Here is a 72,089-nt window from a genome sequence, read left to right as displayed (position 1 = left end):
TGAAAAACTTTACGGTGAGCTAACAAAGCATTCACAGCCACCCGCATCGGAAATTAATTGAAAATTTTCGGTCCGCTGTCATGAAAGCGGAAAGATAATATGGTTTCTCTGGCTTCGTTGGTCCCCGCAGAAACCAAATTTCAGTCGGATAAATTCACAAACAGACGTGGAAATTACCTGGCCTTTGAAAATTTACCTCTATGGAGTTAAAATTTCCATTTAGTTAGTTAAATAATTGGGAAAGAAATGGCTACAGACAAAAACACACAATAAGGTGCGGCTAATTTTGATTGAGACAAGGTTTTGATTTTTCTATATTGAAGTGCAATTAGTTCAGGAGATTTAACTAAACGACGAGTTAGTAAATGAACGAAATATTTCACCACTATTTTATACGTTTAATTCTTATCTCATCCCATTATTTTCATCACATACCATTCGGAATACTAGTTGCAGCAATGTATTTTCAATTTTTCTACTACAACTTATCTATTATAAAATATTGTTCCCTATTTCATCGATGGCAACTTTCGTGACTCAGAAGCATACCTAATATATCATTAGTAAAAAATACCCTGCTTATGAAAACTATTCCGAGGGTACATTAAAGGCAAAATTTACATGAAATGGTGTGCCACATTTTGTCTTCATGGAAGTACTAAGTATATTTTTTCGTCCTACATTCATTACCTAAAGGGCAGTGGTTTCAATCGCGCAATATTTAGCATGATTGAATGAGACATTGTTCTATCATATTTCAAGTGTAACGATATTGTGAATTTTGTATTTTTTTAATGGCACAAGGCTATTCTTCGAAGCAACTTTATGACTTTATGGAAATACAGTGGAACTTGGTTATAACGTCATCAAAGGGACCAGAATATTTATAACGTTATATCCGAGTGACGTTATAAAAAAGCAGCCTTTAATCTGAGTGAAAGGACAAAGTAAAGACGCAAATGTTCTGCTATATACAGCACTATTTATTGAAATCCACTCGTACATTGGAGTATGTATAATAAAAAAACGTTAATAAAAAAATGATATTCACAATTAAATATTTTATAGCATAATAAAAACCTTACTTTACTGTCGAAAAAAGTCTGTGATCTTCTTTTGAACGGTCCTTTCAGAAATATAAATTCTCTCCGTCGTGCAATAAATATCTTGAAGCGCGTTGAGTGTTGAAGCAGTGCAGCAGTGAAGCACTTCTGCAACCTAAGAATCGCAAATTTTTGACGCTATACCCGAGCGTGGCGATTTGTCGACGATATAAACGGGTTTTCGTACAACATAAAATGTTCAATTTTGGCTGGCCTGTATAAAATGTGACGTTAAACCCGAGTTGACGTTACAGCCGATGCCGTTATAACCAAGTTCCACTGTACTACGTTCCCTTTAAAAAATATGCATTTATGCTAGCCCAGTAAATGTTATCCATTTAAAAAATGATGGTACACCTTTAATCAGAGTGTACTCACCATTTTTTGTTTCAGGTCCTATATTTATAGGAAAGAAATTGAAAAAAAGACAGGAATCGATTAATTTAGGTCAATGCTGATACTTGTACTTTGCTTACCTTGTGATTTATGGCTTCCCTTACCTATCTAGTTTTTTCCCCGCGATTGACGAATTGAGAAAACTCTCTTCAAATTTGGCCAAATTTTAAACAGACATTTTGTCCAGTCACGTTGATTGAAAGATACTGCACCATACGTAGAGTAAATCAAGCATTTCTCACTTGAGTTAACTTGCTCACAAAAGCTCCTAGGGCACGGACGATGCAATGAAAGAATAAGTGCGACAAGAGATACAAAGTGAACATGCATAGATAGAAGCGACTGTTGCTGGAGGTTCAACGTGGAATATGAGGAGGCGAGACGTCAAGGGGCACAAGAGATTTTTATCTCAAAAGAGTTAGGTAAAGTTTACTGCTAGAGGAAAGACACAAAAACTTGGTTGCCAAGGGATACGAGTGAGTCTGTGCTCTGTACTGGCATTGAGTGAAAAATCAAATACACTTACAAATATCTAATTGATCTTTTTTTGTTTTCTATGACTAATTTCTGTACCTAACTCAGTATAGGAAAAAGAAATCACTTATACCCCTTGGCTTGTCACCCATTCATATAAGCGAGACATAAAGACACGATGAGGAGAAATTTATCGAAGAATCGTGGACCGAACTACGTAGGCATCTCCAAAGTTTGGACACCATACAGAATTAGAATAAAACCTAACGTAGAGATAGAAGGGAACCCTTGTAAAGAATGACGATGACTCTAAAACTTCCCGTGCTTTCAAAAAAGGGTATGGTGTTTTGAAGTAGAGGACACGGAAATGGAAGGGGAAAAAAGAAGAGTAGTAGGAAGGGGTAAGATATGGGATACGAGGAAGCGGGTAGAGGATTGAATACCAGTGACGAGAACAAAAGAGAAGCGAAAGGTAACAAAAGAATAACGAAAAGGAAGTTCGACGAAAAACCTCGCCTCCTTTTGTCCCCACCGCTAGCTGGAACTTAAAGGAGAGAAGGATGACAGAACTGCCGACTCCTGTTCGGGAATTCAGGAGAGATAGCATCACGGTTTTGGTCATTCTTTTGTTTTTGTTTCGTACGCGGAGCCTTAAAAAGGAAACCAGAAGAGTAGCATGAGGGAAAGGGCTGGGAAGGTGTTTTTTAGAAGGGTTGAGAAGCAGGGCACGATAGAGAATAGGAGTTTTGGTTGACGGGAGGAAAGATTATCGATCGTTAATGGAAAGAAAAAAAACAGCCGAGGGTGTAATGGCGCTACATTCTATTGGATGAGCGGCGAATGGTGGAAGCGATTACGTTAATGATTATTTGGGGGCTTTTACTCCCTTCTGCGTAAATCTTTTTTTCTCTTCTTTTAGCTCCTGCCTGCTTTCTTAATAACCGTCGTTTCTTGTATTAACGAGCTCTTTGTTTTTTTCTCTGTCGCGAGCAGCTTAATTATCTTTATCATTTTCGGATAATGTGTTTTTAAGCCGGGTAGTTAGAGAGCAAGCCATGGGGAAACCTATTCATTGGAAACTCACTAAGGAATTATTCTTTGAATTTCCCGTATCGTGAATCGAGGTAAACCACTTCCTCCAAATTTTCTAATGAACTTGTGAGGAAAACCACATTTCCTAAGATTTCAAATATGTTTCAAAATTTATCTATCAAATTAATTTAAGGTAAATATAAATCTACAATTTCTTATAGATACATTTTTAAATATCTCAATCATTTTTGTACTACAGCTGTTATTTCAATTCAATTTTCACAATTTTTCAATTCACAATTTTCAATGAACTCGTTAGGAAAATCACATTTCCTAATATTTAAAATATGTTTCAATTTTTCATTATTAAATAAGTGTTAGTATAACTCTACATCTCCACAGTTTCCAATGGATACATTTCAAAATACCTCCATCATTTTTTTGGTACCACAGCTGTTATTTCACTTCAAAATGCTGGAAGTAATGACACCAATGGATGTATCAATTTCTGCTTATAACTGTTCAATGAGCTTTCGCTATTAATTGCCATTTAGTAGCTAACAATGTAATTATTTTCCAGCCACTTAGCCTTTGTAAGTTACTTTTTAGAAATGAAAGTGGTCTTTTGCCCTCGATTGCAATTTTGAAAATATTGATCTAGCTCTTTAGGGCAAACTCAACCCCATATCCAACTTTAAGATAGTCGGTGAAATTTTTCGGAGCAGTGTAAGAGGTCGTATTAAAATAGAAATATTAGGAAATTAAAATCATAGTGAAACATAAACATATGTGTGAATATATGCATTTATATAACGTTAACAGTGAAATAGATAGTGCGGAAAGTAATGAAGTTTTTTTCATTCCAAACCAATAATTATCTTTTTAAGGAAAGAGAATTATTTAGGAATGGTTGTTTTTTGATCCGTTTCACCGTTAAAACATGGTCATATATGCTGAAGAAGGATGGAGCATACCCTCAGATAAAAGTTTTTTATTAATTTGGTGCGGGTAGCTGCTGTCAAAGGTCAACTAATAACATTTCTCAATAATTGCCAGAAGATGGCGTTAACCGTGTAAATAATAGTCGTGTTTAAATAAGAATTCTGCGGAAAAAAGTTTATATATTATTCATCCAGAAGAGCTTAAGTTTTAAATAAATTATACGACACGAAAAAAAATAGTGAGCAGGTGTGATGAATCTAACAACGTTACAGCATACTGATCGCTTATTGAACTCGTCGTGAGTGACTTCATCGCTTAATGCAAGTCAACTGTTTGTTCAAATGAGCGCAGCGCCGTGTAGCCAATATTGACCTCTGCCGCTGAATTCGAGGAATTCCGCACATACACTTTCAAGCTTTCCATTCCATTGGACGTGGATTTTCCCTGGAAGGACAATAAAGGCATGTGTATAACGGGAAGCGATGGTGATGACACACTTTTCCATTTTACCCGTAAAGGGACACAAATATTTAAGTTCCTTTCGTGGTGGGGTTTGGGGACAAGGAAAAGATAGCTATCAATGCTTCCCATACTCCCCCAATACCATTTGATCCAACCCAATGCCGTTGTCCACTTATATGTGTCGAACGTTCACCGCGGGCCGTTGAGTTGGACCTTTCTCGGAAGCCGGGGCACAGCGCGGGCCGTTTCGCAGGTTTTCCCGAGAAAGGCCCCGAAGAGTCCATGTCCACGCTAACGACTTATTGTGTCGTGGGAAATGCTGGTAAACATTTCTTTCTTTCACGAGACGGCGGAAGCGACTTTTTTCGCGAATGAAACGGACTTCAAGGGGAAAGAATTCGCATAAATAAATCATGATCAAATGACAAATGAGAATCAGGGAGTTTATTTTTCTAGGGTCACATTATATTTTTCCTTTCTCTCAGCACCGTCAAAAATCCAAATTTTTCCAGGAATGGAAGCCGATATTTTTTCCACCGTTGGGAAAAATAATCTATGTGCCACAGTGAATTGCTCTCCAGAATTTGCCGTCACCCCATGAAGTCTTTGAGTTTTTTTTTATTATTACCTACCCCTATTTTCGTGGGAATGGAGTGAGGGCGGCTGAATGAAATACTCAAAAACTCTTAAAATACCTACAAAAAGAATTTTCAAACGGACTGCTCTCCAAAGGAAGTTCCCCTTGATCAATGAGTTTGCAAATTTTTGTTTTTTCGTTAATTAATTTCATAATATTTTTCCCAACTAGTACTTGATCTATCTGCGAGTTTTCAAAAAAATTTTTTGAGTCGTTATAATTTGATTTAATTTTTACGATAAACTCCTCAATGAAAGCAACTAAAATTCAATAAATCTAAAGTCAAAATATTTACTCCTCATTTCAGTTTGATATTCCCGTGAAAACTATTTGTAATGTTTTCTGATGAGATTGAATACCTCCCCGTACCTTAATATGCCTTTCCATAATGAGTACTTGAACTTCCAGGCAAGCCAGATGTGAATGAGCACTCCAGACAAATTGTTGGTGTGCTGAGAGGGGGTGAAATATTCTGATGTAAATAGCAATGTCTATGATGATATTTAACCAAAAAAGTTGCATTAGGTCTACGGAACACAATAGCACAAAAGGAATTTTTTCCGATCTTAAGGCTGCAGCAATTATAAAATTAATTTGTTCACAGACTAGTCCATTGCAGTAAAACATATTTTCAGGAACAATTGCATTCTCACAAAGTCCATTTAAGTAGGTAGAGAATTAAATTACGTAGTTTGAGCTGTTAAATGTAATTGCCATAATTTTTATGATCGTATCATTAATTTATTAAAGGGGGTGTTAAGTCCTGAATCTGGACTGCACTTTTTTATATACTAAATCATCCAAATGTTTTGAATACGAATGCAAAATTTCTTCTTCTCCCTCATATATTCCGTCTCGTATCATATTTAAAAAAACATGAAAAACACTTTGAATACAATGAAAGTACATTTCATTTACATTGTAATATTTCAGTTAATTAAAATCTTTTTGAATGTCGGAGCACAGTTCTGGTATAATCATCTTGATTTAGGAAGTTCTCGAGTTCACGAACCCTACGAATATTTTCATTCAATTTGGCTGTTGAGCCTACGCTCCCATTAAGTATTAACGTGTGTTTGCTGATGACTTTCAAGTTCAGAAGTGAAACAATCAATGGCGATATCACATTCCCAATTTCGTAGGGATGAGAATATTTCCCTATTAAGGAAGATTTTTTTGCTTTAAGCATTTAAAAAATGTTAATGTTTTCTTAATGGGCTAGCTAGGAAATATGAATTATTTTTTCTATTAAAAGATTTAATTTTAATTTGGGGTGACGTCCTGTTATTCCTTATTCTCAGCACCGTCAAAAATCCTAAGTTTTCCTCGAATGGAAGAAATGAAATGCCATATATGAAAATCTGCATTTTTAAAAGGTTCCTAAAACGGTCCATGTCTAAGCATTGAGGAATTTTTAATTTCAACTAGATTTGAACATCTTTCTCACCAAATAATGGAATAGGATACGTCATCACATAACTTACATTACAAAAATTAGACAATTAAATACATCATCTCTATACTGTTCGTCATGACTTTTCATAAATGGACTTTGAAATCAAAGTCAGATCTTAGTATTAAATAAAAAAGACCCAATAGTCGAATATAAAGGCTTGAATAACCATGGTGTTAAAAAGATATCATTGAATCGATCACATTATTTAAACTCTTTCTAAACTGTTATATTTTTTTATAAGAGAGACTTTTGTCCACGATACATAAAATTCGAAAACAACTTTTTGAAATGAATATTGAATTTTTTCTGTCTCAGCAAATCTCCTTAATGTTATTCTCAATTTAATAGGTCTGAACAAACAGATCCAACGCCTCACATCAACTTCAATCAAATCTTCGGGCTGAGGGAATTTTCCTGGTACACTGAGAAATATTTGCGGTCATTAGGAAAAAAAGCGAAATAGCTTATCCCGACTTCTAGGAAATTAAATGAAGGCGTTCTTGGTTTTGTGATGAATCTTTATCTCCCTTCCTGCTAATTCATGGAAAAGATAAGAAGGGGCAAACAAAGCAATTGGAGGAAGGACCGCTTTAAAATCGTGTTGGGAGGATATAAAATGGAAAATAGGCTTTTCGTCGAATTGGCTTGAGCAATCGAAGCAGACGGAAAAATATGATGGGGAAATAGATTTGAAAACCCCATATTCAAAGGTTAGAATTAAAACTAAAAACAAAACTAAGGTTTAAAGATGAGTTAGATGATTTTTGCACATTTATATTGCAGTCCTTGTTCTGACCAGGTGTTGCAATGTTTTCTCAACAATTTGTTGGCACATAAACGCACAAAAAAAGTTTTTACTGGAATTTATAATGCCAGCCCGTGAAAAAATCATTGGTTTGCCGTGATAAAAAAATAAATTTTATAAATTTCAAATAAAGCAAGAACTAATCCACTGCTACTTTTAGCCTAGAGTCCTCGACCAGACCTCGAGCAGTAAACTCATATTTTATAAGGGCATTTAACTTGTTCCCTTGAAGGTTTATATGTTGTATCTGAAATTTCTAGCGTGAAGTAAAGATTTTTAAGGTTTTATTGTTACTTCGTATTTTCGTTATCTGCTGGATTGACTCGTAAATGATGAAACATGCCAAATATTTAATGGTATGTTCATAAATTACATCTTGCATCTAAACTTTATATATGTAGAATTTGATCAAAACATCATAAATTTATTATCCTTTTTATCTATTTTTTGTGAGCTAGTTATGTGAAACCATTTTAGGACTTACGAGTATTGCTTATTAATCAGCTTTCCATCTACCCCAAAATATAAATTCATTCTTGGTAGAGTTTTATCCTAGAGGAAATCAAAATTCATACTTTTTGTCTAAAAGTAGCAGTGGATGAGCTCTTATTATATTTGCAATGTGTCATTTTTTTGTTTTTATGTAAGAAAGCAAGATTAACTTGAGGATTGGATAGAAATGTTTGAACAAGAAACAATGAAAAGTTTCTGGGCTGAGCGTAATAGCTGGGCTTGGCATTTTTTAAAGAAAGGCATTATTTGGGAAGGATAAAGTTTATAGCGTGCTATACAATAGGAAAAGGAAATTGGACAGGTAAGTATATATATAATGGTCAGCTTTAGTGAATCTTTTTCATTGGTTTCGTTTTTTCTGGTTTCCTAGAAATTTTTGTAAATGTAAAATAACAGATATCTCTCCGAAATTTGGCTCAAGAAACCGTTTGCATAATAAAATATCAAAATACAAATCAATATTTCTAATGCACCGAATCAATGCAGTATGCATGTGTATTCATTTACTTGTTTTAGGCGTATCATTTCATAATTCTTACCTGATTAAAGTATTGTTATGCAGATTTCCAAGGCTTGTAAAAATTCAAATACAGTCTCATTCGTCAACTACAATCAACCAGAAGGTAAGAGAGAAAAAGGTAGCGTGTAGAGATAACCGTGGAAGGAGAACAACGCTGAAAATAAATGAAACACACGGAGTCGAAAATCTGAGCGAGCCCGCGGGGATAAACTCCTGGAGCTAGACTTTTGAGTACGAGACATTTACGACCGGACATCAGCAGAAGGGAGGGATAAAATTTCAATCTTTTATGCCTTCATTCCTTCCCTTTTTCTAGAAGAAGGAATAAATATAAATAAAGATTGTTTTCAAATGATCAAAAATATAAAAATTCATACTTTCTGGCTTGAATCAGCAGTGGATACATTTATTTATATTTAAATGCTTCATATTTATTTTATTTTGATGAAAGAAAAAAATTAACGTGAGGATTAGGGAGAAATTTTTTAACAGGAAACTATACGGAAGGAAAGAACTATGCTTGGTATTTTTTAATGAAAGAAATTATTTGGGGAGGAGGAAGATAGTTTACAGCGTGTTATTCAATGAGAAAAGAGAGTAACAGGGAAATATAGAAAGAATAGTCGGCATTGGTGGAACTTTTTCAACAGTATCGCTTTCCTTGATTATAGATACCTTCGCTTTTAAATTAATGTAGAAAAACAAATTCTCATCAAAACTTAACTCAATTTAGCAATGCAACCGTTAGTATAATTAAAGATAGGAATATAAATAAATGTTTAAATATCTAAAAAAAACTAATTCTTTCCTTCAATAATAAATTTTACCGAGCCCTTTTACTTATTTTAGGCATATCGTTTCACATCTTTTACCTGATTTAATTATTGTGCTCTTGGTTTCCAAATTTTTTAGCCTTATGGCAATTAAAACAGAGTCTCATTTCTCACCCACACATAACCAGTATTTTCCAGCCAGTGCTGATGTACGGAACGGAGAGTGGGGATGGTCGGGTTTTATCGATTCCTAAATTATCCACCGATCTTCACCAAATTTAGGATTTATGACTTATTAAACCTTATAAATAATCTTAGGCATGGAAGAAAGCGGTAGCATAACTATTTAATTATGATAAATATGGTACATATCTTGATTAAGAAGTGGCTACTTTTACGAGGAGGCAGCCAGGCAGACGTGCAGCAGGACGCACTAGAAGAGGTCGAGTGCGAAATACAACCATCAGAGCCCGATTCCAGCTAGACTCAATCACAGAAGAAATGGAAAGGAAAGCACTATGATGGTATGGACATGTGGATATGATGGAGGAGGATAGGAAGCCAAGAGAGGTGATGGAAGCAAGACCGGAGGGAAGGCGAGGCCAAGGCTGGAGTTGGAAGGCTATGAGGAGAGACTGGCAGCCCAGCGCGGGCTGAGTATAAACGATGTGAAGTGCCTCGCTCAGAATAGGAGGGAGTTCAGAAAGTGGCTGGTGGAACCCGACGCCCAACAGCAAAAGGGGATAAGAGAAAGAAGAATAACATAACCCGAAGGCAGGAGAGAAACTGGTAGCCTGGAAAATAGGCGTAGAGGAACAACGCTCGAAATAAATGAGAGACACGGGAAATAATCCCTGGGCGGGCCCGCAGGGATACACTTCAGGCTCATGAGAATGAAATTTTCACGCTCGGGCCTCAAGATAAGGGAGATTAAACGAAGGAATAAAGACGTTATTTCCAAAAACCAGTAATGAAATGCACTGAAAGTAAAACTTAACTTTTTATCACTAGGAGAATTATTATTATTAGATATAATTTTAGAAGAGCCCTAAGATGAGTATGGATTGGTAAGTAATATTAATATCCATACCTAATCGGCCCCCACATTTTTTTCTCCTAGCGATAAGAAGCTTAATTTTTTAATTGAATTTCATACTTTTCAAGAAAATCGTTTTTTGCTTCGTCTATTTCATGTCAATGCTCTACTTTTTTGTGGTAAATCATGTAATCGATTTAACCATTGCTTAAAAATAAATTTCTGCATAAAAAATAGAAAACGCCATCTACAGAGAAATTTTAAAACTATATTTCCTTTTATGGAAATTTAGTTACTTACTTAGAGCACAATGGAACATAATTTGAAAAATATCTGATTATTAAATATTGTATCGTGATTAAAATAAAGCAAGTCTGCAAAATGTCCAGCCGATTTTACATTAGAAAGGGGGTAAAAATCAACAACTTCATATACTTTTACTAATTTTAGTCATATCCTTTCATAATTCTTACCTGGTTATAGTACTATGGCTAACAGATTTCTAACCCTTGTAACAATTCAAAAAGAATCTAATTCGTCACCTACAACCAATCAGAAGGTACAAGAGAAATAGATAGCCTGTGAAATTGGCGAGGGAGAAGATGAACACTCAAATTAAATTATAAACACGGGATCGAAACACTAGGCGGGTCTTCAGGGATCTTCAGCTGGGCCCATAAGCACGAAACTTTTAACCCCGGACCTCAGGAGAAAGGAGAATGGTGAATTTTACATATTTGCCAAGTAATGTTAAAATTTGGAGCTAATCAGCACCGACATTTTTTTCTTCGAGTGACAAAAAGCTTAATTTTTTAGAGAATTTTATAATTTTTATGAAAATCGTTTTTTTCCTTATTTATGTTATTTTAATGATCTGTTTATTTCACTTTTAACTTTTCTTCGAGTGACAAAAAGCTTAATTTTTTAGAGAATTTTATAATTTTTATGAAAATCGTTCTTTACCTTGTTTATGTTATTTTAATTATGTTTATTTCATTTCAATTTTTGTGGTTAATCATGTAATCGATTTAATCTGAGCTGTAATAGAAATTTCTGAATGTAAAATTATTTTTTAAACGCCCTCTATTGAGAAAATTTAAAAATTCCTCTCCTTGTATTGAAATTTATTATATACAACAATCAAACGGAGAAAATTAGGAAACAAAGGTGGGAAAAATTGTTCCCGCTCAGGTTTGAACTGAGGACCTTCCGCGTGTAAAGCGGATGTGATAACCACTACACCACGGGAACTTAGTGGACCAAGGATATCTTTCACGGAAATTCACTTGAGGAGGACGTTTCGGCGGAGGTGGGGAGGGGCCACCTACCGCCGTAGTCCCGCGAGCTTGAGTATTACAAAAGAGGACAATAGATAGCCCCTGCGAAAATATCGTACTTCACTTGCATATTCTTTTTAATATTTTAATAATGTTACGATTCCTCGATTTCGTTACGGATGTAACGGGTTTTAAACCTTTTTTAAATTTGGAATTAAAAAATTTTTGAAGTCTGTATACCTCGAGGGAATAATTGACATGGAAAAATCGAAACTCTTAAGTCAAATTATTTAGGTAAATAGTGGAATTCGAGATTGAGATTGTGTTTTTCGTCAGAAGCCGGCGATTCAACGTTTTAAAAGATACTTCATTTATCACTGTAGGTGTTATATACGCAGCATATACAGAATGTTAGAAAAAGACTTTTCTGTAATAATTATAAGATCCTCAAGTCGGCCTCGAAATGTGATGTCATTCGGAAGATCCCCTGAGGATGATCAGCAAGTCGCGGATCGAAACGTCGGGAGACATGGACGACATCAACCGGTGGACAACCCGAGAAACTTTTCTGCAACTGATACGCCGGGAAAACCTAAGATCATTCATTTAAATGGGTTTACAAAAGTCGCCACTCACGTCGCTGATGGACAAATTGATCCGAGCTTTACGGAGATATTAGTTATAATTAGAGGTTGTAAACCGAAATTTATACGCATGATGATGTGATCTATTAAATTAATAACTATTCAATGCTATTCTCGCAATTAAAAACAATATTATGCAAAATATTGAAAAAAGTACATCGCACTCATCACCGCGCCGCGGTCATTTTTGAAAACCGATTAAAATATGACCGAATTGGCAACAGAAATCAGCCTTTTATGGGAAGGAATTGGGCCTCCTCTATGCAGTTCGCTGCCCGCGAATCTGCTTCGGGAACACCAGTGACCCAACCCCCTCAGCGTAGGAGTTAGATGGCACTAACTGACTTGGCGCACCGCTGCTGTTTACGACTCTTAAGGCCGCTGCACATGCCATCACTCACAGGATCATTAATGTAAAATACCACTACGAATCTATTTTAAATGCAAAATACAAATTGGCTTTGACTTTGGTGTTTGTAAAACAAACTACAAAATAGTATTTTTTCCCCTTTTAAAATACAAAATAAAGGGTCTAGCAGGTTAAGATCTCAACAACCAAATCAAATATCCTCTTGGAATACATAGATGCAAATGGTGCAAAGCAGTTATTCGTGTTTTTGACCGTGTTCCACCAATTTTAAAAATCTAATTTAGATTATACTTCAAGGTAGGGGTAACAACATATAAATTTTTTCCGGCGTGTCCAATGTTTTCTAAATTTTTTAATTTAATTTTGAAAAATTCTAACTTAAGTAAAAGTTGAGTTTTCTGTCAAAACATTTTGAAAAAAATCAGGATTGTAGAACGTCATTGTATTTAAATTTTAAAATCAAGATAACGATTTTACAAAAATAAAAACTGGAGATATGGTTAAAAAACAAAAAATCGTGTTTCAATTTTTTTGGGGTTTTTATCCACTTTTAAGGCCTGAAACTTTGAGGAAACACATAATTTTGGATGCACTTTAATTGTGTATTTTTTGTTTTTCAAAATATCTGGGGGCACTGTTCACCATCTTAACATGCTAGACCCTTTGTGTGGAAAATAAGAGCTCTTAAAAATTATAACCTGCATTGGCACATTATGGGTAGATGCAAAAATGAATAAAACGATTATAAAGAAAACGAAGTCCGATGCAAAATGCAATATCTCTGAAGCATAATGTTAGTTTTAATCAGAGCTATTTCAAAAGTATTTTTCAAATGTATTTTTTATTTTTAAAAGTAAAAATACCAAAAATATGTATTTGAAATACAAAATACATTGAGGTCGTGTATTTTAAAAAACAAATACATATTACAAATGTATTTCAAATACGTATTTTAAAATACTTGTATTTGAAATTCTGCCCAGACCTGCCCCAAGCCAAACCAGATATGCTATTCCAAGAAAAATGGTAGTTCATCCAATGAGGATAACGATCCAGAGATTTTTTCTCCAGATTATAAAAGAGACAATTTGGAAAAGGCAGGCAGGCCAAACGATTGTGAGCTGGGACTAAGCAGGTGATTGTATAAAAAAGAACAACCGGCCTCGGCGGAGCTTTTTCGCTAATGTCGATATATCCCGAATCGTTATTGGACGCAGAGATCCGGAAATAATCCCAACTAATGGCCTCTTCTTGGGCAGCAGAGGTGAGGGAGGCGGAAATATAATAGGAGAAGTATTGGTTCAGAGAAAGAACAGCTACGGTGGATTTGTGTGCTCAAGGCGAGTGGTTAGGGTTGTACGGATGGATTGGAGACAGGGAGCATGTAGAAATAATGGAAACGGAAGCAAATAATCATCTAAGGTCATAGGGTAGATGGGATGTATATATACGATTGTTCTCGTTAGAGTAGGGGGACCGTAATCAAGATATAAAATTATTACTCAGTGTTGCGGCCTTAGTATTCTGTGAAAATTCGATTATTTCAACCTTTTTATTTCTCATAAATTTAATTCAAACTATTTTCTGGGACTGGAATCTAAGCAGAGCTAGGAAAATTAATATTAAAATTAAAATTAATTCAAACTCTTTGCTAGGTCCATTGCACCTGGAAACCAAACAAATTTAGAAAAATTAATGTTTGTTTTATCAATTATTTTTAAAAATTCTCCGTTATGTAAGTGATGAAAGATATCCATGATGAAAGAACGCATATGGTTATTTCCACACTTTTGAATTCCAAAACTTAACAACCGACCCAGGTTCTAACATATTGTGTTATACCATTTATTTTCAATTTTCTACGAGCTAGAAGCGATGAAAAATATGCAGTTGAAATTTCCAATGAAAATAAGCTATATATTTTACTTTTAGTGAGTAAATTGGCCGATTCAAATTTAAAAATTATTCTGAAACATTATTTCACAAACATTTGGTTGGTATTTAATTTTCGTCTGAAGGTCACATCTGAAGGTCACATCTTCTTTTATCAATGTTGGTGGTGGTTCTCGGGTATTGCTGTGTAGGTAACATTTTCACTCAACGTTTCACTCCTCCTACTGGGAGCGTTATCAAGGGAATGCCATGTTCTGTGGAAAAATATGCAATGCCTAATTTAAAAAAATACTTACAATTTCCACCATCTCATTCCTTCAAAGAATGTCATTCTCTTGATAACTTGTGTTGAGTGAAAATGTTACCTACACAGCAATACCCGAGAACCACCACCAACAGGTTGGTATTTATTAATAATTTATAAAGCATTTATTTCCACGTTAATAACTGCGGTATCGAAAATGCTTTGATCAGTCCCTTTTATGCTGAGTGCATGAATGTGGCAATTATTTTCAAATGGTTGTGAGATGGGAAATAGAGTAAAAAAGCACGGGCGAAAAAAAATAAACAAACAGGAAATCTAGCGGCATGCTCAGAACCCAGTTAAGAGTTTGATTGATTCGATCCCGTTTCGATATATGCCGCCATAGGCGAGAGCAAATTACGTGATTACCGGTGGCGCGGTTAAGAGAGGAATCAGGGAAAAGGGAGGCGAAAAGGCGTGGTTATAAAAGAGAGGTTGCAGTGGAGGGAAATTGGCAAAAAAAAAGGAACGAACAAAATTGAAAAAAGTGAAGCACGCCTGGCGGAGGAAGAAATTAAAGAAGGGATGCCTGCCCTCTTTCGGCGATTAAGATAAAGCCGTTGGAATAAAAGCGGTTGCGTGTTTCGAAATTCCGCCGACAGAGGAAACATTATACTTTTTTCACCCTTTGGGCGGAATGACACTCGGTTGCCTGCGCTGCGAATTACGTCGGGTTATATCTCGTTTATCCGTATTTTTTTCGCATTCACCATCCCGCTCTCCTCCTATCAAAATCTGCTTTGGCACAAAAAAGCGTTTTTTGTGATACCTATCACTCTCAGCTGTCAGTAAACATAATTGTCTGAAAAAAAATCTCTCTTGATTCGAAGGATGAAGTGTGTCAGTTGATGTCCTCCATGACCTCGGCTGAAATGTTAAAGTGTTGTCAGTTAGAGTGCACTGGTAATATTTAACGTATGGTTTAGCAGAGGTATGAATTAATAAAGCACAACCGGTTGTAACTGCCATCATTTAGGTTCATCGACATTGGAGCGGCATCATTTTTTCCATTCCGTTCTGATATCTTATTATGTTGGTAAAATTTCATCCTTTACGTTTTGAACAAATTTACAACATTTCCCACAAGCTATTTTGTGCCTTATGTTTCATATAAATTTTCCAAGACAATTCAATAATTTAGTCAAAGTTAGTATCAGGTCTTAGTATATTTTGTAGAACACCTGAAAGAAATTTTGTGAAATACAACGAAACGCGTCGTACGTTAAAAATGTTCTGTGGAAAAATATGCAATGCCTAATTTTAAAAAAATACCTACAATTTCCATCATCTCATTCTGCAATCTATGGCTGTAAAGAGACTGAACGGGGATTTCAAAAGCATTACTGATTCCTTCAAAAAAAAACTTTGCTACAAAATAAATTAGTTTTAAGGTAGTTAATTTCATTTCCTACAAGCTTCAATATGCTGCATAATTTTTTTTTTTATATTTTCATGAATTTAAAAGAATGATGAACCTAAAAATCATAAGAGTTTTTCAGGTAGATTTTGTTCTCCAAAGATAGATTTTAAGCTTCTTTCTGCTCGTTTAGTAGCGAATCACTATATTTTTAAGGATTTTTTTTTATTTATCAAATACAGTGACATGAACATGAACGTGAACATGACAAAATAAACTTCTCCGTTCGTTTAACATCGTTATCTATAAGTTCCCTGTATTACAGTCACAGGGATTTTGAGCTCAGGTTTATATACTTTGAGTGCTAACACCGTAAATATCTAATTAGAAGATACATTAATTCTTAATCACTTATAACTTTCGCGTTCATCACAATTAGTCTTAAATTCAATAATCTCTTTATACAATAATAAATATAATTACAAGCTTGAATAATAAATCCAAATCCCGTGTGTAGGAATTTTACAGAGGAGTGGGTCTTTCAAGAATATCTCATTTAATAAGAAAACAATCATAAACAATTGCTATAGTACTACAAAGTGCTGTATTTCTTCAATAAATCCTCTGTATCGATACAATATTTCTATGGCTAAAGATCATAAATACCCTCATTTTTTATATTTACATTGGCTATGCCTAGAATGCCGAGGTAAATAGTTATCACTGCCCTATTCATTACCTATTGCTCATCACTACCCTATTCATTGGGTATTTAAACCCATTATTTTCCGCCTAGCATAACAAAGTCTAAAATTCGAAGGATAATGTGTCCGAAGCCCTGACTATTATCGGCTTGCTGGAAAATACAACTATTGCACTCATAAATGACGTTAGGCTCTTTCCTGTGAGAACAAAAGCAGTCGGCGCGAACACGTTCTTCGCAAGACAAGGGCTACTTTCTCCGCACCGAAGAACGCCGTATGAGCACTGCACGACGCCATGGTAAAAGCAAACTGCTGAGTGGGTATGAGTTATCCCACCCCGACGAGAAGGCGATAGACGGGTTCCCAGGTTTCAATCTGCGATAAGAATTAACACCTGGGACGTGGAGATTTTATCGACCCAGGCCGACACTTCACAGTTATCCGACTTGAGAACTACGACTCTCCTCCCATCCGAACGGCTACTTTATCGTCTCTCCCTTGCCGTTCGTACATCACCTCCGGCAAAGCCACCCTCAAGGAACTGGCTCCACGAGTATTCCTCCGCTGAGCAATCTCTCCATCGAAATTAATCAGCATTTGATCGTCAAACGCAGCTGTTTTCGTGGGGAAATGGAATACGCTTAAGAGAATGTATCACTCTACCTCGTTCGGTCGTATTTTATAATTTTCGTGGCCTTTTCCTAACCTGAAGTAAAGTTAATAGTAACAGTCAAACACCACGGATTGTGGTTGTATGCAATTAAAAAAATATTTACGAATTAAGAAGTCACGAAACGAATTTATCGAATAATAAGTCACGAAAATATACCGTTTCAACACGATTTACGGGTCTCCCCTTCACTTCCCTTCCGCCTCTTATTTTCTCTAACTTTAATACTCCTACGAGCCAGTTTCCGAAGCCCTGACTATATCGGCTTGCTGGCAAATACAACTATTGCACTCATAAATGACGATATTTTATAATACTCATTTATTCATTTACTAATTATGTACATACAAGAAATAATGTTTATACAATAGTTTAAATTTTCAAATGAAAACAAACATTCTGGTCCCGCTAAGCCGAAATTGGCTTGTCAGCAGGTGCCAAATTAAGCAATACAATTTGTGTCTTTTAAATTACTAAATTAACAATTTCATTAACAAACAAATTAAACATTTATAAAAACATTCTTAATAGCAAATAAGCATATCATTTTATAAAATACTTTTACATTCCATTATAAACAACCAGTCAATAACCATGTCTTAATTTTTCTTTTAACTTCACTCAACGTTTTTAAATCTTTAAATCCACTCTTTAGATTATTAAACAGTTTAGGTACAACAACTTTTAATTGCCTGCAACCCTTATGCGTATAACATCGCGGAATCTCATAATAATAATAATATCAAAATATATTATTATTATTAGAATATCTTATAATAAATTATCTTTTGAGAGCGTTACTAATTTAATCAAGCCTTGTAAATGAGCTTTGATGCTCAAACTGTCGAATTTTTTTCGTTCTTATAAACGAAATGCCAGAAAACGCATGAGCAGAATCTGTTAGTCAAAGTATAACAATGAAATTCTTTTGAATGTCAACTTGTAGCGAAATTAAAGCAAAGGCCAGCTATCGGAACTTGGAAAATTAAATTCATTTTTCACTCATGGTTCCACTGTATTTTTATTTACATTCTTATTTCCCTTTAACTTTCCTTCAATCTCCTTCATCTTCAAAACCTTTTGATTTTATTAATCATTTTTAGAGGGAGAAATTTTAAGATTTTTGGAGGTGAAATTTGAAAAATAAATTTTAATATTGATTAATTTTTATCAAACTTAATGAAAAATATGTTATTATAACCATGTGATAACACCTACAAAGCGTAGGTGCACGCAGCCTATATCGTACCGAGAAATATATTTGCCTAATCCCCCGCATGGTTTGTCAAAAAACATAAAAATAATATGATATTATCAAGAATGGTTCCGATAGGTTTTAACATTTTGCACATTGAAATCTAGCTGATTGGTTATTTTAATAACCCGATAGGTGACACCAAAAAATATGGAGTGGCTTTTGGAAATTCTCATGAAAAATAAAATTTATCTTATCCAAATTGCGTCGTAACATTTATTCAATTAGTTGATCTTACCTGAGGAGTTGTTCATTTGCCATAAATTACTATCGGGGGAAGAAGTATACAACTAGTGTGACATTCATCTTCCTAAGAACTTGCACTATTGGCTAAGGTGCGGTCAAGATTTTTCACCCAATACTTTGATTAATCGTTTGATAATCCTCACACCTTTAGTCTTTTTAAGTGGCAACCACTCCATGCAATTTTATTGAGTAATATGATGGATAAAAGAAAAATAATAATTTTAATTATTGCATATTTTATTTTTTAAGTTTTTCTGCGCTAGTTCATTCACCTAAATGCCTATTTTTTTATTTTATGAGAAATGGAAGATATTCAGAAGGAAAAAAAATCGTTGAGACAAGCTGGACCATTTTATTTTATTAACATTTAAACATACCCACGATGCATCTGTTGAGGATAACACTAGCTCAAGGGGTACCATCCCCTGACATTCCTTTTTTCGATACAGTTTCAATTACAGATACGATGTCATCCAATGACCGACAGCGAATTTAACTTTCAACGTTATGCCAAAAAATATATAGCCGATTTAATGAAATGTATTGTTGAACCCGCAAAAAATGAGTTTGAACTGGCAACAATATGGTACCCCAAAGCAAATTTCTGGCTAGGTGTCTGCCTACGCTTTTCAGTTGAACTGGAGGAAGAAAATTACAAAGTATTAGCAGTGAAGGAGCCGATAAAGCACACATAAAATTTTTAAGGACACTCTTGATTTTAAATTTGTAAACGAGTTATATATGATTTCATGCTTTCCCGGCGAATACGGTGTTAAAATAGTCTCGCAACTACGAAAAAATGGTCATCGCACAAGATTGCAGATGTAGTGGATTCATAAAAATGTATTGTTTGAAAAAGTTATAATCCCAGAAAAATTTTTTAACAGTAACTCGAAATACTCGAAAGATGGAAGAATCAGTATAAAATTTTTCATGTTAATTCGCCAAACGGTAAAAAATTTGTACGACTTCTACGCCCGAAAACATAGAATTTTTACTCGTAAAAAATGTATGAATACGTTCAGTTATGAAAAATTACTCCTCCTTATAGGCACAGAAGTAAAATTCTCGTACCGAAGCTATAAATATGTGCAACGAGAATAGCCACCACTATTCACAGGGTGTATGTGCAAACACCCTGTGAATAGTGGCGGGTTTTTAAGCAAGTTAATGCGTCAGGAAGTAATGCCGGACTTTCCAGAGAAAAGGAAGCGTTTGAAGAAATGGATTTTAATAGTTTGGTGACCTTCTCAAACCTTGCGCTCATGTACCTCGCCGATAATACCTCAATTCCCAAAATACCGTCAGAATTGAGGCGATTTGCGGAACTGTCACCGTTTACCGTTCGACAGTCCACCGGTGGCCGTGAATATATATACTGCTGCAGTTTGGGTTGATCAAGGAGTTTGTGTTGGTGTGAGTCCTGTCGTGCTCGCTTAAACAGTGAAGACATGGTGCGCAAGGTTTTGGTGTCTGCAGCCTTGGCCGTGGCTTTGGCCATGGTCTACTTCTCTGCCGTTGCGGAGTGCAAGGAAGATGAGGCCTCCAGATCGGTGCCCCTGCCGCATTGTAAGTATAAAGGCCATTTTAGAGCCTCACTAGCAGTTAATTAAAGTCATTAAGTCAACTGTATATTGTTTGCAGTATCATCAAAGACACAGAGCACGAAAAATATTTCTAGTCACAATAGTTAGAGATAGTGATAATAGGGTGATGAACGTTTATACGTAATTGAAGTTAAGATTTTAATAACTTTACCTTTGATTCAAACTTGATTTTTGATTGCATTTTTTTCGCAGTGATTACTTTCAAATTTTCAACAACATATTCTATTGTGTGAAAATTCCGCGGATAAAAATCATTCATCTTTCGTCATTGGCCGACATTATGAAATGTAACCGCAACGAAAACAAAATGGTGTCGTCAGAAACGAACAATTTATTCATTTTGACTCAAAATTTTACTACAATTAATTCTTTAGTTACATTAAAAATGATATGTATAAGGATTTTACTTAAAATACGTAGTCATAAATATGCTGCGAAGGATCCTTGCTAGATGTACGGGTACTGATATTTTGTTGTCAATTCGCGCCCATCGGGAAACCATGTATTGCATTAATTTTCCTGTTTATTTCGTTTGCATTGAGCTTTTAGTTAAAGTCTTCGTTCGTAATAGGTTGTCGTAAATTATTATAAAATAATACTTAGCACGTAGTCATAAATTTGCCTCGGGAGATCCTTGGGAGGTCTACGGGTTATACTGATATTTTGTTGTCAGTTCGTACTCGTAGGGAAACGATTTATTGCATTAAGTCAGCAGATAATTAGCTTGTAATAAGACTGTAGTTAAATTCATCGTTCGCTATTGGCCGACATTATGAAATGTACTACGCATCATCAGAAATTTGCTTCGGGAGATCCCTTGGAGGTATTCGGGTTGCCATTACTAATAATTTTGTTAAACAATTCGCACGATTCGAGAAACCATTCATCGCATGAAGTCAGCTGTATGTTTCATTTCCATTAAGCTTGACGCTAAATTCACCGTTCGTGATTGGCTGATATTATTAACTCTAGCCACATCTAAAATAGGGTTTCAGAGTATGAAAAATATTTACTGTTACCGTGGTTTGAGCTAGCGATAATTGGGTAATGAGTCAATAAGTCACAAATGTTGATAAATTTACCTTTAATTCTGCCTTTTTTATAGTCATTATTTCCTTTTCATAGCTTCCAAAATTCCAAAGATACATGCAACAACTAAGGCATATTAAGACGATCTACGTTCTACTTCGAAAGCTTTATATGGTCAAATGCCATGCAAAAGTGTTTTTCGAAATTAAAAAGCCGCCATATTTAAACTTATGAAAATAAAATAGTCTATATACTTCATAAAACGGCCTGTTAAATATTTTAGTTTTTGAATGAATAGCATAAATTAAGAATTATTATGAAAAAATTACGTAAGTCAAAAGTTAAACTCGTGCGCCCTACGTCCAAAACTATAAAAGTGAAATTTTATTCAAGGAAATTATGAATAAGTCCGACACGACGTAACGGGTCTTATTCACCGGCTGAAAAAATTTTTTTGTTAATATACTCTTAATTTTGATTGGAAATATTGTTTCTATTAATCATTTAATAACATGAAAAAGGATAAAAAATTTAACTTATGACTCCAATTTTTGCCGTTTGGCGAATTATCACGAAAAATTTCATACTACTTTTGTCTATTCAGTTACTAAATAAAAAATAACTCGGTTTAAAAACGCTCCCGAAATTATTACTGTTTCAAACCACAAATTTTTATGGTACATTTGCGATCTTGTGCGATGGCCTTTTTTTTTGGTCGTTGCAACACTCAGACCGTATACCTCGGATAAGATTCTCCGGGTTGAGAATTCAAACCTCTAGGTTTTTGGTCGCTTGTAATTTTAAAAAGTGGTGAAAAGTAACAAGTCACGAAAATATACCGTTACGGACATTCTTTAATCTATCGCTTTACTTCACCAGATTTTTCCCTTACTTCGATACTTCCCGTGCTGAAGTTGCATTTATTTAATAAAGCTGTGAGCTTTGAAGCTCGTAATATCGACTTTTTCGCTATCAATAAGTTGTAATATGAAAATAAAATAGGCTATATACTTAATAAAATGGCCTGTAAAATATTTTAGTTTTTGAAAATAAAATAGGCTATCTACTCCATAAAGTGGCCTGTTAAATATTTTAGTTTTTGAATGAATATCATAAGTTAAGAGTTATTATGATAAAATTACGTAAGTCAAAAGTTAAACTTGTGCGCCCTACGTCCAGAACTATAAAAGTGAAATTTTATTCAAGGAAATTATGAATAGTAAGTCTGCACAAACTTGAGAAGGATATGCTAATCCCATTGTAACTATGGGTGAAATTATTTTTTATGTCAATTTATACTAAAATTAAAGCAAAGGACTACAGAATGGACTTAGTTCCTTCCCCACAAATTTTTCGTCAAATGGCTATCAAAAATGTGGAGGATATCTTATGTTGTGCAAAAATATGTCTCGAAATTAAAGATATAACATCGAGGACAAAATAGGTCTCGCATTAAATGAAATAACCTGTACATGTTAAATATTTTATTTTTGTAAAAATAGCATAAATTAAGAATTATTATGATAAAATTACGTGAGCCAAAAGTGAAATTTTAGGCTCCCTATCCAGATCCAAGAAAATTGAAATTTTATTTCAAGAAATAATGAATAAGCCAAAGATAATACTGTCTAGTTATTTCTATTTTACTTCTTCAGATGTATCGCAGGTAGTCACCACAAGGGAAAATATTTGGCAGGGGAAGAGGGGTTGGCTGAAGCACTGATACAAAATTGCACATATCAAAGAGCTATTTTGGGCTTCTTTGCATTACTTTTAGATTTAAATGACAAAATTCAATAAAGCATCATTGGTCAGATAGTTCTGATTGGCTGACTGCGGGGATTGTATTTGTCTTCATCAGGGGTCCTACCCGAAATGAGAAAAAGTTTTCACATTTAAACTCTCTACCACCCGCAGCTTGTAGCTTTTGTCGTACTTTTCTCCAAATAGTTATGGAGAATAAATGTCTTAAATTTTTACGCCATATAACTTTATAAATTATATAATATTATCGGGTTTCATTTTTTCAAATTGCTCAGCATAATCTTACCTTGATTTCAGGATCCCAAAAATAGAATCTACATCTACATACAGATACTGGTTTTTATAATCTCTATCTCAATTCAAAATTTTATTTGCCTTAAACTAAATGCTCAGGGATATTGAGATGTATATTGGTTTTGGTTAAATCTATTTGGAAGCATTTTATTCGCTAACTTATTTTCATTTCTGCATACGGAACCAAGATTTGCCAAAATTCGAGATCATATGATGGTTCTCATTGGTCAGTCGAGACAGCGTCTTTTGTTTTCAATTTGTTTATTTTGATTGGAAATTTGATTTTCATTTATCCTATAATAGCATGGAAAATGATAGGTGCAAGGATTTAAATAAAATGTATTTATAGGCATTTTATTAGGTAACTTTTTCCATTTTCCATAATAATATTGAAGTTGGGGGAATCAATTTAGTTTCCGCTTTTTTTGCTGTGCAGCCTTTGGAGCCCTCTTCTGTGTATGTTTCGTTAGCACTCAGTGGCAGCCTGTTTTTATACAGAGGATTTGAATAAATATAGGTGCAGATGACGGAAGTACTCTGCGGACGATGATATTTAAATTGCACACTTTTACAGCTGAACTTTTGAGTTACAGTATAAAGCATAACTCTGTTTAAAAACTTTAGATTGATATAAATTTTCACTAATTTATTACTTTCTGAAACAGAAATTAATATTTTTGGTTCTAAACAGGGAGCAGACTTTTGATTTAATGTACATAATTATATCATCAAGTATATTTGAAAAATTAAATACATTATCCAGAATTATGCACATCACTTCAACACAATCAATCTTTTTTCAGATCTTATTTCTTCTCTAAATATAACTTATCATCATAAAATTTTTAGGATACATCGAGAGAAGTCAAGATAAGAGAAGGCATTTTTTAGATGACTTTAAATTATAACTTCAATTGTAGATATGATTAATGACTTTTTGGATTGGATGGATTCATGTGAATATTATATATTGATAAAATATCTAAAATCTTAAACATACAGCGATATCTTAAGTAATTGTACCTTCAGTAAGCTGGTCCATATCTTAATTCCCCAATGAAACCATTTCATTAATACAAAGATTAGTAAAATGACCTACAGAAAACTTTTCGTCTTATGTTGTTCGAAAATATTTATTAAAATTAAAAATATCATACCTATGAGGAAAAAATATGTCTCACATTAAATAAAATAGCCATACATGTTAAATATTTTACTTTTGTAAAAATAGCATAAATTAAGAGCTATTGTGATAAAATTACATCAGCCAAAAGTGAAATTTGTCCTCCCCATCCTGATCCAAAAAACTGAATTCTTCTTTCAGGCAATAATGATTAAGCCAAAATTTTTTCCGGGCCTCAAGTTTTTCAACTGAGTTATCCTTTATACAGTAACTTAAAAGAAAAAAAAAGTTTATAAAATATTTCATAATAATTTGCAAAACAGTAAAAATTATGCACGAATTCTACGTCTGTAAAAATATCATTAACGTCAATTATGAAAAATAAACCTACTTGGTTAAGTGTCAGGAAGTTAGCACTATGTATCACCTTTCGAACTAGAGTGATAATTTTTCGTAAAATTTTATCTGCATTGAAAAAAATTAACTTGTTAAAAATAATATCACCATAATTAGTGTACAACTTTGAAACATACCTTTTAATGGTTTTCACTATAAATTCTTGGAGATCCCCGTTCTGTATTCATGCTCTAGTCTCAAGAGACTTCCAACTCAATTCATACAAAAGCTGTGTTACACTCTCCGTTGGCTCATAAGTTTTTTTTTGCAAATTATGCCACTTTCCTTTGTATTTTATATAATTCACAAATAAAATCTTTCTGCACTGGATCCTTTAAACTTGCTTCATATTTGAGGTGCAGCCTGAGATGAGTGAAGTAAAACCTCCCTTTCACTTTATCGTCCTTCCTAGAACCTACACACTACATGCCTCACGATTTTTATCTTGTTCACGGCTCTACCACTAATATTTCTCATGTGCATTCCCCACAAAAGGTTTGAAGGTATCGCAGCTCCCTAATATGAGGCAGGGTGATAATCTCTTCCCCTTTGGTTACTCCATCATTTTAAAAATACATTGATCAACTTGCCAAACTCGAATTACGTTTGTCATGAAACATTTTGATCACAGATATTTTTAATACCCATTTCTTATTGATAATACTAAGTAGTAATCCCTCCTCCTTCATGAAGGATGAAATAATAATCCAAACTTCAATTTTATTGTAACAGGTTAAACGTGGTGGAATAGCACAAAAGTGAACTTATCAAAGGAACTTATCTTGACCAGTGGCACTTAGTAATGGTGCGACAACCCTCATGACAAAAATGTTTCTGAAATGAATCATTTTAGGTATTGATGTATTGACGATGGTGTAGTTATAAGATTTAAGTAGCGGAATTTATAAGGAGAACACTCCTGCTTTGATCTCAGAGTCACTCTGAAAGCTATCCATCCATTCTTAATTTCCCAAGCAATCTAAACCTAGTGGATACCCCATGATCTATCTTTGACGTCTGATGGAAATATAGGAATAAATTGTTTTCTTAATGCTATGAGAAAATACATATTAACTTAACTTTGTGGAAAGACACAGTGTGAAATACAGAAAATTCATGGAAAGGAGGCATAAAAAAAGGAGGAATTGACAGGTGCAGTTTGTAGGAGCGGTAATTCATGTCATGAAACATTTTTTACAGTTTATTTTTAATTAATACTTAGTTACAATACTTCCTCCTTCAAGAAGGATGAATAAATAATCCAAGAGTTAATTTAAAGAAACTAGCATTACTTGGTGGATGTGGATGATACATGATATCCATGTTGGTAAACACAAAGCATCAAATCAGCTCCCTTCCTCCTTTCAGATCTGTCTGAATTCAGACCAACCGATCTGAGCTTGGTTAATGAGCATAGAGAAAATCTGGATCTGCCCTGAATGTGGCAAATTATTTATTCTTCTCTTTTATTCTTTTGCTTAGGTCATAAGGCTGGTCTGTGCCCATACGTTAAACGCATCATTCCGGAATTCATCTACCACACCCCTGTCTACGCACAGAGCCCAGCAGTTCCCCACTACCCACCCCTGCACCACATCTTCCCACTGCCAGTAGTCCCGCACCTCGGTGGTCTCCATCCTGGTGGCGCTCATCATGGTGGTGCTCATCCTGGTGGCGTGCACCAAGCTCACCCACCGTCCATTGTCGTCCATCCCAACCCTCACCAGGGAGGTCCCCATGCACCAGCACCGGGTCACGGTGACGTGCACCATCCTCCAGCCCATCACGTGACCAGGAGGGATGCACCAGCTCACCCACCAGCCCATGTACCATCTCACTCGCAGCACGTCCAGGCATCTCTCTGCGGAAACCTCTGCACCCACGACAACGTTTGCCCAGGAGATAAGAAGTGCTGCCCAACTGAGTGTGGTTACTCCTGCTTTGACCCCGTCCACATTGCAGAGTGAGTAGGTACTATTCTAAGTATAGTTATTTTGTTCCTATGTATTTATTTGATGCATGTGAAGACGCGGTGCAATATTTTGCTTCAAATTCGGGAGAACATGTAATCATTTTTTACCCAAAGGCATTAGTTTTGTAGAGAGGCCCTTGGATACAAAGCTTTACTGGATGGTTAATTTTCAGTAATAACTCATGAGGAGGAACAAATCTTTTGGAAATATTTTTTACTCTGTTTATATAATAATTCATTTTCTTTGAGAGGGTAATGTTGAACTCACTCTCAGTTTATAGGTTTCATAAGTTTGCTTGTGTAGTCTTTTCTATAAAGTTGTGGATTGACATTTATAAGATGGACTCCTGACCACGACTCCTACGATATACCACTCTCTATTCCTGCTTTATATTGCACCGAGCCTACTCTAGTTTGATTATATGTCTGCCCAACTGTATTTCCCAGTAGCCCCCTTATTTACAGTGCTATAATTTATTTGGGTCTTTTTGATGGCTTCAATGGTGGTTGGAGCAAAAGGCAAAAAGGTAAAGGAAAGTTTAAGGGAGAAGCTGAGGATCTCAAATGGTAAATTTTATGGTATAGAAGGATTTTTTTTCACTAAGGCAATGAAGATATGAGCATGACTAAATGGGGAAAACCCTGCAGAATGAATTTAAGAGAAGAATATGGAAGAACTGGGGAAACTAGGGCAGGAAGAGGTATTTTTTCTAAGCTAAATGGGGATCAGGATAAATCGAAGGGCAAGTGGTTCACTGTCTATAGAGAAAATTACCAAAGGGGTGGAGCATAAGAGGGTATACCAAGGTTGGTATTTTTTTTGAGAGACTTGAGTAATTCTGACATTAGCACCCTTAAATATAATAATTTTTACTTCATTGATATTTATAAAAGTAGGAGAAAAGATGTCTTCTTAACCCTTTCACTGCTGTGGACGTACCTAGTACGTCCGCACGGCAGACTGCTGTGGACGTACTTTTTCTTCCTCCCTGCCATGCGGTCTGCACTTTTGCCGAAGCACTCCGAAAGGTTGCTAATCCGGGACCCGGAATCCTCGACCAGCTCACCCACGCAGGACCGTCTCATGGACCCTACCAGCGGGGGACCACCTTCCCGAAAAGTGACCGCTCTGACTGCAATTTTAAAAATCAATCAATCAATCCAATCATCAAAAAATGATTGTTTTCATCGCACTCCTACCAATCAAGCAATGAAGTACGTCTTTGAACCGTGTTTCTACGAAGAAAAATAACGATTTTGTTAACTTTGATAAATGGCCATTTTCCGGTTGTCCGCAGCTACGTTTTTAGCAAAGTTAAATAAATTGTTATTTTTTCATCACAGAAACACAGTTCAAAGACGTACTTCATTGCTTGATTGGTAGGAGTGCAATGAAAAAAATCAATTTCTGATGATCGGATTGATTGACTGATTTTCAAATTGCAGTCAGCGGTCACTTTTCGGGAGGGAGGCCCCTGAGGGAGGGATTTCGAGGGAGCTGGTAGGGTCGAGGAGACAGTCCTGCATGGTGAGCTTGTGGAGGTTAAGGCTGTGGATTAGCAACCCTTCGGAGGGTGTACCACCACGCCCATCCTGGAAGTACCTGCTCCATGGGCCCAAGAAATGCATTTTAACCTTTTCGCCGCATGTGAGGAGAAGGTTTTCGGAGATTGAACAGCAGTGAAAGGGTTAAAAACCCTAAGTAGAAATGGGAAAACTTGATTGGCCACATAATGAGGCATGATGCCCTGGTGAAAACAATCATAGAAGGATAAGTGAATTGAAAGAAGGGCATGGGATGGTCCCAGTTAAGCTGCATTGAACAGGTCATAAAGGATGAAAAAGAGAAGAAATATGTCTTTATGAAAAGGCTTGCGGTTTGGAGAGTTCATTAACATCAGTACTTTTAATAAAAATTAGTTATTTATACTTCACTAAGCTCTATTGTATGTCCTTAGCATGTCTTTTAATGCATCCATAATCATCTTTGGTCTGTAATGATGAGATTTTTCATAAGAAAACAAACATCTACGTATCTAAATCCTATGTAAGTTTTAAATATTAAATACTATTTTCTCCGTGAAGCACAGAATGGTTTTCATAATTTTTTGGAGATATATTGGCATTTGTTTCATTGTGAATGTCAAAGCATTCCACAAAACAGTACAAGTAACAATATCCCTCAATCATGATTGTGGTTTGATATGGCTGACCTTCCTTGCTATGTCATCTCTTTTATATCCATAGATAATTAAAATGAAAAATTACCCTCTTGAGAAAATTGAGCATTAGAAACTTGAAACCAAGATTATTACTAACATAAAATATATTTTTATTTCCAGGTAAAACGGAACTTTTTTCAACAAAAGTGCTTAAGACAAGAATCAGCAACAAAGGAAGTCCGATGTTTAAGAACATCTCGTGCAATGGACGGCTGGCTGACAAATGTTAACTTATTTGTATTTATTTCATTTTATAAGCCCATATTTAATTGTTAATAAAAACCATTATACTAAACAAGCATAAGCATAGTTATTAACATGCACAGAATGTATTGCATTTAGTTTCCTCTCCATTGAATCTCCAAGCTCTGAGCAAGATAAGTTAACCTGAAATTTCTCCTAGGATGAATATTGCTCAGGTACATCAGATAATTCTGCTCGGCTGTTACACCTCAGGCTTTAATTTGATCCAAATAGACTGTCAAACTAAAGTGTCCAAAATGTTCTAAATTAAAAATTTGTTGGTGATAGCTTTAAATAACCATAACTTTTATCACATTTTTATTAATAATGCTTTTTCGTTCTATGAATGCAGCGTTATAACCACAGATTTTTTTACAATATGCAGTTAAGATAGATTTACGAACCTGATCACACGCATAAAAACTCCCTTAGTTTGGTTGCCCTTAACATGGGGACTGCCTCTCTGTTAAACAGTGGTGTAATTTAACAAAGGATATGCGATCATAACAGGCACATAATTGAAATTATTTTTATTGTGTATGTTAAATTTTGCTTGTAAATGATGTTTTTTTATTGTAATTTTGAACTCAAATTTAAAATTTGTTGGTGATAGCTTTAAATAGCCATAACTTTTATCACATTTTTATCAAGCACAATTTCAAAGCATATGACAGTAATTACCTCTGGTAACTGGTTTATTGTTGATATTCTTGACAATCTGCCATCTCATTTCTATTGAGAGAGTACTTACATCTAGATGAAGATTTACCTAACTGGCAAGTCTGTTTTTTTTTCGATCTAAGACTTCAGGTCAGTTTCACAAGCTAACTAAATCATCTCAGTGTTGGGTAAGGCTAATTTATTTATCATTCCATTCATCATTTATCGAGAGAACCATGGGTGCAGGTGGGAATTAAGACCAGGGGGGTTTTGAGGCAACTAATACTGAGGGGTTTGCGGATTATGGAATACCCACAAGGGTAAGCAGGAGGTGCAGGAAGGCTCCCCCAGAAAACATCTAAGATAAATGGTTCATAATGGATTAATGGAGAGTTTTACGGCTATGTGAATAGTTTAATGTTTTGTTTGTTAGTCACCTGTCCCCATAATATTAGTTACTAAATTTGTCACATTAAAATATTTTTATAAAAAAATTCTTTGAACTCTGGCAGGGTTCTTTAATTCCCCCAAAACCCCTCCCTCGCTGCGCCACTGAAGAGATCATTCAGTTGATGTGGCAAAAATTGGAATAAATAGGAATCAAACCAATAAAAATCACATGGTGAAAATTATTGCACAATATAAAGGTGGGATTTTATGAATGTTATGCCCAGCCACAACCAGAAGCTACATATCTGTTTCCCTGTCTCAGTTGGATGAGCATTGTATCATCTCATAGAATTGCAATCGAAAGATTGGTATACTGCAGCCCTCCATTTCTCCCTATCGCTGGCAAGTTCCTTTATTTACCCTATATTTTTCTTCCTTGTGCACTTCTTGATCTGCCCCTTGAGCAATTATCTTAGTATTTCACTCTATTTCAAAATCAGACAGGAACCATAAATTAAGAGAGATAATTTGCAGACTGGATAGGTGAAAGAATCTGCGTTTTCCCCTGAGCATTTAAGGACTCAACAAATGATAGGTGGGACTCAGTGCATGTATTTCCTCTTTTTATTTATTTCCGTTGACCTCTGGTGTCTTGACACCGCTGAACACGTATTGAGGTGGCTGTAGGAGTAGTGTTTAGATGAAGTGCTTACATCTGTTCACACAGTGGGTTTTACATCCACGTAAGCCCCGTCAAATTGGATGATGTTTGAACCAGTAAAATGTTAGTAAAGTTATAGACTCTTGCTAATACAAACAACGTTATTACGAAACAAATCATTGGTCCCAGTGGAAAGGCCGATCCAATCTTCAGAGTAAGAAAAATTAATACACAATTTTCATTATTAAGAAATTACAAACCTTAGTCCCAGTCCTGGCTGTTACAAAAACAACTTTATTACGAAGTTCCACTGATATGCATTGGCATTTAGGAAGATATACACGATGATATGTTATAATCATTGTGTTACATATAAGTTCTCCACGTGCACTGTGCTTAAGAGTGTTAATTATGGTTCTTTCTTCAGTAGGAGATACTTCAGTATGCCCGCAACATCATATAATAAACAAGAATTCCCATGAGAACAAATTCCCCTGGACCAGGAATCAAACCACGGACCTTTGGCTTTCCGGGCCAATGTGCAGACCACTACGCTATCCAGGTTCTTTAATTCCCATGGCAATTATACCGAGGCTCATGGTACTAGGCATTAGGCCCTCGCGGTCCAACAAGGATTCCAATAAGCCACAACCGGTTGAGAGCATCAAACCTGCACTAAAGCCACGCAAAGCGGTATGTGTAATATTTCGAACCCTGCTGCGTGAACGGGGTCATATAATAAGCTTCATTCCAATGGAATCATGGTAACTCAATCACTACCCTTGTTAATTGGATGTACATTAACTCCTCTTCTTACCAACATTCGATTTATGAACTTTCAGAGATGGGAACATTCGAAAAATTCAAGCATGCCCGGAATTTCAAATTTGGCGCCTTTGAAGTTGGCCGATGGGATGCGGTGTGGCGTAGAGAAACTCGCACTTTGGGCATAACCTGAACAAAGTATTATTTAATCGGTTGTGAGGTCAGGGACTGTTCAGCATTTCACCCGTTCTTCCTTCAACGGATAGCGATTTTTTTCGGCTCCAACTGCGTCGCAATCACAGCTAGAACCAAAAATTTGTTTTATCCCTATAAAAATTGGGGGGATGATGACCCCTATGACCCCCCTAATCTGCCTCTGATTAAAACTACATAGCTCTGCATTAAATGCAGGATACAAGCAGGTTGAAACAAAACAGTAAGTTTACGTGCTGCAGTAGTCGAGAACCACATCCCGAGTGGCTCTCTGGCTTTGCCCTGAACTTTGGTCAGATTGAGCCCTGTTTGGACATTGTGCAGAAAGTGCTATCATTTGATCTACCTCCGTGGATATTTCTTTCTCCGAATGCCCTTTTCCACACACTTCTGATTTGGAAGATGCTTGGTATTCAAGGACTTGCTGCACCATCATATGTATTGTATTAATATTATTAAGAACAGTAGTAATGTCTATTGCATCCATTTTATCAAAAAAATCAATCGTAGACCGAGAAAAAAGAACCCCTTTTGAATGTGGGTTTGATCCATTTTACGTAGCACGTATTCCATTTTCGCTTAAGTTTTTTTTAATTGCAGTTATTTTCCTAATTTTTGATGTAGAAATTGCTATTATTTTACCGGTAATAATAGTAATAAACACTTCACTACCCGAGATATGGATAATTACATTCTCGATTCTGAACAATTCCCTTTGCTTCCGTCAATATATACAACTTTATTGCGTACCTGTAGTATTTTCCCCTCATATATTCACTATATCCCAGCTGAGCTTTCCATGGAACCATAGACTCTTCCAAACTCAGATCACGTGAGGGGGTCACTACTTTGTCCATTGTTTCCTTGAATGCATCTATAATGGGGCTAATTTTGAATAATCAGTCGGTCAGAGGGGTGTTAGAGTCAGAGAACGGGTATAAGTTCTCGTTGATTTAAAGGGCTTGGAGAATTGACATGAATTGATCACATGACTTCTCTCTGCTGAAGCAATGCAAGTCATATAAATGATGAGCTTTTCAATAATTGGAGATAAGGGAAATTTTGATAAATCTTGTATGAAAAATAAGGCCAAAATGTGGGGAAATTCTTCTATGGTAAAATATTTCCATCTAGTAATTTTCCTTCGGGACACGCATTGCCCATTTTATATCCTCGGATGTATATATCCTCGGGCCGGATCAGTTTCTCCGAGTTCAGCGGCATGAGACTGGGTTAGGGGAAGTTGTTCTCTTAGGCATTTTTTTGTTGGGGAGGATGCCAAATAAATTGCTTGTAAGGATTTCAAATATTATGGAAAAAATCAAGTAATGAGTCTCTAATTCAAATGTTAGTGAACGTAAGGATGGGGAAGTCTAGCTATGGTGCCTAAAATGTAAATTGTAAAAATTAATTGTAATGTGGAACCAAGATTTCATTAAAGTTATTGTAAAATTTATGCAAATATGGTTCAGGTACACACGTTAAGCAGTGGGTCATAAAGAAAGTTAAAATACCTTGTGATAAAGTATCTTACCTCTCCTTGTCAACTGCTAAAGGATCTTTTTTTTATTTCGCTTTGAACATTTGTAAAAGTTTTTTTTCAAAGGTATAAGAGCAATTGTGAGAATATATTACTGTTTTCTGCGTTATATAATGAAAGTAATAATGAAATAGATTGTAAAAACCCACCCCAAAGGTGTTCTTGCAGTGCAAAACGGGGTAAAATAGAAAAACACAGGAAAAATTGGAAAAAAAAATTTTCGGAGCTTTCCACACCACAAACAGGCAAAGAGTGGTGACTGACCCTCTCCCATACCCTAACACCAGTGGCTGGCGCTCAGGGCGGAATATAATGCAAGAGGGAATCATGACGTAACCCTTATGTCCTCAGTCACTCGGTAGCGACTGCCATGATATAGACGTTACATCATGAGCACAGAATGTGTTAATCTAAGACTTCACAGAAGTTTCACAAGTTAGCTGATTCTACTCCTATCAACCTGATTATTCACAATAATTTCAACTTTTGCATTATAATTATGGATGTGTTTCTTCTTCTAATTGATTTGGAGGCAGATATTATAAAAGTATTCTGTATCTATAAATGGACGGTCAGAAGAGAGGTGCCCCTAGGCTGGTGACCTACTCAGCGGATGTATCATTGGTGGTCACCACAAGGGCCATACAAAATTTCATAAGTAGGAGGGCATAGCCCCTAAGAGCCCCCTTGGTTACATGCCTGCACCTATGTCCTTCTCTGACAAATATTTCATGATTCCCTTTCATCTCCTATTACTCAGTAAACCTTGTTTCTCATCCTATATATCCATTTGATCTTCAGTAACTCTCTGAACTTACATCACTGATGCTTGAAGGCTTCAAGCCTTTTTATCTTGCCCATCCTGTAAAAGAAAGTAATTCTTCTTCCTAAGCAGCACATTGTCATTACAGACCATTCATTGATCAACACAATAACGTGTTGGATGGAATGCGAGTGGTGCAGACACTCTTCCATCGGGCCTACTCAGTTTCGGACTTTTCATCGCTCGCAAAGGAGAAATGCCACCTCATCAAGGTCTTCCAAATTAACAGCTTCAATGTAAAAAATATCCTCAAAGCTGCCAGAAAGGTTAAAGACATGCCATTGTTAGGACTAAGAACATCTCACACAAAGGAAGTCTGGCTGAAAAATGGTGACTTGTTTGTACCTATTTATTTAATTTTAATCAGGTAAGCCTTATTGTTTTTATCTATGACTTTACAGCAGTTTCACTAGTTAGCTGATTCTGCTCCTATCAACCTGATTATTCATAACAATTCAAAAGGACCTCTGAGGAGCCCGCACTACAAACATTGAAAAATCCCATATGTGCCGTACTGCCTTACATGGCTGGAACCATCGAGAAAATCGCGAGAATACTCAGGAGATATGACGTGGTGACCATATACGCCTCCGTCACCAAGACAGCACATTTACTCAGCAAATACCAAAGACAAACTGCCTGAAAGCACCCTCAAAGGAATATACGAGGTGAAGTGTGATTGCCGTCAGGCATACATCGGCGAAACGTCCAGAGCTCTTAGATGCCGCCTTCAAGAGCACCAGAGAGCCATTAAGACAGGAAGTTTCGTACCTCAGCCATCGCTGAACACACATGGAGCAGACCAAAAAACAATGCAAAAGTGGAAGAAGCAAGATTGATCACAAAAGAAAGACGCTATCATCTGAAACGCGTCATATAAGCCACCCAAAGAAAAGAAAAACCCAAATAATTTCAACAGAGAAGATGACTACACACTGCCCAGCGTTGGAAACGAGTTTTCAGCAAAAACAGAAAGCGCACCAAAATGAACCGGACCCTGGCTGAAGGAAAGGTATACAAGGAAATAAGGTATATAAGGAAAGGTAAGGTATACAAGGAAATCACCAACTGCATCCTACACTTCCGACCTAAAGAAGCAAACTGCAACATCTGCGAAAAATGTCATCGCCTGAGATGAGCAGATGCGGGAGAAAACTGAAAGCAGCCAATCATCAACACAATAACGTAATATCACCATGAAAAAATACTAGGTAGATTTTTATTTTTGTAATCTCAATATATACATCAATGTTTCTTCACTGAAAAAAAAACTGGCAACAGTAAGTCATTAACTTGATGAGAACTTTCTAATCAATGCATCAAGCATTCCTTCAAAATTTGCATTGAAAATGTTACCAGACTGATACCCATCCACAGCCATGTGACATGTTGATATTTTTTTTTGTTAAAGTTTTGATAATACTTTTGTCCTGAACTCCCTCCTCAATATCTTTCCGCTAGCTGTTTTTGGAATTGAATCCACGAATTGGACACCTCCACGGAGCTGCTTATGAGATGACACATGCTCTGAAAAATGAATCAGATATTAACTTTAATATTTGATTTGCTCTCGGCAGAGCCAAATACATACATGCCTAATTATTTACGATGATGTAATGCAGTCAGTGCAATTACATTGATGAAATCTCATTGGAGATGACCAGTCTTCAAATTGAAGTATACAGTGAATGAATTTCTTGGACCTCTCAAGTAGGTGAATGCAGGAAAGAAAATGGTTCACTATTATATTTCCTACTGCACAATGGACTACATTGCAACTGATACATCAAAGAGTACATTTAAGTGCCTAATTTGAGTTGTTTATATTCCCATACTTACTTTACTCCATAACAATCCATTAAAAATTTTCTAGAAAGCAGGACCAAATGATATACTAAAAATTTCCACCTAGCATGTTGCATTGAAATTTAGGAGTCTGGGCATGTGTCCAAATGTGCTATGTATGTGATTCTTCTGTTCTTAGAAACAATTCTCAGGAATGCTTCTGAGCACAGGCAAATGATAAAGAGGAAGTGATTTTGTGCATAGGGGCTGAATCAAGACTTAAACAACTTTGCCAAAGGTGAATTCACTAAATAAAAATTAGTATTTTGTTCGGTTTGACAAAGGAAGAGAAAAATTTTCATTTTTCAATCCATCACCTACTTCTCTAGCCGTGCACAACAAAAATTGATGGCTTGTGTAGGTAAATTGATTACCTCGCCAACTCTAGATGAATAGGCCAACACTTCTCAACAATTCCTCAACCTTTTGTAGTAGCCTAAAATGATTGGATCTCTCTGTTGAGAGAGATTCCTTTCAAATAAATTTTTTCTCTGAACAAGTGAATGAGGCAGAAATCAAATTACATTACCAACACATGAAAATACTTGAGGCAATTTCTGTGTTTTCTTATTTTAAGCCTTTTGAGATGGTGGAGTTCTCTCCATAACATAACTGCTGGACTGAGCCCCTAGAGACTCTTCCATCCCTTCTGTTCAGAACATTTTTGCAGGACTTTCATTAAGAAGGGTCTTGCAGAGCACAAGGATCGCAGGGTGGAAGGGTCACACTCTCAGCTTCGACCTTTTTTCACCCCTCCCAGCAGGGACTCCGCATTATCTTGGACCAAGAGCATAGTAGGCCTCATTCCTTTCCAGATTAATTACCCTACCAGCAGCGTGTGTTCGCGGTCAACTTATGATTTATTAATATGTATTAGCTACATGACCTTCTTGGAAAATTTCCCCCACATGGAGAGGATGACTTGTAATCTAGCTACCACAGCTGAGATGTTAACACTGCAATGACTGGGGGCGTCAATTTACCATTTGCATTTTTCTTTTGCTCTCTACTTTGTTATTTTTCAATTAATGACGCTGATATTTCTTTACTTTCAATATTTTGGAAAAAATAATGTGAAAATGAAGTATTTGTTGGGGGAAAAATTTAGGTCAAGAGAAATGTCAGCTTTTACCTACAGTGGCCATGAGCGGTCAATTGAACATTCTTTTATATTATACTGTTATTTAGCTCTCTTTTGTCGATTCTTGGTGTAAATTTTTTCATGTATCATAGCGTGCCCTTTACCACGCATGTGCACTACCCAATTATGACTCTATAATGTCTTTTAAACAATTTTTACATATGATTTAACAGTTTGTATGAAGGAGAGACACATTAACAAAGCCAAGGTATGTTGCATTGTAAAAAATTGTTATTAAGTATCTCATGGGCATTGATGAACAATCCTTTAACTGAAATATTCTGTTGCATTTGTGCGTAACTGCTGTCGACCAAACCAGCACTGCCACAACCCCTCATGCCTCGTAACCTGCAGGGCTGCCCGTGAGCGCCCAGGGAATACCCTTTCCATGACGTGTTACAACATGCATGCTGGTCACTGTCTCATCATAGGCACTGCAGTCACAAATTCCCTTAATTCAGTCCACACTGTGGTCATCCACATTTTTTGTGCTCAGTTCATTGGAAGAATGGAATTTATTTCAAATGCAGCAAAGCAAATAAATTTTTCCCAGATTTTAGCAGTTGAAATTCTCACCGGTTGAGGCACAAAGGTGTGTATTTTTTTCTTCCCCTAAATTGATGCGTTCTATCATTCAGAAGCATTTCTGGTGATCTTTACCAGTGTATTGTAACAATGTAACATACATCGTGAAAGTTTCCAACCACTTCCCCGTCAACTCGTTCATTTGCACACAATATCGCTTTCCTCTGATTATCGCTTCTTCTGTCCATTTCCTTCAAGATTTCAGGGTTCTGCACATTCCAGAGATATTTTCTGCAACGCTCTGATTGAACTTGTTTGAATATATTTCGGCATTCCCTAGGTCAATCCTATTGTCCCTTTGTGCTTGATCTCTAGGAGTCATCTTACTAAGATTCTCAAGTTTAATCTCAGACTAGGAGCATCGATGAAATCAAATATGCAAAAACATATTCCGAAAATATTCATTTCCAACTCTTTGAGATTTAAAAAAATGCGTCTAATTCCACAATTTTGTTCACTTCTTCTAAGCACCTCTTCTCTTTTGCTCTAAGGTTTCTGTCCCAGTAAAGTCATGTACATGTTTTGTGTAGTTGCAGTTGCAAAAGTTAATGTTTTTTGGATGTTGGAGGAAAGTTATAGTTCATTTTTAAGTCAATGTGTTTACACTTTACCTCCCACATACATGCGTGGGTGCCGTGAACATAATCAGAAAACTTTCAAAACATGCTTTCATGAATACATATGCAAATATGTATACCTTTTGGCCACATTTATAGGGTTTCAATGGAATGGTGTCTTTTCTGATTCATTTTTCTCTGATACTTATGTTTTCAACCAATTAATATACGCTCAAATAATATGTTTTTAAATGCTACTTGTGATGTAAAAGTCTTAAGTATTATTTTTTTCAGTGTAAGGGAGAGGCTGAAAAAAAAATCACACCAAAAAATCTTCATATTGCAATTAAAAATTTATTTCCAAGCATTTAATACTGTTTGCAGTGTTTTTCAATGACACTACGCCTAGCCATAATACAATATCAGAGCATCCTATACCCGATTAAAAAGTGCGAAAGAGCACAAGAAAAGGGCAAATGATCAATTGACTGCTGGCGGTCTGAGTAGGTATATGGCTTACCCTGATCATTCTAGTGTTGAGGAGGCGGGAACTATATGGGCTAGAATAGCAAAGATATATGTACTCACTTCCAATATAGCTGATGATATCACCCTGAGATAGCTTGGATCCCTTCTCTTTGACCACATATGCCCTAGGCACCTCTCCTGCTACTTCATCAGGTATACCAATTACAGCAGCATCTTTAATTCCAGGGTGTTTCAGGAGCAGAGCCTCGAGCTCAGCTGGTGCAACCTGTTTGATAAGAAATAATTTTTATCCCAATTTACTTAGTGAAAAGTTGGCTCTTTCTATCTCTTCCTTTAAAAACTCTCTATATAATCACCCCAAATCTAATTGCATAACATAATCCCAGGACCCAGACCAGTTGTATGAAATATATCTGACCAGTACAAGAATTAGTGCCAATATTGATGAAAGAACATACGGAGAGAAAAATGAGGTATGCATGATTTTTTTAAGACAGCCAAAAAATTGGCAATATGTTTTGAGAAAAAAATAAAATATGAAAACAATTAATAGCAGAAAACATATGCATTTCTAATTCAGTTAACCTGGGTCTCTTGAGGTTGGAGGGTTATTGTCTGGGAAATGGTCATATTCTCATCTCCTCCATCGGTAATAGATGGCACTGAATATCTGAAAGTCACTTATCTACAGTAATCAATCCTCAAACACATTTTTGTTGAGAGGTATTGCATATCGCCAAGGCACCAAAGAAATTAATGACCTCCCCAAAATAATGACCTTTATCTCCCTCTGGTCACGTATAGCCAATATTTATTCTTTTACAAAGGAAAAAGTGTTTGGACTTTTGGACTCAAGGTATATTTTTATGTAACATATGTATTGTCATCTCGTACAGTAAAGGAAATTTTTTAATTACAGACTTTGTGTCGTTTTTTATAAGAAGAGAGCTTGGTTCCCAACCTTCCTATAATAATTGGATTGTGTTACATCGATGGATTTTGGATGTGGTGGCCAATATTTGGCACGAAATGGTTCAGCTGTAATTCCCCAGCCTTTATACTTCCACAAAATACTTTGGATATATGTATTATTTGGGAATTAAACTCTCCTACCTATGGAAGCTCTATGTTTGAAAGATCATTCAAAAGGTGATGCAGGGTGTTAGTAAATTATTATAAAAGATCATTGTCCTTCGTCATCAAGTGGACTCAAAATCGAGATAACTTTATTATTAGCACTTTGAAAAACACCTCTTAACAAAATTGTGATACTGGGGTACAAGGGTTAAGACAGAAAAAATATTGGGCAAGGAAAATTTTATTTGGAGGGGTCCTTCTTCTTCTTCTTATTCTTGGAATCCCTTTTTCCCCCTCTGATCCTCCTGCATTACATAGCATGCTAATATTGGCAAAGAACAGCATCATGTTTCAGAGTCAAAACTGCCTCAGAGGATAACTTTAAGAGACCCCCGAAATGCATATTGCCATGTTTTGTTACCTGAAATGCTTTGTATTTGATGAGTTCTTTTATTCGATCCACAACAAAGAGGTGCTTATCATCATCATAATATCCAATGTCCCCTGAGTGAAGCCATCCATCTTCATCAATTATACTAACAGTGGCATCACTGTTACCCTTATATCCCTTCATCAGCATGGCTCCTCGGAAGCAAAGTTCACCAGCTTTGTTTGGCCCAAGAGCTTTTCCAGTATCTAAGTCAGCAACCTTTGGATAAAAGCAGGTATCAGAAGCTGTTTTGATATTGTCTACTTGTACGCATAGTCCAGAAATACACAAAAATATTTTCAAAAATACAAATGGAAGACATCAATGATGAATAGTACCTATGTAATATTTTGTGTATTAATCAGGTTGAAACTAAAAATCATATGGCATCACAAGGATTTGAACATAGAGATCCCACTGACGTCAAATGTGATGTTTTGAAGTACTCCATTAAGGAGGGAGTTTGAATGAATTCATGTCTTCACTTAAGTCATTTACGGGGGTGCAAAGATATACATAGTCAACAAAGCAAGAACCATTTGCAGAAATGAACTTAATTCCTCCGGAATAACCTCAAGTGAAAGCATCCACCCCCTAAGCATGTGCAATGACAAATCTGTCACCATACAAATCCAGACCTCAAAAGTGAGTTTTCTCGCAAGATATTCATGATATTTCATTCGCGAATATATAAAGCTGATTCAGGGTTAATCAGGCAGTATTCCAGTATATTGTAAATAAAACCTTATTGTTCACTTTTAAAACATGCACACTCAGTTTTTATAGATGTATGATGATATTTCCTACCTAATATCTTGGCCTTCCCTGTTCCCAGATTAGTATTTTTTTAAAGAATTATGTATTATTATGCTCAAAATATTTAACTAAACATCAGCCAAATAAAACAAATAATTTTAATTTCACAAATGAAAATTTGCAAGGATAATATAATCTACATATATACACTATAAAGCCCACTTCTGACCCCTCACTCATACAGATACATATTGGGTGACGAGAATGTGACGAGATACAACAAAAAGTCAGGTGACTGACCCCCATCAAATCGCCTGAAACTCCAAGAAAAATGTGGAGGTACTACTACATTTTTTATTTTTTATCCAGTCATTCATTTAAAATTGAACATAGGGATTAATTAACTAAATGGCCACCAAAATTTGATGGTGTCACTGCGATCATTACAACAAATTTAAAAATTTGAAAACAAGAGAAGCAGAAGTGTAATAGGAAAAGAAGAAGGAGCCAAAAGAAAAAGATGAAAAATATTAGGTAGAAATTTAAAATGTAATGTTTGAAAAGTCAAATTCTTCATTTCTTGTTTCCATATGAACAAACATTTTTTTTGCATCAAAGCTTGTTGAAAAATTGATTGAGTTTCTTGAAAATTTTCAGCATGAAAATAGATTGAGAATTGATTGAACTAAATGTTGCAAACAAAATGACCTGAAGAGAAATAGGAAAAGGGAAAGTGGAAAATGAGAAAGCTAACAATGAATATACATAATTTGCTGCATTATGCAAGCAAAATATGTATATGTATAGCTGATTCAATAAAATATGGTTTTCCAATGCATGTGGATTGATAACAAAATATCGGTTGAGGCAACCCACATATCACTCAAGTGCACCCTAAAGCAAATTCCTACTATGTGTCTGGTGGTGGGATATGACCCTACACTTGGCCTATGCACACTTTGGTGGATCGGAAAAATCGATTATTTTTCCAAATTCATCTGACCCACTGAAAAAAAGTTGTGGTACTGATCAAAAATAAGGCCTGAAAAATTATGGCATTAAATAAATCAATGTTTTCCAACTTTTAGAGAAGTGATGAAATATTTTTGCATTGCTCGCTATTGATATTTTATGATCCGAGTACGCTGGCAAAGAGCCTACGGTCTATGCAGAGGCCTTTTGAAAGTAATTATGTACATGTATTTAATTGGCTCTTGGAGTTTATTTAACTCTGACAAGATGCCAAAATAAGTTGTCTCACTATACATTTTCTTTTATCTTCTTCCATCTGCCGATTTATATTAACAAAGATGAATCCCTTCCTATTAGCACTCACAGGATGAATTTTGCTGTATTTGGGGTGTGGGAACGGGAGAGGCGAGTGGGGAGAGGATGGGAGATACCTACTGCTCTTCCATCCGCGACACTGTATGGGCGTTGGCATATTTTCTTTGCGGATGCATGCTCAAATTTGGCATTTTGTGGCTTATACATCTAAATGCTAAAAAAAAATTTGTTCTGAAAGGCCAGTAATTCGGCAAAATCTATAAGGAATGACTATAAATTCAAAATTTCATAAAAAATCCATTTTGTGGCCTAGGTGGTGGCAGAGATAAGTTCTCGCCTACCATACCGAAGGTTGCAGGTTTGGGTCCCGCCTGGATAGGTTGCCCCTTCCAGCACATGAGTGTGTGTGATCGTCTGTTATTGATTGTTTAGAATCCCGATCTAAAGGCCTCATTGTGCTGTTTTTGGGGGTAATTGAGATGAAGAAATGGAATGCTAAATTTTCTGATATTTTATTTACCCTCCCCCCTTAAATGGCCTTTGAGCGAGGGTCAGAGGTTCACCTAGAGATCTCAAATTTTTCAAAAATCTCAAATTTAGAGATCTTAGAAAAATCGATTTCTTTCAGCTCCATTTGGCCAAATGAAAAAGAGTTGTGGGACTGATGAAAAATAAGACCTGAAAAATTTGAAATCTCTAGGTGAACCTCTGACCCTCGCTCAAACGCCATTTAGGGGGGAGGGTAAAATATCAGAAAATTTAACATTCCATTTATTCATCTCAATTACCCCCAAAAACAGCAAGGATTAATCAGGCCAGGGGCGCAACTAGGAATTAAGGCTGGGGAGGGTTTAGGTGCAACTAATACTGGGGTGTGTGGGTGTATGGAATACCCACCAGGATAAGGGTTAGGTGCGAGATTAATAAATTGCGGAATTTTAAGATAAATGGTTCAAGATAGTGAGTTATACAGCTTTCTCGGATATTTTATTAATCCTTACACTATTCTTTTAGTAATATCAATCCAGTTAAGTAAAATGGATTGAACTTTAAAATTTATCTGAGCTCTGGGGAGGGTTTTATCCCTCAAAACCCCCCCTCGCTGCGCCACTGATCAGGGCCCTACCCTATGAATTTCAAGTGCATAATATGGCTACATATGGATTGAGCTCTATTTCCTATCCAGACCAACCTTTGGGTAGAGTCATCGAGCAAAAGAAAGGAGGAAAATTATGTGCAAGAAGGATTTTCAATAATTTATTACTGTGAAATAGGTAAACCAAAGCAGAGAAATAGTTATCTCACCTTACATTGAAACCCAGGGAGAAGAACACCAACAGACCCGAGCTTTTTTCCTTCTAGTGGAGTTATTGCAACCCCTAGAGTTACTTCAGTAAGGCCATAACCTTGGCGGAAAATGCATGGTGGAGCACCAACCCTTGAGCGATGGCGGTTGATAATCTCCACCACTTTATTCTCTGTGTCTTTACTTAAAGGTGCTGCTCCACAAACAACTTCTTCAACACTAGATAGGTCATACTTTTCAACTCTAGGGTCTTTGGATAGGAAAACTGCTAGGGGAGGCACCAATGCCAAGCGAGATATCTGAAAAGTAAACATAATTAAATCAATAAATACTGTTGTCTGACCATGGTTAAACTATTTTTCCAAAAGATTTTGGTATTTGATTGAATCTTAATATCTACAGTGAGTGTCTTTGTGGCTGCACCCTTTACCATATGAGCTTAGAAAATAAAGAGGCAAAAAAAAGTCTTCAAATACTTGGTAAATGTTATATCAATCAGTAAGAGAACATGATGCATCTAAGCTTTCAGGGAATGTAGGTATTAACTCATGAGGTGAACTAGTTTTATCTCTTTTCTAGTTAGTTAAAGTTTCATGAGGTGAACTGTTTTACTTTCTACGTGGGACCTTTAACTGAACTGCATGCAGGCTGGATTTCAAAGAAATCATTTTCATAGAAATTGAGTTAATTAGAGTTTTCATGGTAAACATCTTAAATTTGCTGAAAGGCTATTAGATCTTTATTTCAATGCCATATGTACATTAATGTGAAATAACAATTCATTACAAAACTTGAGTTGTAGTACATAGTTGGAAGTGAAATGTAAGTAAGATAAAAAATATGTCTTCCATGCATTAACATTGACCTTAGAACTTCATTTAAAATTTGACTATACTCAGAAAAAATGAGGAATTCAATTCAAAGTCTGCAATTTATGTGCCAGCAACAATTATCTATGTGCTAAATACATATGTATAAGCAATACATAAGTTGACAGCGAACAAATGTGGCAGGTATGGTCGTAAACCCAGAAAGGAGAGAGCACAACTACTCTCGAAGTCTGAGATAATGCGGAGTCCCAGCGAGGAGGGCTCGAAAAAGGTTCTGCGTGACCCTTCTTAGCGAATGTCCTCCAAAAATGCTCCGTACCATGAGAAAGAAGAGTCTCTTTAGGCTCAGTACAGCAGTCATGCTAAGATGAAAACTCCGACGTCTCAAAAGGGTTAAAGGCAGGGGTTATAAAAAATATTGAGGGGGGGGTCACTTGCTAGGGGTCTTGCCACGGAAAATTTTATAAATAGTGAGTTTTAAAGTTTTTTTTTAAAGTATTTTAGAAGAGTCATATGATTAACATTAGAACCCTGAAAACTCAACTCTCGAGAACTCGACACTCCAGGGAAAATTGACAAACCTGACACATCTTTTCCTCCCCGCTCATAACGAATCAAGGGTCCCCGAGCCCCATGGAGTCGGTGCCACTGCTTACAGGTGTGCTAGCAACAATGATCAAATTACAATGCGATCAAATTAAGGCTGACATGCAACAATCACTCAGCGTGAGTTAGTGACTTCATCAACTTATCAGCTAAGAGGGGTGGATTTAGGGGGGGGGGGTTACAGGGGTCACCCACCTTCGAAATTTTATCAAATAAGTTAATTTTTTTAGCATAATGGTTTCTGTATCCTTCTGAAGGGAGTGTATATGCATGCAAATGTATGGCTACGAGTCCCAAGCATGAGAGAAGTTTGAGTTGTTTTATCTTGAGTTTGAGCTGCACTGTAAAAAAAAACCCTCCCTCCCAGAGGGTATTCCCCGACTAGCACAGATTTAGCCTTTTCTCTAAATACACACAAGGATAATATGCAGATATGACTTGACGAAATCTATCTGGATTCAGAGATTAAGTATGAAGAATTCACGCTGTATTTGGGGATAAATGGGAGATGAATTTCGACATTTTTGGAGAGACACCTATCCTTACGCTGCAAAGACTGATAGGTGGCAGCTGCCTTGCATATGACAGACAACAATCGCTGCATTGTCAGCCAAGATTCATGAGAACTACGTGAAAATAATGTAATAACATACATTCCACAAAGCATCCAACAGTGGTGTAACTATGGGTGGGGGGATGAGGGGACAGAACCCCCCCTCATAGACTTGGAGAAATTTAAAAAATATTTAAAGCTCTTGTCTAGTTTTGATATTTAATGACTGCATCTGCTTAAAGTGAAATTTTTAGTGCCAAAATAATGTAAAATGGATTTCCAGACATGTCATTCTTCAAAAATTTTCCTGTTACTTGGGAGGGGGTTGCCACCCCAGGTCATCGCATCCCCCCAAAACATATTCCTAGTTATGCCACTGACATCCAGGGCCGGCCATAGGGCGGGGCGACCGGGACGACCGCCCCGGGCGTTCGTGAAAAAAAAATTGAAATATACGATAGTTTTGTTTATATTATAACCCACTACATAAGAGTGATTAAACTTCAATGCAATGGTAAGTTTATTTCATTAATTTATTACCATTTTCCTTTCCCTTGGGCTACAACCTTGTCGCGATGGAAAGGCTTGCGCGTTCCTATGACCCCTAGAGCTGCACTGGCGGGATTAATTCTAAATTATTCCCGGTAGGGCCACCCATGCCAGATTGGTCAAAGGGTAGGAGCCAGACGAAAGGTAGTCCACGTGATGGTGTCACGTGAAAAACACTGTTGGAATGGAAGTGGGAAACCCTACCAACTATCTCTTCCCTGAACACATGGGGTACAACCAAATGAGCCTCGGAATCTCATTGCCCGGGACCCGTCCGCAAAGGGCGGGTGTCGGGCATGGCAGCGAGGTCGGTCCTCGGGGTCGCCAACATGCGAAATCCTTGCAGAGACTTATCATCATCACCATCAGCGGCAGCAGCAATGAAGAAAGAAGAAAAGAAGACCAAGAAGATGGAGAAGAAGAAGTCAGCTATAAATGTGGGGACGTGGAATGTGAGGACTATGATGAGGGCGGGAAAGTTAGAAAATATCAAAAGGGAAATGGATAAAGGGAGGATAGATATCTTAGGATTATGCGAGGTGAGGTGGAGGGATGGGGGGGACTATTGGAGTGATGGGTATAGGGTTATATATAGTGGAGGGGAAGAAAGCCAGCGAGGGGTAGCATTAGTATTAAACGGGAAGTTGGGTAAGCGTGTGGTAGGTATAGACCAGGTAAACGATAGGATTCTGGTGGTAGAAATTGAGGAGCGGCCCGCCAACCTTGTGGTGGTCCAAGTTTACATGCCCACCAGCAATCATAGGGAGGAAGAAGTAGACGAGGTTTACGAACAGCTTGAGGAAATAATTATAAACACACCGGGTAAGAAAAATCTGGTAGTGATGGGGGACTGGAACGCTTCAGTTGGGGAAGGGAGGGATGGAAACGAAATAGGAGAATTTGGATTAGGAATTCGAAACGACAGGGGCGAGAAAGCAGCAGAATTTTGCAAGAGAAACAAGTTATTCATCACAAACACGTGGTTCAAACATCATAAAGGGCGAAGGTACACATGGAAAAGTCCAGGGGATGTAGGCAGATATCAAATAGACTACATTATGGTAAGACAGAGGTTTAGGAATAGTGTGAAAAACTCGCGCAGCTTCCCAGCAGCAGATGCGGATTCAGACCACAATTTAGTACTTATGAAATGCAATGCAAGATTCAAAAGGCTCATGAAAGGCAGGAGGGAGCGGAAATGGAATGTAGAAGCACTGATGGGGAGTATGAGGAGAGAATATCGGGAACTAGTGGACATCAGTGTACGGGAGATTGAAGGTACGAAGTCTGTTGAGGAAAGATGGGATAATATTAAAACTGGAATAGCTAAGGCGGCGGAGAAGTCAATTGGCTACGTTGACAGCAGAAGGATAAAAAAGCCTTGGGTTACGGAGGCGATGGTAAAAGAAATGGAGGAGAGAAGGAAGTGGAAGAGCGTGGACACAGAGGAGGGAAAAAGAATGTATAGGGAACTGAATAATCGATTACGTCGTGAAACTAAGAGGGCAAGGGAGTCATGGTGGAAAATACAGTGTGAGGAAATGGAAAAGTTCCAGAAGGATGGAGAAGTAGGCGCGTTGTACGCCAAAGTTAAGTCGCTATCGTGCGGCAAAAGAGGACAAGCCATGTTTAAAATTAAGGCTAAGGATGGGAGAGTGCTAACCGAGCGAGAAGAGGTACAGAGTAGATGGAAGGAATACGTGGAGGATCTGTATGACGGAAGAAACAGGCCGGAGAGATTGAGTTTAGAGGATGAAAGTGCAGTGGAGGAGGACAACCTTCGGCCGGGGATATTAGATTCGGAAATAGAGAGAGCACTTCGTGATATGAAGGCTAGGAAAGCAGTAGGAGTTGACAGTATCCCGTGTGAGCTTCTGAAGAATCTAGGGAAGGATAGTAAGAAAAGGTTTTTCGAACTAGTCCGCAGCATCTATGAAGAGGGGTGTTGGCCGGAAGATTTCGTGAAGACGGTTCTAATTCCGCTTCCGAAAAAGAAGAAAGCTGTGGAATGCGGAGATTATAGAACTATCAGCCTAATATCGCATGCGGCGAAGGTGATACTGAGGATATTGAACAGACGAATGGAGACAAGGGCAAACGAGTATTTGGGAGATCAATTTGGTTTCAGAAAAGGGAAATCAACTCGTGATGCAATAGCAGTAATGAGGTCCCTCGTTGAGAGGAACCTAGAATATGACCAAGACGTATATGCCTGTTTCGTGGACTTTTAGAAATCATTTGATAGGGTGAACTGGGTTAAGCTGATGGATATTCTCAAGAGAATAGGTGTAGATTGGAGGGATAGACGACTGATTCGTAATCTTTATATGGCCCAGACTGCGCAAGTGAGGGTAGCGGGCGAGGAATCTGGGTGGGCAAGCATTGGGCGAGGTGTAAGGCAAGGCTGTCCTCTATCGCCGCTGCTTTTTAACGTATACGCTGAGGAGATGGTAAGAGAAGCGTGGGACGAGTTGGAAGCTGGAGTGAAAGTGGGAGGAATGATGTTGAAATCGGTAAGGTTCGCGGATGATCAGGCGCTGATTAGCCAGTCAGCGAGGGGATTACAGGCTCTAGTGGATGCGTTATACGAGCGGTGCGAGGAGTATGGGATGAGGATTAATCACAAGAAGACTAAGGTAATGCGGTTTTGTAAAGTATCGCGAGCGAGGAATATGAGACTCAAGATCAAAGTAGGTGGGGAAAAACTTGAACAGGTAGAGCAGTTTAACTATTTGGGCAGCACATTAGAGGAAAACGGACACAGTAGCAAAGACATCAGGAAGCGAATTGCACTAGCAAAGGAGGCGTTCATGAACAGGAAGGAGCTTCTTAGAGGATCGTTATGTAAGAGTTTAAAGAAAAGGTTAGTGAAGAGTTTGATGTGGAGTGTAGCTCTCTATGGTGCCGAAACATGGACACTGAGGAAAGAAGACGAGAGAAGATTGGAGGCATTCGAGATGTGGGTATGGAGAAGAATGGAGAGGGTGAAATGGACGGAGAGGATAAGGAACGACGAAGTGCTGGATATGGTGGGTGAGGAGAGGCAGCTTTTGGATGAGATACGGAGGAGACAGAAGGTATGGATGGAGGGAGTACTCGGCGGGGAGGGGATGTTGAAGAAGGTGTTAGAGGGTAGAATGTTAGGGAAACGAGGGAGGGGAAGGAAAAGAGTAGGATTTTTGGATGGATTGAAGGGGAGTAGGCCTTATAGTGAATTGAAGAAGGCGGTAATGGAAGGAAAGGAAGGCTCCCAGATCACTTCTTTAGTACTCCATGCAAACCTACCTTAATCGGTAGAATACTCTAATAATAATAATAATTACCATTTTGACCTGCATGTGAAATTAAAACTTATCTTATCATTTTCTTTTTTCATTTCACAGTAATTGCTTTAGGCTTACAACTAATTAACTTTCATCATCTAACTTATAAAAATACGTCTACTAATGAAAAAGCGTGCTTTTTATGTTCGTTTTACGTTATAATTTTATGAATAAATATTATTATAAATTTTATTTGTATTATACTATTTTGAACTCAACTGCGTGATGGTATCATAACGGCGTATTTACGAAGTCTGAATTCAAACATTTTAGCCATGCGAGTTACTGTAAGAGGCTCTTGTATGACAACAAATGTGACCTGAAATTGGCATCTACATTGGCAATCACTATGACCTTCACACAGTGGCGCCGCCTCCATGGGGCCTGAGGGGGCCCGAGCCCCCTCAAAGATTCGTTTGGGGGGGCAGAGCCCCCTCAATAATTCAAGAAAATAATTTAGTTATATTATTGTTTGTGAAATCACAAAAATATATTGGTATTTTTTATTTCCCATGCTTGACGATAGTTACCTTTTAAAATAAATTCAACAATGTGTTAAAACAAATCATAAGGTAGTGTGCAGGTTAACTGAAAACAAGTGATATGAATCATGATAGTGTTTCGGTGCTGCGACACACTTTGAATTTAACCTCTTCCCGGAGCAAGACCTCCGATATGGGCCCCCCCAATATTTTTTATACGTCGGCGCCCCTGCCTCCACAGTCACAAACCTTGCAATGGTTCCTTCCTTAATGTGTTCCTCCCATAATATTGCATTTTTAAATTCCAAGAATGTTAATATGCCAGCGCATACTGGCGTAGCCCCCATCTAAGGGCTGAAAATGATGCTTAGGTCTAATTATTAATTTAAGTATTAATGTATAGGTAAAAATCTACGGTTTTTACCAGTGAGGTCATGGCAGTGCCGGAACACACCTCCCTAAACTTTTTTTTTAGAAGTGAAATATTACTCTTTGCATTTTATTGCTAGTTATTATTTACATTTTATTGGAAATTTTTTGTTTTATTTTCTAACTTTATTTGTTTCCTAACTTTATTTCTTAGAAATTTTGAGGCAAAAAAATTGATGAAAGTGTTACTATTTGACTATTATGTCTTTTGTTAGCCAGTGCCGGAATGGCGCTCCGGCACCATGACACCCCTAGTTTTTACTCATATAAACTACCTACTGAAATTGAGGATTTTCATTGGTTAAATCTAAGCAACTAATGGTACTGTGACAGCCCCTACCAAGTGCTTGAAATTGTGGAAAAAAGGGATATTGAATGTGGAGGATAAGCCTATCCCTAAAATATCTGATTTCTCTTAGGATAAGCTCAAATCTGTGCTAGCTGGGTCCATACTCCCCGGACCTCCTTGAGCCTCCCTAAATTTGATACTGAATCTGCAGCTGTCTACAATGAGTTATGGTCTCCAAATTTTTTGTTAATTGCTCATATACGAGGCTCGTAGTAGGCAACAGATCAAAATGAAATTATATGGGTCTCTTCAGACCCTTTAAAAATTAATAGTGGGCAATAAAATAATAAGTGAATGAGCAGATTGAACATAGTATGTACCTGCTTACCCTGTACTCTTCAATGGCTTTGAGAAATGCATCAGGCTTGAAGGCATGCATCACTACAGCCTTGTGTCCCAAGGTTAAGGTTTGAAAGATACCAAGCAGTCCATAGGCATGGAAAAACGGCAGAAGAGCTAAGCATGTACGATGAGTCTCCGCTGGCTCCATTGATTTTATGTACCTAAAGGTCATATAGGTAAATTCCAATGTTAGATATTAAGTTTTATGCTCATAATTATGCTGTAAAATAATGTTATTGAGGACCTCAGTCACTTCTTTGAGATTTTTTATAGTTTCCCAACTCTTTGGCCTGAAATATTGTGACCCTTTTTAAATCGGAAACCTTCAAGACACTGTTAACACTAAAACCGCGGACGGGACTTTTTTGTCCCATCGCCCTTTGCAAATGTTTGCCATTCTTGTACTAGTGGTTTGATCCCTTTGAAATTTACAGACTTTTGCTCATTTTTTATGCTCTTTCGAATGGTTATATCAAAAATATTGTATGATGTTTGGTTCGCGAGAAAACGATTTACCTAGAACCACGGGATGGGACTTTTTTTGTCCCGTATGGGGAAAACATACAATTTCAGTTTTTTTTTTATACTTATTTTGTATTTAGCATAATAACAGTTTATTACAGAGGGGATCGATGCAAAGATACCGTTATTCTGCCAGTTAGAAGCGCAGAAGGGAATAATCTGTGCACTGCGCCGGCCGCCTACTCACGTCCTCTATCGACTGTCCTTGACGTTACTTGGTTATTCTTGACAAACAACACTTTTGCTGTCAAAATAAGTTTACTGTATTCCTAGTTATACTTAATAAAACGTTTTAAACATTACCTAAACACGTGTTTTGTTTACACAAACCACAAAGAAACCGTCAATTATACTTAAACATAACAGGATCAACGTATTTTGTCAATGGGACAAAAAAGTCCCATGGCGCTGTTTTGGTGGGGTTGGAAAGTTCAGCGGTTCTAATGTTAAGTTGAACATATTTTATGTCAATGAGTTAGTTGTTCAATGAGTGTTTTATAATTGTATCTAATATATAAAATTCTTGTGTCACAGTTTTTGTAACAAAACTCCTCTGAAACAGTTTGACCAATTCAAATGAAATTTTGTGTTTATTTTTGTAGGTCTAAGAATATAACGTAGACTTTTTTTCATTACTCTGCAGGGCCCATGAGGCCTGGAATGGGCCCTGAACCATTTCCATGAGAAATACTACATGTAAAGTTTCTTTTTAATGCTTGCAGACCTTTTTTTTTGTAAGTTCAAATTATTGATAATGCTCACAAATATGTAGTTGAAACATACAAGGTGCTACGGAATAACTGGGGCATAGTATTTCGATATGATAGCACAAGATCATTTTCAAATATTTTAAATATAAAGATAACACCATTGGAAGGCTAAGGTAAAAACAGGTAATGTTTATCAACAATCGGACTAGTACATAATGTGGCTTGAATATACATAATTTCTACCAGTTTACAATTTTTAAAAATTAATATTACTTTCACGTCTCAGTTGGTCCCAGTTGCCCCACAACTTAGGGGTAACTGGATTCCTGAGAGCAAATTTCATGAGAGCACTGCCACAACTGCAGCTGAGCTTGGTAACTGGATATAACTCACAATCAGTGCATACTTTCAAATGATCAGAAAAAGTATTGGTTTACACTACTTTTGGAAAAATATGCATGATATATTTTATCAAATGTGGTAACGCAGGCATGGGTTGGACTGGGGCATGTTGTGTACAATACTCCTAGGAATGCAGTAAAACAATGCTGCTCCACGAGTAGTTTTATTCACATTTTCCACATCATTTAAAGAATTTTCAAGAATTGGGTTAACAGGAAACAGGGGTAACTATTACAAAATCTGCAGGAAGTAAAAGGGTGTGAACAACCATATATATACATGAATAAAATCAACCTTCATGTATACCCTAATTTTGATATGCAGATAGAAAAATATGCAGGCTGTTGTATTTGGACAGTTACTGAGACCTCACGGATTTTCCTTTCAAAACACATGATAGAGGAAGCATTTTACCATCACCAGAAACACAAATCAATGTTGTTGTGTTTTCTCTTCAAGACCTGCTTGTTATGTGTTGGACATTCTGATTAATAGCTCCCATAATTTTTGGTTTCGAAGGAATTGTGACAGAAGGAAGTCCCGTCACAGGTGAATATTTTGCCTGGCTACTCTTTCAAACTAAGTTTCTGAACAAGATCCATTAATTTTTCAAAAAAGTCATGAATGACCCAAGGATTAGCTTGGTCCAGAGTGCTGAATGCTTTGAAGCAACTGAATGGATAGGCGATTCCTTTTTCGAAACGAGAAAAACCAGTCAGGGCCAGGTCACTGATTTCTGAACCTGGTATCAAGTTTGTTTATGACAATGTAGCACTGTACATTGTCTAATACCTCTTCACCAGTTAAGCCAAAGCCATTTTTTCCTATAGATTTTATTGTATTGGCAAATTCCTCTTCCTCAGCAGTAGAGAAATAAGAAATCACACCCCACCACCCTTACTGGGGCGTTGAGATATGTGTCCTTTCCCCCTGAGTTCCAGAAACATGATGTTGTGTACAACACTCCTAGGAATGCAGTAAAACAATGCTGCTCCATGAGTAGTTTTATTCCCATTTTCCACATCATTTAAAGAATTTTCAAGGTATTGTTGAATAGGTTAGTTTTTACTACCTTTCTGAGTTTTCCTTGTCTTTTGCACGATTATCTGCAGCTGAGAAAAAAGGTTACATTTAAATAATTTTTAAACTATTGATTAGCTAGGTTAAGTTACATAATAAGTATCTCCGTGTAATTTTCATTCAAATTAACTATTGGGGTAACTGGGATCGTCATGACCCAGTTACCCTAACCCCATTCCCCAATTACCACATTTGATAAAAACTTTTGGGGTAACTGGAACACCCCTATTACAAAACCTATCCTATTACCTGGACAATTATACATAGCATGTTCTTGCATGGATAAACCATGCGGTTTGTTCGTGTTGGTTAAAGGTGGACTCACTAAAAAAATTGTACACTCCATTGAACTAAGATACTGATAATGTTTCTTTTTTTAATTGTCATAGTTGGTGATACATAGAGATGTAACTTGATATTTATTGATTAAGACAGTAAACGTACAATTAATTCAATTCACAGCGTGCCATTCATCTTTCAGTCTCCCCACACACTTACAATAAGTAAGTTAATTTTTATTTGACTACCAAAATATTCATGAGAAATAACTTATATGACAAAACAATGTTTGCCGGGTTAGCTATAGTAACTATATGTGCATAGGCGGATCTAGGGGGGGCACAGGGGCACGTATCCCCCCCCCTCCCAGACCCTTTAAAAAATATGCAATATTTTTAATACAGTCCCATTATCATTACGTTCGTTTTGCATTGCGAGTTATCCTTGTGCCCCCCCAAAACAAATCCTGGATACGGCCTTGCTTGCGCCCCTTCCCCCAGAAAGAAATCCTGGATCTGCTCCTGACAAGTTACATATAGGTATCGTACGCCGGAAATACCGAAAGAGAGACTCATTCAAAAAAAAAAAAACATCAGAGACACCAGTGGCAGAAAATCATACGATAAACACAAACGACTAACATGAGAAAAACATATATCAATCAACAAAATGTTGTCAGATAAATCCCAACAGCAATAAGTTAGAAAAATTATATATCACAGTATACTTACTCTACTAGATTTAAGTAGGTGCATATGTTGAGATGAGTCAGCATTACTCCCTTTGGCAAACCTGTAGTGCCACTTGAACTCATTATCAGAGCAACATTTTCAGATGTATCAACTCTAGGGAAGTCCTTCTCAATGGGAATGGAAGGGACAAATTTCTTTGCATTGATCAAATCAAATATGGATTTCACCAGCCCGTTGATAGGTTGAGGACTCATTTCTTCTGGTCCATTTTGGTCCATTAGGACCACTAGTTTAACAAATTCTAAGTCTTTAGCCACTTCTAGCATATTCTTCAGCGTTGACTTCGATGCAAATATAATTTTTGGCTTGGATATCAAAAGTGTGTGCACCAATTCCTCTGGAAAAAAAAATTTTGACTGAAAATAATCAAGAAGCAATAAAGTTTCAAATCATATTGTTACAGTTGAAAATCCATTATGAACTCATGAAAAGGACCAATTTTACTTTCTCTTCTTCAGTAAATTTTCTGATATTGGGCACATATCCCCAATCTCAGATTTTAATGTTCCAATCGATTTTTGTTGATATGACTCTCCTTAGATTTTCCTATTTCCTTCTGTGAATTAACCAGCGAGTTAAAATAAATTGGCATATGTATTAATTCATTTAAAAAAGGAAATAAGTTCAGTAAAAATGCAAGAATGCTTTAATATTAAATTTTTTAATTTTAACCTCTTTTGCGATAAAAATCACGGTGCGAAAATCTGACGTTGACACTGACGCCCTAAACTTTATTGGCTTTAAACCTTTTGACAGCAGGAACATTTTAAAACATTTTGTATTTTGACTGTGGGAAAAATGTTTTTAAACATTTGACCATTGCTCACAGACCTAATTCATTTTCCCAAAATTTTTATTGCTACCCGGGTAGAGCCCTAGTGCCCTTTGCCTCACTGCAGGGATCGCTAATGCTGTTTAACTCTTCCCAGCCATACCAGAAAAACAAAACCTTTAAAAACATTCCTACAGTCTAACGGTTAGTATGAGTCAGTTTTGGTATGGTATTTGGAGGTAGGGGCGCAGCTACCTAGACGGCACAGAATCCTCCGTATCTAATTCATATGCAGATAGTATCCATTGACTACCGCTCCGTCGCTTTTCGTCAATGGATACTATCTGCATACGAATTAGATACGGAGGATCCTGTGCCGTCTGGGTAGGAATCAAGGCTGGGGGGGGGGGTTTAGGCGCAACTAATACTTACGGGTGTGGGGGTGTTGCATACCCACTAGGGTAAGTGGGAGTTATGGGGGCCCTCCTCCAGAAAATTTTAAGATTAATGGTTCAAAATGACTAGTTTTACCCCTTTATGAGATATATTTGATTGATCTTAACACTATTCTATAAGTAATACTAATCCATTAAGTAAAATGGATTAAACTTAAAAATTTCTCTGAGCTCTGGGGGGGGTTTTATCCCCCAAAACCCCCCTTCGCTGCGACACTATTTGGAGGAAGCAACTTTTGGGGCAAGCTGAGGTCATTTGCGCCATGAGGGAAGGGTGGGGAGAAACCTGGTGTTGGCATTAGCCTCCTTTTAACAAAAGGCACCAAGGGGACCACGGCTTAACATCCCATCGGACGGACGGAGTGTCGCCTGGATTTGAACCTGAGCCCATGGGGTGGGAGCCACCACACCAAACCCTTCCTCCCCTCAGGATGTAATAGGGTAGTTTCCTTCATCAAAGAAAACAAAAGGCATTGATTGCGATTCGTTACCCACCATTAGTGTATTCATTATGTACAAATTATTTGGTTTTAGAAATACCGGTTTAGACGAATGGCAATGGTCAATTTTATCCTCATTTGAAAAAGGCCAGATTGGCGCCATTGCGATTCCACTCCACGTGACGTCACAGGGACCTAGTTTCTATATGAGTAGATAGGAGTTTTACATCGTCTGAGATTACCAATGCATGCATGAGGCACAGAGCTCAGGGAAACATGTCTTAATAATGACCTATTAAAACTGGCTAAGGTCGGAAAGTTTTCTTCGTTTATTAAGGTATTAATAATCCTTATTTAAGCCAAGCGCTACTAGCTAGCAGGGTACTCTGCTACCTGCTAGCATCCTGCATCATATCAGCACTCAAATCCTCGCCCCGAGGTCACCTCACTTGCGACAGTGGGAACCAGAGCGACATCACACGGAGTTTTCCCGGCATTCATACTTAGCCGTCGCATTTTCGCGCACTTGAAAATTTTCACTTTTCATTTAATCGCGAAAAATAGATATCGTCATTTAAAAATCTAAAAGCGTGAAATACGTACTCCAGGAGGAATAATATTTCGATTTAGGCAATAAAAAAATAATAGGAAACCACCCTATTATCGCTCGAAGGTCTCATGAATTCTTCTTCAATGATAGATGTGATATTACTATTGCTACAATGGCACAGATAAGTCGTTGACATCACATTTTGTGATGTCGTCAACGTGAAAATCATGTTTTTCCCTGAAAATACTACTTTTTTCCCTAAATTAAACTGTTGAATAATTCCTAAATATACCAAGAGCCAAAAAATATATGTCTTACTATTTTTATAGGAAGGTCATTTGACCTTTCTCCAAAATTGGCAATATGTACATATATCTATGAAGTAATAATGATAATACAGTAAAACCTCGATGTAGTGAATCTCTTTACATCATAAACCTCCATACTTCATACCACCCTAGTGGTCCCGTCAGATTCATACGTAAATTCATAAACAAACCTCTATGTAGTGAACATTTTTATCTCGTAAAACCTCTGCTTATCATACCAAGGAGCACTCCCGAGGCAGCCGCAAATCGTACTGAGACAACTGGAGACTATTAATGCAGCCGTGATTACGCACATGGAATGACATTTTCAGCGATAACTGTTTCACGCTTACCTATTTTTTTCTTGTACACCATTTATATGCTAAAATTTTCACAATAACCATCAGTTACTGCCATTTTGTTCCATATGAGAGCATACCTAACAGTAAATAAGGAAAAAAGGTATCCAACTACCCAAATCTTTTCAAGTGACTGTTGATTTAGAGAGATCACATCGTTTTTTCTCGAACCATGGTAAAAATCACACGATAGTGCTTGCTTTCTGTTATTATTAAATAATAAACATATGTTAACTAATGCATGCATGTTTGTTTAAAATTTTAACACATAAAAATAATGGTTTAAAAGACAGTAGTGCCTTTCATTTCCGAAGATATGAAAAAATGGTGCCTATCACTAAAACCTCTCTATAGTGAACCTCCATACACCAAATTGCCCAAATTTTGGTCCCCTCCATCATGATGTGTAGAGGTTTTACTGTAGTAATTTCAAATATTTATGACATCTCCTTTTGAATTGGGTTTAAGAGCAACGCTTGCATGAATAGCTATTATTCATTTCTTTTAGGCGAAGTGAAATGCACCGTTACACTTGATACGCCAACATATAAAAAGCACCAGAAGCAGTATCATAAGTTCTTGGCAATTTATCAGTGACTTGTGAGCAAGTTTTTAAATGTATGTTTCCCTTCGAGTTATTTTCAGTGCTAGATTTTGTAAATTCAAATTTTGTAAATTTTGGTGCTGAGGGGACCACGGCTTAATGTACCATCTGGCGGATGGAGTGTTGCTCTTGAAATGTCCTCGACACTACCCCTAGTAGCACCAAAAGGATTATATCTGTATATATTTAAGATTTCGAAATACATCGGTATACAGATTTGCATATCTGTATATTATACATACTTTATACATGTCTGATGATCCATGGTCCTTAATGTATGCCAGAATCTTTAAAATATACAAACAATATCTTTACGGGGTAACCAGGGATCATCAGACATGTATATGATATTTATAATATACAGATTTACGACGAGTTACACGTATTTAATCCATATAAAATCCATATTATGGCAGCAGATATAATGAGTATAATATCTAGATATTATCTGCGTGGTAGAGGACATTTGCATGCATTTTATACAGATATAAAATGTATACAGTGATGACACGTATTAAATCAAGATATAATCATTTTGGTGCTACAAGGGACATTCAAGCAGGGATCAGGCAGTCCCTAAAATATTTTTGCCACTGCTGGGACTTAAACCCAATCCCATAGGGCAGGAACCCAACTCTCAAGCCACGCACCAACCTGATCCCCAGTGAGCCAGATTTTTTTTCATTTTTGGTACAAGTTTCCCTGCTAAAAATAGATTTTAAGGATCCGTATTGTTTAGCCTATGAAGGCCAACGTACCCCTGGTGAAGGCTGGGTTGATAGGTGCTACTGATGCTCCAAGAGAAAGAGATGCCAGGACTGGAATGATGTAATTGATTGTGTTCTCTGAGCAAACAGCGATGCTATCTCCCATAGCCAAATGACAGTTGTTGGTCTCAGGTTTCCCATATCTCATGCTCTCCGCCAGTTTCAGACTAAGAATGCGAATTTCATCAAAAGTGCGTTTGTTTCCAGTCGCTGCATCAACCTGAAATTCACAAAATAAAATGGACTTAAATGGGATTGTAGCAGTGAGGTTATACCCCTAATTTATATTTATTTATAAATTTGTTATAAACTCAATATACCTATTCAAATTTTATGAAATAATCCAGTACTTAATTATATATTTCAATTCAAGACCTTCCAAATGAGCTATTTTAGGTATTTTTTATCTTCCTTATTTCGCAAGACACAAAGTTTCGATTAGGCTTACATAAAATTCTAGGTTAAAAACTTGAAAATATGTTGAAAAACCGTTGGATGAATTGCAAAAAAATTGAGATCTCCATTTTGTTTAAAATGCAGCAGATTTGCCTAATATGGTCGAAATCAGTTATCTACAGGCAGTGGCAGATCCAGGATTGGGGACAAGGGGTGGGATAAAAGGGGCCTGAAAAAAATTGCCATTCCATGTAGTGTAAATTGGATACTCAAGGGGGGGGGAGGAATCCGTAGTAAGTAGTGAAAATTTCTTTTCTATTGATAGTTTGTATTATTTTTTATTAAACGATTAACATGTTTTATTTTTCACGTATTGATAACATGGTTATAGGAAAACTTAATGTTGTTCACATTGCTACGCGTAAGGTTTTACACCGCATTACAAAACAAATTATCAACTTTAATTCTCAAAAGAGAAATCTTCCACCAACCTGCCACCACACCTCTCCTATTAAGTTATATGCCTGAGTGTCCAACCACCCGACGCGGTGATTATTTTATTATAGTATTCTACCGATTAAGGTAGTTTTCCATGGAGTACTCAAGAAGTGATCTGGGAGCCTCCCTTTCCTTCCAGCACTGCCTTCTTTAATTCACAGTAAGGCCTACTCTCTTTCAATCCATCTAAAAATCCTATTCTTTTCCTTCACCTCCCTCGTTTACCCAACATTCTACCCTCTAACACCATTTTCAACATCCCCTCACCGCTAAGCACTAACTCCATCCATACCTTCTGTCTCCTCCGTATCTCATCTAAAAGCTGCCTCTCCTCGCCAACCATATCCAGCACTTTGTCGTTCCTTTTCCTCTCCGTCCATTTCACCCTCTCCATTCTTCTCCATACCCACATCTCGAATGCCTCCAATCTTCTCTTGTCTTCTTTCCTAAGTGTCCACGTTTCCGCACCATAGAGAGTTACACTCCAGATCAAACTCTTCACTAACCTTTTCTTTAAACTCTTACATAACGATCCTCTTAGAAGCTCCTTCCTGTTCATGAACGCCTCCTTCGCTAATGCAATTCTCTTCCTGATGTCCTTACTACTGTATCCGTTTTCCTCTAACGTACTGCCTAAATAGCAGTGGCGGATACAGAAAATACTCAAGGGGGGGGGGGGCGCAAAAGATATCTTGAGCTACCTATACTTTTATCGTGATAAGAAATTAATCAATCCACGTGCGAAGTTGAAGAAAGTTTTATTTATAAGCGTATATAAGTCAATATATTACGATTAAAAAAAGTTACAACTGTGTATCTACAATGTTCGGCTATGTGAGCGGCCCCGCAAAGAGGGGGCGCGCGCCCCCTGCGCCCCCCATCTGTATCCGCCTCTGCTAAATAGTTGAATTGCTCAACCTGCTCAAGTTTTTCACCACCAACCTTTATCTTAAGTCTCACATTCCTCGCTCGTGATGCTTTACAAAACCGCATTACCTTAGTTTTCTTGTGATTAATCCTCATCCCATACTCCTCGCAACGCTCGTTTAACGCATCCACTAGAGCCTGAAGCCCCCTCGCTGACTGGCTAATCAGCGCCTGATCATCCGCGAATCTCACTGATTTGAACATCATTCCTCCCACTTTTATTTCAGCTTCTAACTCATCCCACGCTTACCTTACCATCTCTTCAGCGTACACGTTAAAGAGCAGCGGCGATAGAGGACAGCCTTGCCTCACACCTCGGCCAATGCTTGCCCACTCAGATTCTCCGTCCGCTACCCTCACTTGCGCAGTCTGGGCCATATACAGATTACGAATCAGTCGTCTATCCCTCCAATCTACTCCTATTCTCTTGAGAATATCCATTAACTTTACCCAGTTCACCCTATCAAACGCTTTCTCAAAATCCACTAAACACGCATATACGTCCTGGTCATATTCTAGGTTCCTCTTGACGAGGGACCTCATTATTGCTATTGCATCACGAGTTGACTTCCCTTTTCTGAAACCAAATTGATCTTCGCCCAAATACTCGTTTGCCCTCGCCTCCATTCGTCTGTTCAATATCCTCAGCACCACTATCGCCGCATGCGATATTAAGCTGATAGTCCTATAATCTCCGCATTCCACAGCTTTCTTCTTTTTCGGAAGCGGAATTAAAACAGTCTTGACGAAATCCCGTGAGAAATGGATCATCGAATCTACGTCGATTCGACGTCGAAGTACTCATCGATAAAACGTCGATGGTAACACATCGATCGATGTCTATATGGTCCGAAAATCGACGTGTTTTCGACGTCGAAGCCATCGACGTGTTTTCGACGTCGACGCCATCGACGTGTTTTCGACGTCGACACCATCGACGAGTTTTCTATGTCGACGAGATATCGTCTTTTTACCTGCGATTCCTACTAATAATTGCGGAAATATACATCTTTTCGGCTAATAAAGAGCATCTATTGCTGCGCCAACGACGTATTTCAATCGAGCACGTAAAGTCTAAACAAATGAAGGCTGAAATAAATTTATAATGGTGATTTGTAATCTTAAGTCCTTCGTATTCATCTTCAATAATATTCAGAAATCCTTGAGAAAAAATGTGAGGTGTTGACGTCTATGACGCGAGTATAAAGGTATCGAAATGAGGTAAACGTAGTCACAAAGCCAAGCTTGTGCATATCACATACCACGCAGGAAAGAAGTAAGAACTTGGACGCAAATAGAATGTCCGGCGTATGTGGCAAATATGTGAAAATGGAAATCTTGAACACATTAAATAGGGGAAGCTAATCGATCGAGGATCCTACCTGTCATACAGCGGTCCAAAAGCAGACCGATTCCGAAGTATGGAAGACGTAGTGAAGCTTGTCTTTAATAAGCGACGGAATGCCTTTTTCGATGATTAATACGAATCCAAAAGCTCATTAAGTTTCAGAAGGATTTTAAATACCAATAACAGGATTTAGAGCTAGCAAAGTCTGTCGCGCAAAATAAATGCGACAATAAATTTTCTATACGGCGCCGAATGTCTCTGTTCCGAGTTTACTGCGAAGAACTAACAGCATGACGACTAACAGCTCAACTGATACACGCAATCGAACTTCGAACAATCGAACGGTCAAGTTACAGAATTAAAAGGAATCAAAGATTGTTCTCGGAGATCAAAACTAATGTTTATGGATAAATAAAATAATTATTTAATTTTATATTTCTTATTTAAGACACATATGTTGTAATAGCGTCTCACCGTTATTTTTAAGACATAACTATATCACTAAGTTCTCCCCTCAGCCAATCAACACGCTGACCCCGCTGGCCAATGAGAATAACACGTCGAAAAAACGTCGATTGAACAAATAAAATCGACGTCGACCACATATCGATCTATAGTCGTCGAATCGACGAAGATTCGACGTAGATTCGATGATCCATTTCTCACTGGGATAATGCCCCGTTTACACAACGATCGTCGGGACGTCGATCCGTACGATCGTAACCTCAAAACGTCGTGTAGACGCGCAGAGTTACCATCGTAGGCCTTAGTACCTAACACTGCCGAACTTACGATGGTTAGCGCTAGTGTGCCAAGAAAAAAGACATCGAAATGAAGATCGATGCATATACGATTCTTTCGCGCCGTTGCAATCTTGATACAGTAATTGATATTTCATAAATAACTCTAATATATCAAAGATATATGGCAACGAATGAAGACATTATTGAGCAGGTAATGGAAGGACGTGATGGGAAAGTTTTTTCTGATGTTCTATTTACCAAATGATATCGGATATTCTATACTACTTATACCAGTTTTATGCACTTCTTTATTTACAGGTTAACCCATACCCATGTATCCTTACATTATACTTCACAGATGATGGAAAATAACAAACATGCACAAAATGTTAACCAATTAAATCATTGTTTAAAGGATTTCACAATAAAATTCGCCAGAAATAACCATAACATTTAGATGAGGACGTGGAGATATCAATACTTGTGCCGAATCAAGCCGAAATCTAAGCCTTTTCTAGTTAAATTATAACAGAAATATGTACTGTCTTTAATGCGTGAATATTCTTGAATGTTTTGACATATTCTCTCGAAGAATCTAGTTTCTTAAAGACTTCACGGACTGTTATAACTAGTTTTAGTTTTATCTCATCATAGCTGGGAGTTGAAGGCATAATTTGCTCTATGGTAATTAAAAACATACAGGTGGGGATTTATATAGCTATGACGGGATCCATTAAAAGTTACTAATAAAGGAGATAGGAACAATCTAAATATTAATTGATAATTTTGTAGAGGAATATGCCTTTGTTGGAGGATCCTTGGTCGTGCAAGAGTTTTCAAATTAACTAGGGAAAGAATACATGAAGTGTTGTAATCAGACAAAGAGATTAATAAATCGCAATTATTTAATTTGAAAAATTTATTTTGGACACGTTCAATCCGGATTGAGTCGATATTATAATAAAGAGACCAGTTAGCAAAATATTCCAATTTGGAACGTAGCAAGGAGACATATCTACTGTCTTTACCGCATGAATATTGCTAAACTTTTGACAGATTCCCATAAAGAAACCTACATTCTTTAACGTTTTACCGACAGTTCGGTCTAGCTTCAGTTTTAGCACATGAAAACATTAATATTCTTTTGCCTCTTAATTTCCAGGATTTCAATTTTCTCACGCAGTGTCGTCGTCAGTTGTTATCTGACACAATTCCACAACGAGGGCAGCACTGAGTTACGATGGTAACTTTTAGACGTGTAAACGTGCAGTAGTCGCGATCAACGTCGGTACGATTGTGGTGTAAACGGGGCATCAGACGCGGTGATTAGATACGGAAATTTGTTCAGCCTTAGTTATAGTTGAGGATATTTCGCTAAAGATGAGGCGACATTACAGTTTTCTACACTTGCATACATTATAATTTCTATATGGGTGCTATTTTTTATTTTTTTTAATGTGCAAATTACGATTTTATTCATAAGATATAGGTATATTACGGACTCAACGATGGCGCTGGCAAATCAGAAGCTTGTCTCGGAAAGCGCGCGGCTGCAAGGAAATAGTTTCTTATTCTTGGAGAACCCATATCTTACTGCAATGCACCCGCATTTTGCTAACCACACTCTCCTAGGTCTTTCATTGCTCCCATTAGCTGAAAGAGTGGCGGCGGGCACTACCCTGCCTACCGCGTTAATCCCTATTGTGCCCGTAAACCCTACCTAAGTCTTACGATTTTTACCTAGCGTTTAAGAAATTTGGTACTCAAAGCATAGCTGTCCGTTTGCAGAAATGCCGCTTATTGCATTATTTCCTCGTTAAATGAATGGTTTTTTGCCATTTTGAGGATCGCTTCTCTTCGATACGGGTGATTTCTACGAGGTGGCTCGCACGGAGATCTCCACAATTGCTTCTTCCCAATGGATTGAAAAGAAAAATCCTTTCACGGTTTTACCGAGCAAATTAGTCAGCTTTTACTAGTGAGGGCCAAAGGATGTCAGTGCTTGTGCTACGGAGGCGAAGAACCAAGGTTTAGAGCGGTGAGATTTCAGCGTTGAGGACGAACTACCACTACTGGGGGATATCTCGCAATGATAAAAAGGTTCCCATATTTTCCTAGATAAATATTTCAATGATTTTGTGAGTTGTATTATGCAGGAAATTTTATTCTAATTTCGATTTTCTTCTTCCGTGATTCAGATTGTAGATATTTCGGATAAGAAAAAATTGAGCGCATGAAAGTAACACGAAAAAAATACATGACGATATTGTTAATGGAAGTGGAAATTCGTTGTCCTCAAAACGTAAATTGCCGTTCAATGTCTTCTCAATAAGTTTAACTTGGAGCAAGAAGTGAAGACAAAGGAAATAATCCAGAATGTCACGAAAAAAAACTTTTTCATTACGTATTTCCAGAAATGGGACGAATGTAAGAGAACCAGCAACTTTGAAAAAAAATGTCCATGTAGGTGAGAGGATACATCCAGCTGACATGCATAATAATCTCCTTCAGACTCCTTGCTCAGGTTGTAACCTATTATTGTTTAACGTATTCGTGTTGGCTTCACTTTCTTCCTAGGCGATTTTATATCACTATTGTCATCTAATTCCTGGTTTGTCTGGGTAAAGCAGCAAAGAAAGGCCTAAGAAACACTTTAAGAGGTGTTGTGATAGGTCTTACAATAAAAGAAGAAAAGTGACTGATTTGAGAAAGCATCAGCAGCTGAGCTATCGCTAGCCACATCTATGACACTGCGCTCGCAAAGGAATGATGCGGATATAAGCCTTACTACACATGCATCGAAGATACTGACAAGGATCATCTATAGAAGGATAGAACGAAAAGCAGAAGCGTACTTGGATGAGGACCAATTTGGATTCAGAAAAAACAACGGCACAATGGAAGCAATATTGGCCCTTAGACTGCTCATAGAGAAGAGAATGGAAAAGAACAAGCCAACGTTCGTTGCGTTTGTGGACTTAGAGAAAGCATTTGACAACGTGGATTGGAGCACAATGCTTGGTATCCTAAAGGAAATTGGGGTTCTTTATAATGACAGAAGAATCATCCACAGAAGAAAACCAAGATCTTAGTATGAAGCAGAAGAGAAGAAGTCAAGACCAACATTAAAATAGGGAGGCAAAAACTGAAAGAGGTGGATGAATTCTGTTATTTGGGAAGCAAGATAACTAGTGACGGGAGAAGCAAGAAAGAAATTATCAGCAGAATAGCCCAGGCGAAGAGAGCATTCCACCAAAAGAGAGACCTGCTTACAGCGGGAAACTTAAATATGGAAATAAAGAAACAATTTATAAGAACCTACATTTGGAGTATGCTCCTATGCGGAAGTGAGGCATGGACAATGACAGCAGCGGAGAAAGCAATGATAGCGGCCTTTGAAATGTGGTGCTACAGAAGAATGATGAAAATCAAATGGATCGACAGAGTTAGTAACGAGGAAGTCCTAAGAAGAGTAGTAGAGAAGAGAAGCCTCATGAAAACCTTAATAAGAAGACGGAGCAACCTTATAGGCCACATCTTGAGACATGATGGCCTGATGAATACAATCGTCGAAGGAAAAGTGGAAGGCAAGAATGGAAAAGGAAGACCTCGAACAAAATATATGGAACAAGTAAAGAGAGATGTGAAAGAGAAGAAGTACGTAGGTGTGAAAAGATTAGCTGATAGGAGAATAGAGTGGAGAGCTGCGTCAAACCAATCCTAGTATTGTTGACCAGTGATGATGACGAAGATATTTACTCGCGGGACTCGAACCCGCGATTTCTTGTATGGAAGGCGAGGACTTTACCCAGCCGCCACGTAAGTCTATAATATTATTTAGACGGAATGCCTGCTTATAAAATGTAAATAATATCGTAAGCAATTTCGGAAAAGGTGTAAACTCAAAAGGACCTTCGCATCCACAGGCCTATTTTTTCATCGCCTGAGAGAGGAACAGGGCCCCCAGGGCTTCTGCTATTTTTAATTGGCTCACCGCCATTTAGGTGTCATGTATCAACTCCGACTGAGACCCCTGATCCAGCGACCCGTATCATATTTTTTAGGAGTATCAAATTTCTCCCCGGAGTCATCGCGAGTGAAGTTGGGAGGTGAGTTGCTTCCCCCCCCCCCCCTTTCTCTCCCTCGAGGTGCTTCGACTTCGGTCTCTATGTACCGGCGCTGCGGCTAGAGGCCTTCGTGCCTCCTCCGAAACCCTTCCTATTTCCTCTGGTGTTCCGCAAGGCCTTTCCCCTAACCTCTTCAACCTGTACGTAAACGACCTTCTCTTGATCCCCGGCAACGACGTTTTCCTTTATGCAGATGACACAACCTTTATAGCCCAAGGTTCAAACCCCCAGACAACGGCCGAGCTGCTTCAACAACAAATAGACAGCTACGAAGATTGGGCAGACACATGGAAGCTAACGTAAACCGAAAATAAAAAAACAGAAAATGTACTACTAAGAAAAATTTCAGGCGCTCCATGGTACATACGAAATAAGGACTTACGAAAGGACCTTAAGGCTCCCATTCTCATTGAATTAAAGGCCAATTTACCGATATTCAAAAAATCCCTAGAACGCACAAACAATGAAAAAATTGCAAACCTCTGGGACTACACTCCTGATCCAAATCTCAAACACCGTACTCCAAACTCCGCATTCATCCCAAACCACATCCCTTCCCCGTAAACCACCACACCAACAGAATGACTGATTTTACATAAAGATAAACACAATCAGAAACTAACCTTACTGAAACTCACTGGAGACAGCCAGTAGGCTGGGACTAGTGGCCAAAAACAAAACAGAAATTCCGGCGAGGCGAGGCGTAGAGGCCTTCGTGAGCCGTTAAATTGGGAAATTCAAATGCTAGGGCGCCCCCTTAAGGGTGACACTTCGTATGCTTCACGAAAGAGTTTTCGTGCCGTGCGTTTATGAATTCGTGCAAAATTACCTGTTGGTATCAGCTATGCAGGGTGAAAATTTCGTGAAACAATTTTTCTCCACTCAGTAGAAAACCTGACCCGATGGAAAATCGGAGAATAATATCTGTAACAATGGGCTCATATAACCAACCGATAGTTTGTTTTAAGTCGATTATGATAGAGTTGGAAAATTAAAGGGAAACCGTATTTTTCCGTTTTTCGATCCGTCGCTAATTCTCACCTAGAGACTCAATCCTTGCACCCAAAAATCAGTGGCCAAAACCCATTCACCATTAATTTGATGACGTCACGAACTCCTTAGAAGCCCCCGATCCTCAGCTACTACTCAGACTTGTGCGTTCGTGCATAAGCCCCACGTGCACCTTTGTTGTATCGACTTTTGTGAACGATTCACTGAAGAAGAATGAATGAATGTAAGCCCGTCGGTCGGAAACAATTTTTCATGACCGATAAGATCATTCGTAGCCAGTTAATAAATATTTTCGCACAAGATATTATCTACATCGATAATTTTAAAATAGGTATTTCTGACTAGCAAATCGGTGAAGTGCTATGTGTGGAGTGTGTTCATGCATGGATCTGAGATTTGGACGATGGGGAAGAGAGACAGGGATAGGATTGGGGCGTTTGAGATGTGGGTTTGGAGGAAGATGGAGGGAATACGGTGGACGGATCGAGTAAGGAATGAGCAAGTGTTGAAAAGGGTAGATGAGGAGAGAACGCTGATGGATAAAATAAATTAACGGAAGGGTAACTGGCTGGGACATGTGCAGTGGCGTAGCCAGAAATTTCGTTCGGGGGGGTCCAAAACCAGGGGGGGATTTAAAAAAAACGGGGTACTAAGTAATGGGTTTTAAACTAATTTTAACACTCTTCATAATCGAAAAAACTTCATTTGTTAAAGAAATGTTTTGTAAATTCATGATTTTTCAATATTTTGTTTTCTTTTATGAAGGAAAATAATTGTATTTTTATATTTCGGGGGGGTCCGGACCCCCCCCCCCCCCCGGAACCTCCCCTGGCTACGCTACTGGACATTTGATGAGAGGGAATGGCATTTTGAAGGTAGCCTTGGAGGGAACGGTGGCAGGGATCAGAAGAAGGGGAAGGAGAAGGCTGAAGTTTATTGACAACTTAAAAATAGGAAAATATAGAGACCTCAAAGAAATGGCCGGAGTAAGGAAAGAATGGAGACAGCGTTGGCGCAAAGGACCTGCCAACGGGCAGAACACCACAAGATGATGATGACTGGCAAAAAAGGTTACCATATCTGGCAAGCCAGTAAAACTTTGCAAGTCATTCTGCAAGGGAAGAATTTCGGGAAGGAGAACGAGGGAATAGAGAGGGACGTCCTGTTTAGACAATTGAAAATTACGAAACAACTGCGCCAACTTAGAACTGTTCCTATCAACGCTATCAAGATCTATAATGACAGCCAACATTCTAAGAGGAGACCCTTATATTATGCCCGAATATTTTCGATGAAATAAATTATTTATCACTCAAGCAATGGATGTACACCATCCTTTAGTAACTCGCAATAGTAGCAGAAATTAACTCGGGTCCTCCACCGGGTCACCGCGTTTTCCTATACCGACGTTTCATTGCTCGACTCACCGCGTCATCATTAGGGGCAGATGACCATAAAACATGCATCACATCACTCATCTGTCCTGATGACGATGTGGGACGTCGGCTATGCAAGGTGGAAAAATTTGTGTCACAAAATTTTAATCCTGAATAAGCTGATGCCAGTGGGAACCAAAGTTACTAGCGATGTTTACGCAGTGCTGTAGTTGGGGGAAGAATTTAGGCAGTACTCACCAAAATTTACCAACAGCTGAGTTCGGGTAGGAGAACGAGGGAATGGAGACGAACGTCCTGGTTAGACAATTTAAAATTATGTATGACATCCGGCCGCGATTGAAATGTCAAACTCGAACTCATATTAGTTCCCAGTTGTGCGACGAGATAACTCTGAACAAGTAAATAATCATTTCCGATTTTTCCTTCTGAAATCCACTGAACAATTAACAGTAGGGCGATTTTTTACAGATTTTAAAAGGTATTTTAACCGGTACGCATATAACGATTTTTGATTTTAGGGGGTACGCCGTACCGGCCCAACTACAGCACTGTGTTTACGTCGAAAACGCAAACTCTTAAGGCCGTTTTACACGGGGCACGGGATTGCGCAGGTTAGAACTACATTAATTTCTAAAATGGCGTGGAATTGCGCGAATGCATGAACGAAATTAGAACAGCGACTATTTTGCCATCTCACATTCACGCACTATCGCATGCGTTCTAGCAATTCACCGCTATACACGACGCAATTTTGACTGCGCCTTTGTACACACGTCAGATTGTGCAAGTACGTGCCCCCGTGTAAAACGGCCTTTATAAAAACAAATGTTTTTACTCACTAGTGCCACTGCATTTCCGTGTCTTCCTAATCTTTCCAGAAGGAACTCCCCGAGCGGTTGCTTTGGGTTCTTAAAGAGGGGTGCTGGAGGACCATTGATGATATTCTCACTATCCATCTCGAATAACTTAAATTATTATTCACTATTGGATGCCGAGAGCTCCTTCCCACCTCCGAAAACTGTAGTGTAATGGTAGTTCGGCGCACGGAGCTGCCAACGCTTATCTTGATAACTGAACTATTCGGAGATACCGAAAAGCTGACTTAGTTATCAGGAAGATGCGTTAAGGCTCTTGAAGTTGGACGTCACACAATTGAAACTTTACAAACACACAATTCTTAACGTATGCGTGCCGATTATCACTGATTTGACGATAAATTGTCCTCTTATGAAAAAGGGCATTGAAATTTTTTCAAGATAAACAGCTTAAAAGTATTAAAGGGACTGGATACCACGCCAGAAAGTGCCTTTGCAGGACGCTACCATTAAGGTCGCTAGGAGGCCATTTTTGCATGTATCGAGGAACTATTTCCACTAAAAAGCATAGGATATATGTAGCCTTGGTCTGAGTGTTTTTACAGTTACGCATGTGAAACCAGTTGGGGGGAAAAATTGCTAACTTCCCAAAAATATGGTCTTTTTCTCGTGAGAATTACTCCGCTCCAAATAGAGATACAGAACTGATCAAAAGTTTGAGTCAAAGCTGTTTCTTTGATACTTTCAAATATATTCACTTGAAGCGCGTACATTCGCGTGATGTTCTTAAGCGCGGTGGATGTTTTGGCCTTTCTACCACTTTCTACGGCTCGACGACTTTCAGTGCCCGCGGGGAACTGGCGCTGCTGTCCTCCAGTGAAGGATCCCTCACCTCCACTTCCCCACCCTTCGTCAGTCTCCCTCCTTCCCCCCTCTCCGTCAATCTACGTTTCTCTTGCCCTCCTTCCCCACTAACTTCTCAACTGCTTCGTTCGGGCTTTCGGTGTGTTGGTCGGAGAGGAAAAATACTGTTTCATGAGAAGGGCGTGATCAAGCGTGCCACGAGAGCGAGAGACTGGGATACTAAAAAAAAGTACCGGTATTTTTGTGGTGATCCACTGCTAGCGTATGCTGCGCTCCATCTCCTGTGCAAAATAATGGCAGAAATATTTTATAGCGTCGACTATGTAGTGATCCGAAAAATGGAAGATTTCCATTTCCAAACATATGCATGATTATGGTGTTATGTGACGTCTCATAATAGCCAGCTATGTCAAACTACGCCTCGAAATTTGTGCCTTTCACTTTGAAGAACAGCTA

At 37.6% G+C, this 72,089-nt stretch overlaps 1 protein-coding gene and 1 non-coding gene across 2 annotated transcripts; both read right to left on the bottom strand.

The window, feature by feature from the left end:
- Positions 1–11,327: 11,327 nt before the first annotated feature.
- On the bottom strand, positions 11,328–11,400 carry Trnav-uac. The gene has a single exon. It is a non-coding gene; the product is annotated as a tRNA-Val (tRNA).
- Positions 11,401–35,776: 24,376 nt separating this feature from the next.
- Positions 35,777–71,599, bottom strand: LOC124168222 (luciferin 4-monooxygenase-like). Its single transcript, XM_046546359.1, has 8 exons — positions 70,794–71,599; positions 59,499–59,727; positions 55,232–55,589; positions 51,494–51,668; positions 44,044–44,343; positions 40,687–40,914; positions 39,288–39,453; positions 35,777–36,098 (listed from the first exon to the last, which is right to left on the bottom strand). Exons 1-8 carry the CDS (start codon positions 70,908–70,910, stop codon positions 35,977–35,979), a joined length of 1,695 nt encoding a protein of 564 aa, XP_046402315.1. The 5' UTR covers positions 70,911–71,599; the 3' UTR covers positions 35,777–35,976.
- Between the last annotated feature and the right edge of the window lie 490 nt (positions 71,600–72,089).

This window comes from Ischnura elegans, chromosome 11, assembly GCF_921293095.1.
Source record: "Ischnura elegans chromosome 11, ioIscEleg1.1, whole genome shotgun sequence".
Classification (NCBI taxonomy): Eukaryota; Metazoa; Arthropoda; class Insecta; order Odonata; family Coenagrionidae; genus Ischnura; species Ischnura elegans.
The sequence above is the reverse complement of the archived record's forward strand: the minus strand, read 5'-3'. Positions and strand labels throughout refer to the sequence as shown.

Coding starts and splice junctions, on each gene's coding strand:
- LOC124168222 (XM_046546359.1), bottom strand. CDS start 70,910: ATGGATAGTGAGAATATCATCAATGGTCCTCCAGCACCCCTCTTTAAG. Junction 51,669..55,231: donor ACCTACTTAAATCTAGTAGA/GTAAGTATACTG, acceptor TATGACCTTTAG/GTACATAAAATCAATGGAGC. Junction 36,099..39,287: donor TATCATCAGCTATATTGGAA/GTGAGTACATAT, acceptor TTCATTTTTCAG/AGCATGTGTCATCTCATAAG.